Raw genomic sequence first — 72,089 nt, forward strand, 5'->3', positions numbered from 1 at the left:
TCTAGGGATAGATCACCATTGCCAGTGAAGGTATACCTTCACTGCCAAGAGGTAAGGAGGGTGAACCATGATTGCAATAACAAAACATAGTCGCATTTCGAAAGCTGCAATCTGAAAACGCATTCATATTATATAACACTGATTTATTGCACCAATGACGTGCACCATCGCACACAGAGTTGCACAGCACATTTTTCATTTTGCAAAAGCATCTCAGAATCTGACATTTGTGCTAGCAGTTGCATCTGAAGACTCCCTGGCCGCCTCCCGTCGACTGAGACGTCGCAGCTGTCCTCAGGGCAACAGTTTCCTCTGCTGGAACTTCCTCCTCAGAGGCTATTCTAAGAGGGCACGTTCTAAACTGAAAGAAAACATTGTCATAGTCGTAATCGCAGTCATATATCGTATCGTTCCTTCCTGAATTATTTAGAAACAAGCAATGTATTACCTTATGTAAAGCTGGCTCAGCACACTATCTCTAATCCCAGTTCAGTAGAAGCCACCAGCCATTGTCTCGAGGATGACACTCAAGGTTGACCTTGCATCTGCTCTTCCTCAATCGAAGTTTGGAACTGGAAGTCTCACTGGCTTTCCTGCTGGTGGCAAACGACGACTGCTGCATTTTTTTGTGCCTTCTAAGCACTTGTATCGCTCTGTCCTGTGTTTTTTAATAGCATGAGTTCACTTGTCTAAATCAGTCAGGCAGTATTCGTTATTTCCTGGGACACATTCTTTCTCCCTGTTCTGAACATCTGTTGCTGCTGGTACGTTATGCTCTTGCACAGGAGATTTAGTGTGATCACTATGTTGCAACCTTTTATTCCCTTCCTCACTGCTAACACTCTCTTCATTAATTGTATTTTGTAGGTCGTCCTCGCCAGTGCTTCAGGAGGTAATCTTGATGAAGGCAAACCATGTTTAAGAGGTCATCCAAACATCACTTTCTACAGGGACCTTTTAATTCCAAAATGTATGCCACTATTCTTCATTAAATGCACAAATCTTGAGCACAGTTCTACTTCGCGGTGTTGAACTTCTTCATCCATCCATAATTTCTGTGTCTTGATTTGCTCACTCTACACTGTGCTGGCTCTGTCTAGGTCTACCGTGCACCATCTTAGAATTGGGCCATAGTTCATTTAAACAGCTCGTTATTTTTCTGGCGAACTCTCGACCAATGTCTGACTGCAACAATGAGTGAGCGCTTGATAACGTAAGAATGTCAATAATGCTATCGCAAATCCTGTCAGCTGTTTTAGACTTCAGCGGTCTGAGAACAACGAATTTAATGAGGTGGTTCTGATAAACCATTATGAATTTATAGTCTCCATCTGGACGCGATTGGATGTCGACGAAATCAACTTGACATCTGGAATTTAACTCTTTGAACATCATGGCCTCTCTACTGTTCCTGTCTTCTGACATTTCTCTTTTTGTAAACTAGGCTCACGTAAGCTAAGATAAATCTGGACCTCTCTATATGTTATATTATGGTAGTTTGAGCATTTTATCATTCAATCTCGTCTGCCTTGGCCAGTCATTTGACGAGCATCATGAAAAATATCATACAGCTCTTTTTTATAAGGATAGTACTTAATCTTACCTTCTTCGGTAACAGGTTGTAATACATTTGTTATTCAATCACTTCGAGCCCTTCATCTCTCTTCAAAGACTTGTAGTTGTTGCTGACTCTCTTTCGTCTATATTTTAGTGATTTAATCTCGATGATAAGCGACTTGTACTTTTCTCTGCCAATGAAAACTCTATTATAATTGGTTGGGATTTCCCCATCCCAGATCTTCGTAGAAATTTACTGATTCAGCCATAGCTGTACGGCTGCCAACCATAGCTACACTTCTGTACAATACACCGATGCCTGAAAGCATTGCTGGGTGCACCGTTAATAATCTGCTATGGCACACATCCGCTAACTTGGGCCAAGGATGGTATACCTTCAAGCGCTGTCGGGATGGATTAGCATTTGGATGGGTGACCATCATATCAGGCGAACGCTGTTGGCAAGTGGGGTGCACTCAGCCCTTGTGAGGCAAACTGAGGAGCTATTTGATTGAGAAGTAGCGGCTCCGGTCTCGTAAACTGACATACGGCCAGGAGAGCTGTGTGCTGACCACGTGCCCTTCCATATTCGAGTCCAGTGACGCCGGTGGTCTGAGGGTGACACGGCGGTCGGTCGGTACCGTTGGGCCTTCATGGCCTGTTCGGGAAGAGTTTAGATTTATGCATGCACCAAGGAAGGTTCACCTCCCCTAATCATCCACTTCCACTATAATACACTACTGACCATTAAAATTGCTACACCACGAAGATGACGAGCTACAGACGCGAAATTTAACCGACAGGAAGAAGATGCTGTGATACGCAAATGATTAGCTTCTCAGAGCATTCACACAAGGCTGGCGTCGTGCTGACATGCGGATCGTTTCCAACCGATTTCTCGTACAAGAACAGCAGTTGACCGGCCTTGCCTGGTGAAACGTTGTTGTGATGCCTCGTGTAAGGAAGAGAAATTCGTACCAGCACGTTACCGACTGTGATAAAGGTCGGATTGTAGCCTATCGCGATTGCGGTTTATCGTATCGCGACATTGCTGTCCGTGTTGGTCGAGATCCAATGACTGTTAGCAGAATATGGAATCGGTGGGTTCAAGAGGGTAACACGGAACGCCGTGCTGGATCCGAACGGCCTCGTATCACTAACAGTCGAGATGACAGGCATCTTATCCGCATGGCTGTAACGTATCGTGCAGCCACGTATCGATCCCTGAGTCAACAGATGGGGACGTCTGCAAGACAACAACCATCTGCACGAACAGTTCGGCGACGTTTGCAGCAGCGTTGACTGTCAGCTCGGAGAACGTGGTTGCGGCTAGCCTTGACACTGCATCACAGACAGGAGCGCCTGCGACGGTGTACTCAACGACGAACCTGTGTGCACGAATGGCAAATCGTCATTTTATTCGCGTGATTCCAGGTTCTGTTTACAGCATCATGATGGTCGCTTCCGTGTTTGACGACAACGCGGTGAACGCACATTGGAAGCGTGTATTCGTCATGGCCATACTGGCGTATCAACCGGCGTGATGGTATGGGGTGCCATTGGTTACACGTCTCGGTCACCTCTTGTTCGCATTGACGGCACTTTGAATAGTCGACGTTACATTTCAGATGTGTTACGACCCGTGGCTCTACCCTTCATTCGATCCCTGCGAAACCCCACATTTCAGCAGGATAATGCACGACCCCATATTGCAGGTCCTGTACGGGCCTTTCTGGATACCGAAAATGTTTGACTGCTGCCCTGGCCAACACATTCTCCAGATCTCTCACCAATTGTAAACGTCTGGCCAATGGTGGCCGAGCAACTGGCTCGTCGCAATACGCCAGTCACTACTCTTGACGAACTGTGGTATCGTGTTGAAGCTGCATGGGCAGCTGTACCTACACACGGCATCCAAGCTCTGTTTGACTCAATGCCCAGGCGCATCAAAGCCGTTATTACAGCCAGAGGTGGTTGTTCTGGGTACTGATTTCTCAGGACCTATGCACCCAAATTGCGTGAATATGTAATCAAATGTCAGTTCTAGTATAATATATTTGTCCAATGAATACCCGTTTATCATCTGTATATTTTCTTGGTGTAGCAATTGTCGGGCCAGGTTGAACAGCACGTTGGCTCTAAAGCTGACAATCCAATCCTCGCCCATATAAACAAAAAAAAAAAAAATCGCCAATGTCAGCCTTTGTCGGTTGTGCCGAAGATGTCTTGCAGGTGTGCAGACGAAATATCTTGTGAGCTAATAAATGACGACCGGCACTACTTACGAAACATCGTCAAGATTCCCGCACCTGCAATGTTGGCAGACAGTCAATACGTGCGCGCGGAGCGCTTTCGGCGACCTTACCGGCGCCGCGAGTGGATTCGCCGCCGCAGATGCGATCGGCTGCGGCTCGGCTCGGCGCGGCCGGAGAGTGCACGTGCATCGTGCGCCGCCCAGCTGCAGGCCGTCACGACCGGCCCTCTCCTCTCCTCTCACTGGCGACTGGCGCGCCTCGCGATTTCTCACGGCCACCTGGCGCCAGCGCCTCGCCCAGGTGGCGACAGAAGCGCGCCGCGCCGGCCCGGAGCGGCTTCGTGCGGCCGCGTTAGTTCCGCGACACTCCGCCCCCTGCACGCCAGCTACTTGCCGTGGCTTTCGCCAGAGCACGGGGGAGGAGGGTGCCCTTCTGCTAGCGCTGGCTGCAGGCGGCAGCATTAACCTCCAGCAGGGCGCCGTTAGCTTCCGACTGCAGCTCGTTACGTGGAACACAGACGCGTCCGCCTCCTGCGCTTCCGCGAAACCGATTGGCAAACGCGTGTAACTGGTTTCGGTCTTCTTCCCTCGACACACAGCGGCCGTTCGCTGGAGGAGCATCACGCAGCAGCAAGTTGTCAGTTGCCATAAGGAAGAAAAACTGCTTAGACAGACGTAGTAAGGACGACACAAAAAGGAGACTAGGAGTGGCAAAGAGGGCATTCACGGCGAAGAGAAGCACAGCGAAGAGAAGTCTGCTAGTAGCAAACATCGTCATTAGTTTGAGGAAGAAATTTCTAAGAATTTATGTTTGGAGCACAGTTTTGCTTGATAATGAATAATGAAATGTGGAAAACCAGAGAAAAAGAATGTCGGAAACTTTGACATTTTGTGTTACAGAACTACGCTGAAAATTACACTACTGGCCATTAAAATTCCTACACCACGTAGATGACGTGCTACAGACGCGAAATTTAACCGACAGGAAGAAGATGCTGTGATATGCAAATTATTAGCTTTTCAGAGCATTCGCACAAGGTTGGCGCTGGTGGCGACACCTACAACGTGCTGACACGAGAAAAGTTTCCAACCGATTTCTCATACACAAACAGCATACACAAACAGCCTGGTGAAACGTTGTTGTGATGCCTCGTGTAAGGAGGAGAAATGCATACCATCACGTTTCAGACTTTGATAAAGGTCGGATTGTAGCCTATCGCGACTGCAGTTTGTAGCATCGCGACATTGCTGCACGCGTTGGTCGAGATCCAATGACTGCAGAATATGGAATCGGTGGGTTCAGGAGGGTAATACGGAACGCCGTGCTGGATCCCAACGGACTCGTATCACTAGCAGTCGAGATGACAGGCATCTTATCCGCATAGCTGTAATGGATCGTGCAGCCACGTCTCGATCCCTGAGTCAACAGATGGGGACGTTTGCAAGACAACAACCATCTGCACGAACAGTTCGACGACGTTTGCAGCAACATGGACTATCAGCTCGGAGACCGTGGCTGCGGTTACCCTTGACGCTCCATCACAGACAGGAGCGCCTGCGATGGTGTACTCAACGACGAACCTGGGTGCACGAATGGCAAAACGTCATTTTTCCGATGAATCCAGGTTCTGTTTACAGCATCATGACGGTCGCATCCGTGTTTGGCGACATCGCGGTGAACGCACATTGGAAGCGTGTATTCGTCATCGCCATACTGGCGTATCACCCGGCGTGATGGTATGGGGTGCCATTGGTTACAAATCTCAGTCACCTCTTGTTCGCATTGACGGCACTTTGAACACTGGACGTTACATTTCAGATGTGTTACGACCCGTGGCTCTACCCTTCATTCGATCCCTGCGAAACCCTACATTTCAGCAGGATAATACACGACCGCACGGTGCAGGTCCTCTACGGGCTTTCTGCATACAGAAAATGTTCGACTGCTTCTCTGGCCAGCACATTCTCCAGATCTCTCACCAATTGAAAACGTCTGGCCAATGGTGGCCGAGCAACTGGCTCGTCAGTATACGAGTCACTACTGTTGACGAACTGTGGTATCGTGTTGAAGCTGCATGGGCAGCTGTACCTGTACACGCCATCCAAACTCTGACTCAATGCCCAGCCGAATCAAGGCCGTTATTACGGCCAGATGTGGTTGTGGTGGGTAGTGATTTCTTAGGATCTATGCACCCAAATTGCGTGAAAATGTCAGTTCTAGTATAATATATCTGTCCAATGAATACCCGTTTATCATCTGCAATTCTTCTTGGTGCAGCAATTTTGATGGCCAGTATTGTAGCTGGGCTAGTAAGATAAGGAATTTGGAGGTTTTCCGCAGAAGCGTTGAGGAAAGGAACATACGGAAAACACCGATAAAAAGCAGAGACAGTACGTTAGGACACTTGCTAAGACATCAAGGAGTAACTTCTTTGGATTTGGGAGAGCTGTAGAGGGTAGAAACTGTAGGGGAAGACGGAGACTGAAATACTGGGTTGGTGCATAAGTTCGTAGCGTTTTTGTTTTGCTTGGTGGTATTTCGGTTTTCCCTAAATCGCTTCAGCCAAATGCCGGCATGGTTCCTTTGAAAGGGCACGGCCGATTTCTTTTCCCATCCTTCCCTCATCCGATGGGACCGATGGCCTTGCTGTTTGGTCCCCTCCCCCAACCAGTAAACCAACTGTCTTATCGTCGATCTCCTTTCACCTTGGGTTTTAATTTTACTCCTGGACATTTCTTTTATTTTCGTCGTGGCTTTTTCGGGGAGATTGATTTAGGAGTTGGTCGAAGGAGCACATACCTGTCTTATGTCCTTTTTAATCTGAGCACTTCATTCTCGATCTTCCATTCTACTAGTTCCCTCCTGGTTCTTGTAAATGTTGTCTGTTACCAATCTTTCGCTATAGCTTACTCCCATTTTTCTCATAATTTCGAACATCTTGCACTATTTCACACTGTCGAACGCTTTTACTAGTTCGACAAATGCCATGAACGTGACTCGATACCCTCGCCATACTAGAAATAGTGAAGTGACTGAGTGTTAACTGCAGCTTCTGTACGTTGCTGTAGAGGGTAGATTCCCCTTTATATGGGTGTGGATTACGGTTTGTTAAAATTTGTTCATTATTCGACGACTTTTGGGAAAATAAAAAACGAAGCGTGAGACATTCTGGTATAATAAGATCGAATATTTTCATGTAGAGGACTCTATTAAGAGGATCTTACAGACTTAGTATTTACTGCGCAATAATAATGTGTTATTTTGTGATCGAAACTCGTTCCTTGTCCGTGTTTGCTACCTAATATGTAATAAGGAAACGTGGTTCTGCCTTGAGCAAAGACAGTTTTCTTGTTTCATTGCTACTATATATTACGGAGAAGCTCCTCCTTGTTCTGTGGGTTTTAGTTATTATCTGTTGAACTATAAATAAAGAATTTATACAATATGATATTTGCCAGTTTTTTAAGATTGTAGTATTTACACTACTACAACTATTGAAAGAAAGAATGAAGAATAAATGTATACATTTTTATTACAATTCTTGAGGGTATTTTCGTTCTGTCGTTGCAACTAAAAAGAATGCGTGCTCTTTTCCACCAGACGCGTTTCGCTGTACTGCGGTAAAACATCGTCAGTGGTGGTGATCTCCGCCTGATTTCTCGTGTGCATTGGGAAATGGCTTCTGCTAGCACACCGTTGATTTTTTTCACGTTGATAGTTATAGTCTAATTTTTAGTGGGTCTGCAGAACTCTGTATTTCTATGTTTTACACAGCACACTTTTTCGTACAACACTGTTTTCTGTCTGTTTTCACGCAGCATTACTGGGTTCGCTAACGACAGACTAACGCAGGCGATCGGAAAGAAATTGTGAGTTACAGGAAAGTTGTAAAACGGCGAATCTTCAGGAAAATTTTCTCATGATTATGAGGCAGAGTTAGATTTAAAGAAAAATAAAGAAAAGCTGTTAGATTTTGCAACCAATATGAGAACGAGGTCTGTCAAAGTGCACGAGCCTCAAGCAGAAGAAAGTAGGAGTTGCCGTATCAGATCCGATGTTAACAGAGAAACAATGAAGACTGGAGGATGGCTGACTCGATTTTAGCATCGCTGTTTTGCTGTTCAAGGCGAAAAACTTAGCCTTAACAAAGACGAAGCTGATGCTTTTTGCGACGAATTCTTCAGTTACGTCCAACAGAAGAGTTTCCCTCCGAAACAGGTGTACAGTGCTGATGAAACTGGACTGAGCTGGCAGGGCATGGTCTCTCGGACACAGGTGCACTCTTAATTTTGGATTTTCCACGTTTGTTTCGGCTATCCACGCAGTCTCGGGTCCGCATTACACAGGATAATCGGAAGGTTCCTGTATAGATGTCATAGTGTGTTCTCCAAAGTTCTTTACGGCACGCATACATTTGTCGGATCATATAGTTTGAATGTCAAGTATTCATGGCAGCAGTTCGAATCCCTTTATTCATTTGAAATGAGCCACTATGGACGGTGTGTTAAATGCTAGTCGCGTTTTCAGTGTCTAAATCTCGTTCGTCGGCTAGGTTTGACATCATGTATCACCGAACGAGATGGTGCACTGGTTAGCACACTGGATTCGCATTCGGGAGGACGACGGTTCAAACCCGCGTGCGGACATCTCGAAATGCTTCAGGAAAATGCCGGGATGGTTCCTTTGAAATGGCACGCCCGACTTCCATCCCCATTCTTCCCTAATCCAATGGGACCAATGAACACCCTGTTTGATCCCTTCCCCCAAATCAAGCAACCAACTAACATCATGTATCCCTTGAGCCCCCGAACACAGGCTTTCTTTCGTTGCTCGGCTAGAGCCATTTTCCCTTTTCTGGTTTCTGATTCCAACGTAAAATCCTGATAGCTTTTTACCACCTCTCTGAAACTATCACTGCCATTTATCTTCAGCAACGCTCATCTCTCGTAAATCCCACTCATACTTTTGGAACCACCTTTACTTAGATGACTTCTGTTTTAGACGATTCCTTACTTTATTTGTCAAACAGTCACTATCCACACGGAAAGCTGCTTTGGTGGCTCTGCCAAGGGCGCAGAATCACCACAGTACAGCTTGGACGTTTATGATTCTGCTGTGTGCATACACAAACTTTGAGTCTGAGACGTTATTATCGCGAGTAATAGCGAGCGAGCACTTGTCGAGGGGAGTTGGGAGTGGTCGGACGCAGAATGCGGAGGAGAGAAGCCGCGAGAAATGAGAGATTGCAGCCTGCCGTTATCGTGCTAGTAGCGCCGGAGGAGACTTCGGTATTCATAGAGGATATTTTGGTAATTTGCCTTTTCGGTGCATGTAGTTGTTTGTTGCTTGAACATTGGAGGGATTTTGCCAGATTTATGTGTTCAAAAATGTTCAAATGTGTGTGAAATCTTATGGGACTTAACTGCTAAGGTCATCAGTCCCTAAGCTTACACACTACTTAACCTAAATTATCCTAAGGACAAACAGACACACACCCATGCCCCAGGGAGGACTGGAACCTCCGCCGGGACCAGCCTCGCAGTCCACGGCTGCAGCGCTTTAGACCGCTCGGCTAATCCTGCGCGGCAGATTTATGCGTGCATACACTCAGAGTAATATTCGTACCTTCGTTGTGGCCGGAAACGTGTTTATTGAGTGTAGACATTGTGGAATAATTAAAAGTCTGTGTGAAGTCTGTCAGCATTTAAACCATCAATTTTCAGAATATAGTAAATTAAAAGTTTTTATTGGTTTCTTTCATTTGTCTTTGCATCGTTTAAGGTTAGTTGACCAAACCCCTCCTGAGCATCCAATTTCTATGTATAAAAGTATAGCAGTAGTTGTTGCAATTAGTCCATGCATTACACTCTGCATGTATCGCAGTACTGCTTTTCTATATATTTTAGCATGTTGCTGATGACGCAGTTGCAGTGGCAAGACGAGGTAAGTTGTCTGTTGAGTACAGGGACATTGCAGAGCAGTTGTAAGAAGACGTTAGACGATATTTTAACACTCGCAGTCACATGGTTGAGAACTGATTTCTTTATAATTCGTGGGAGGAATAATTGCTTTTAAGTTATTTTTTTCTGGTTTCTTTTTGTTCGCAATCAGGTTTCTATCATTGTCATAGATACAAAGTCGCTTATTTCTGTACGACTGTTAGAACAATTACGAACTCGTTTCAAGTTCTGCACATTTGTATCAGTACTAAACTGAAAGTATCTGTACAAACGTCGACGGAATGTTGTAGGTGTCCTGTTTGAAAACAACCTTCTTCCGTTCATTCGAGGTACTTGCTCTTAGCAGTAGTGCCCTCTTTACTTTTGCCTGCAACTTTCAGCTCTCCCCTCTGTATGTTTTTCTGGTACTGAGTTGCATGCTAACAGGACGTCTCCGTGAAACAATTCGGCCAACTAGCTGAAAGTACCATACGGTCTACAGGTAACTCCTTATGGTGACGACACAGAAAGCCGTCGAGGGCTTGAGTTTGCATAGAAACATGACACAGCAATAAATCCGTGAACCATTTATCCAAGAATGTCGCCTCGAAAAACTATACTACTGGCCATTAAAATTGCCACACCATGAAGATGACGTGCTACAGACGCGAAATTTAACCGACAGGAAGAAGATGCTGTCATATGCCTATGATGAGCTTTTCAGAACATTCACACAAGGTTGGCGCCGGGGTAACACCTACAACGTGCTGACAAGAGGAAAATTTCAAACCGATTTCTCATACACAAACAGCAGTTGACCGGCGTTGCCTAGTGCAACGTTGTTGTGATGCCTCGTGTAAGGAGGAGAAATGCGTACCATCACGTTTCCGACTTTGATAAAGGTCGGATTGCAGCCTATCGCAATTGCGGTTTATCGTATCGCGACATTGCTGCTCGCGTTGGTCGAGATCCAATGACTGTTAGCAGAATATGGAATCGGTGGTTTCAGGGGGGCAATGCGGAACGCCGTGCTGGATCCCAACGGCCTCGTACACTAGCAGTCGAGATGACAGGCATCTTATCCGCATGGCTGTAAGGGATCGTGCAGCCACGTCTCGATCCCTGAGTCAACAGATCGGGTCGTTTGCAACACAACAACCATCTGCACGTACAGTTCGACGACGTTTGTAGCAGCATGGACTATCAGCTCGGAGACCGTGGCTGCGGTTACCCTTGACGCTGCATCACAGACAGGAGCACCCGCGGTGGTGTACTCAACGACGACCTGGGTGCACGAATGGCAAAACGTCGTTTTTTCGGACGAATCCAGGTTCTGTTTACAGCATCATGATGGTCGCATCCGTGTTTGGCGACATCGCGGTGAACGCACATTGGAAGCGTGTATTCGTCGTCGCCATAATGGCGTATCATCCACCGTGATGGTATGGGGTGCCATCGGTTACACGTCTCGGTCACCTCCTGTTCGCATTGACGGCACTTTGAACAGTGGACGTTACATTTCAGGTGTGTTACGACCCGTGGATCCACCCTTCATTCGATCCCTGCGAAACCCTACATTTCATCAGGATAACGCACTACTGCATATGTTGCAGGTCCTGTACGGGCCTTTCTGGATACAGAAAATGTTCGACTGCTGCCCTGGCCAGCACATTCTCCAGATGTCTCACCAAATGAAAACGTCTGGTCAATGGTGGCCGAGCAACTGATACGTCACAATACGCCAGTCAGTACTCTTGATGAACTGTGGAATCGTGTTGAAACTGCATGGGCAGCTGTACCTGTACACCCTATTCAAGCTCTGTTTGACTCAATGCCCAGGTGTATCGAAGCCGTTATTACGGCCAGAGATGGTTGTTCTGGGCACTGATTTCTCAGAATCTATGCACCCAAATTGCGTGAAAATGTAATCACATGTCAGTTCTACTATAATATATTTGTGCAATGAATACCCGTTTATCATCTGCATTTTATCGGTGTAGCAATTGTAATGGCCAGTAGTGTACGTTCTCACTTTGATGTGGTGATTCCGTAACGCAGCTGTAGTTTATTGCTGGGATGTGTTATCGGCGCGCGGCGCGTGTCGGCCACTTTCGCCGGACGCTGCGGCCGGAGTTGGCTGTGAGGAGCTCGCCGGCTGCCGGACAGCGGTGCAGTTTAGAAAGCGACGGAAGCGGCCGCACACACATACACACGTGTGTGCTGTGCGTGTGTGGAGGCCCGCAGATGTTCGCCGTGCTAATTGAGGCACAGCTGCGTCCTAGCCGCGCCGCGACCCACATTCTCTGCCCGAGTCACGGGGAGTCGTACACTGGCCGCCGCGCGCTGGCCCGCATGCCCTCACGACCGAGCCCCTTCCGGTGAAATCACCAGCAAGCCGTCTCTCATCGGCTAAGTGTCTCTCCAGCTACGTTCAGAAGCTGCCGTTAACACTCAGTCACTTCACTGTCTCTAGTATGGCAGGGGTATCGAGACGCGTTCACAGCTTTTGTCGAACTAGTACACGAGCTCGACAGTGTAAAATAGTGCAACATGTTCGATATTATGAGAAATGTGGGAATAAGCAGTAGGGAAAGACTGGCAATGGACAACATTTACAGGATCCGGGAGGGAACTAGTAAATTGGAAGATCGAGAATGAGGTGCTCGGATTAAAAAGGACATAAGACAGGTGCGTGGTCTTTCGACCAAGTGCTCAATCTATACATCGAGAAAGCCATGATAAAAATAGAAGAAATATAATGATTCAGAAGGATGTAGGCTGCAGTATGTACTGGGAGATGAAGCAGCTTGCACAGGATAGAGTAGTGTGGAGAGCTGCATCAAACCAGTCTCAGGACTGAAGACCACAACAACAACAACAAAGGAGTAAAATTAAAACCCAAGGTGAAAGGAGAACGACGATAAGACAGTTGGTTTACTGGTTGGGGGGAGGGAACCAAACAGCAAGGCCATCGGTCCCATCGGATGAGGGAAAGATGGGAAACGAAATCGACCGTGCCGTTTCAAAAGAACCACCCCGGTATTTACCTGAAGGGATTTAGGGAAACCGGAATACCATCAAGCAAAACAAAAACGCTACGAACTTATGCACCAACCTAGTACTTCAGTCTCCGTCTTCCCCTACAGTTTCTACCCTCTACAGCTCTCTCTAGTGGCAAAGGAGTTACTCCTTGATGTCTTAGCAAGTGTCCTATCGTAGTCCCTGCTTTTTATCGGTGTTTTCGTATGTTCCTTTCGTCAACGATTCTGCGGAGAACCCGCTCATTCCTTATCTTACCACCTAATTTTCAGCATAGTTCTACAGCACAAAATGTCAAACACTCCGACTCTCTTTTTCTCTGGTTTTCCACATTCCATAATTCACTTTCAACCAAACTGTGCTCCAGCATAAATTCTTCGAAATTTCTTCCTCAGACTAATGACGATGTTTGATACTAGCAGACTTCTCTTGGCCGTGAATGCCCTTTTTGCCACTGGTAGTCTCCTTTTTATGTGCTCCTTACTTCGTCTGTCTACGTTGTTTTTTTTTCCAAGATAGCAGAATTCCTACTTCGTGATCCTCATTTTTGATGTTAAGTTTGTCGCTAATCACATTACTGCTACTACTCATCACTTTCGTTTTTCTTCGGTTTAGTCTGAATCCATATTTTGTGATCACTGGACTGTTCATTCCATTCAACAAGTCTGTAATTCTTCTTCACTTTCACTGAGGATAGAAATGTAGTTTCCCAATAATTTTATCATCACCGAGAGAGGTGGAGCAGTGGCTATCACACGGGACTCGCATTCGGAAGGACGACGGTTCGAACCCGCGTCCGCCCGTCCTCATTGAGGTTCACTGTTACTTGTAGTTCACTGTTGCTATTTGAGTTTATAAATTATCATTTTGTTATGTGGAGATAGTGAGTGGAGCTGTGGACGGTAGAAAACGGAGTGGCAAGTGGAGAATTCGGAACATTTCCGACGTATTCTTCTGTCTGAAATCAATAGACGGGTTACAGCAGCTGAGGCAGCCAGAAACATTTGTGCAGTGTATGGGGATAAAACCATTGGACAGAGCACGGCAAGAAAAGTGCTTTATCGTTTTAAGGAGGATTTTTTTTTTTTTTTTTTTTTTTTTTTTTTTTTTTTTTTTTTTTTTTTGACATCGGTGACTCTCCACGCTCAGGAAGACTTTCAGGGTCATAAGAAAATCGCTTACATGCATTAATCCACAATAACCAGTGTCAGTGCACTCGAGAACAGCGGGGGGGGGGGGCATAGTGTACCTTTTCTTGCTCGTCATTAACTGGCTCTTGAACAATACCGACCACTCCTAACCTGTATCGGCAGAGCGGGGTAGCCGTGTGGTCTGAAGCGTCTTTCCACGGTTCGTGCGGCTCCCCCCATCGGAGGTTCGAGTTCTCCCTCGGGCATGGGAGTGTGTGTTGTCCTTAGCGTAAGTCAGTTGAAGTTAATTTAATTAGTTGTAAGCGTAGAGACCGATGACCTCAGAAGTTTGGTCCAATAGTCCTTACCACAAATATTAAAATTAAATCCTGATCTTTATCGGTACTAGTGACGAGAAATGGTGTTTTTATGCGAACAAAAGGAAAAGAAAGGATTGTTTGAGCCCAAACAATGCAACAAATCCCCCTACAACGACCTATGCGCATCCACAAAAATAATGTTACGCATATGGTGGAACAACGCCGGTGTCACCATCACGGCTGACATTTATTTTCAACACCTGAGACGTCTTGTAGACGCAATACAAGAACAACGACCAAGAAGACAGCGTAAAGTGACGCTACGCCACGACAACGCCCGTCCACATTCGTCTGGACTGACTACTCATCAGTTGAGTTGGGAAGTCATTCCGCACCACGTTATTCACCTGATCTTGCCCCCTCAGACTGTTACCTCTTCGGCTCTCTATCGAGGAACCTTCAAGGAACTTTCTTTCCGGATGAAAATGCACTCCGAACATGGCTCGACAAGTTTTTCGCCTCAAAACCACGTGTTTTCTATAGTCGCGGAATCGCAAATTCCCCCAGCGTTGTCGAACTGTTGTAAATGGTGAAGGAGGATATATTATTAATGACGTAAGTCTCTGTTATCGATGTCTATTGTGTCTATTAAACATATTGAGAAAAAAATGTGTGTGAAATCTTATGGGACTTTAACTGCTAAGGTCATCAGTCCCTAAGCTTACACACTACTTAACCCAAACTATCCTATGGACAAACACACACACCCATGCCAAGGCTCCGCCGGGACCAGCCGCACAGTCCACGACTGCAGCGCCTGAGACCGCTCGGCTAATGCCGCGCGGCATGTTGAGAAACGGTATGGACTTATGCACCAACCTAATACATCCAACGAACACGTGAGAACGTTGGTTGTAAGTTCTACTCTGTGATGAAGAAGTTGACACAAGAGAGGAATTCGTGGCGGGTCACACCGAACCAGTCGGAAAGCTCAAAACCCAAACTCCCTTCGAACTGGCCTTGAAGGCCTTGATGTTCCGACCGCCGTATCATCCTCAGCTCATAGTCGTCGCTGGTCGTGGAGTGGAGGGGCGTGTGGTCAGCACACAGCTCTCCCGACCGTCGTGATCGTAGCTGAGACATCTAAACAAAGTAGCTCCTCAGTTGGCCTCACAAAAGCTGCGTACACCCCGCTTGCCAGCAGTGCTCGGCAGACCCGGAAGGTCACCCATCTAAGTGCTGGTCAAGACCGGCAGCTCCTAACTTCCGTGATCTGACCAGTGTTACCATTGCCACGAGAACGTTGACAGTCTCATTAGGCTCACTTAAGGTTCGGCAGCGTCAGTATTTTTAGTTTGGACATTCACGAAAAATACCATCTACAGTATTAGAAAGTCAATTTACTTTTCTGCTTGAGGAAAAAAGGGGGAAAATAGTAATTTCACAGTTTTTCTGGCAACAGTAATTAGGTATCAATCATCTAATCGCAGAAAACTCTTTAAATTAGTGCTCACGAACAAAAGCAGAACAGCTCCATCTTGAGGCCACGAGTGGCCTATCGTGACCATCCGACAGCCTTGTCATCCTCTGTGGAGGATGCGGATAGGAGGGCGTGGGGTCAGCACACCGCTCTCCCGGTCGTAAGATGGTATTCTTGACCGAAGCCGCTACTATTCGGTCGAGTAGCTCTTCAATTGGCATCACGAGGCTTAGTGCACCCCGAAAAATTACAACAGCGCATGGCAGCCTGGACGGTCACCCATCCAAGTGCCGACCACGCCCGACAGCCCTTAACTTCGGTGATCTCACGAGAACCGGTGTATCCACTTCGGCAAGGCCGTCACCTGAAAGAGAACACCTGCTATTTAAAAACAGGAAAATTGGGGAAGGATGTATGAAAATTACTATTAAACTGGTAACAAAATGGCCGGTTGTCACAGTAGAAGTCATCCACACACTCAGGAAAAATAAAAGATTCAGCATCTCTAGAATATAAACCCACACTTTTCGTGCACATATATTCCTTACACATCACGCACAGCCGAATGTGTGAAAGCTTGTCCTTTCTACATACTTTGCAATACCATTATTCCTTCGCTTCTTTTTTTTCTTTAGGGTACTATTACGTCCTGATTGATTTTCCAATAGTTTATTTCTTTATGTTGAGAAGTTTTCTTTGTGTCCTTGCCACGTTCTTTTGTTTCTTGACGTGAATCACTAATATTTTGTTCTGGGTTAATTTTCTGCAAAGAAAGATTTCGAAATAATTTTTCCATACCAGCACAAATTAACTCTTTTCTAAAGTAACACACCGCCATTTGACTGGTCTATTGTTTATTTAAGCATAACCCAGGTTTCGGCCTCTTAAGCCATTTTCAAGTATTTGATTTTGTATCTGTAACACATATGCAGACATAAAATCAAATTTAATTTTATCCATTGTTTTTCAGTGTTTTGTACGCGACTGTTTTACTTTCGTAAAATGAAGAACAAACCGCCTTCAGTCACAAGTTGCGTTTATTTACTGCACTATACATTTCATCTACATCTACATTGATACTCCGCAAGCCACCCAACGGTGTGTGGCGGAGGGCACTTTACGTGCCACTGTCATTACCTCCCTTTCCTGTTCCAGTCGCGTATGGTTCGCGGGAAGAACGACTGTCTGAAAGCCTCCGTGCGCGCTCTAATCTCTCTAATTTTACATTCGTGATCTCCTCGGGAGGTATAAGTAGGGGGGAGCAATATATTCGATACCTCATCCAGAAACGCACCCTCTCGAAACCTGGACAGCAAGCTACACCGCGATGCAGAGCGCCTCTCTTGCAGAGTCTGCCACTTGAGTTTATTAAACATCTCCGTAACGCTATCACGGTTACCAAATAACCCGGTGACGAAACGCGCCGCTCTTCTTTGGATCTTTTCTATCTCCTCCGTCAACCCGACCTGGTACGGATCCCACACTGATGAGCAATACTCAAGTATAGGTCGAACGAGTGTTTTGTAAGCCACCTCCTTTGTTGATGGACTACATTTTCTAAGCGCTCTCCCAATGAATCTCAACCTGGTACCCGCCTTACCAACAATTAATTTTATATGATCATTCCACTTCAAATCGTTCCGTACGCATACTCCCAGATATTTTACAGAAGTAACTGCTACCAGTGTTTGTTCCGCTATCATATAATCATACAATAAAGGATCCTTCTTTCTATGTATTCGCAATACATTACATTTGTCTATGTTAAGGGTCAGTTGCCACTCCCTGCACCAAGTGCCTATCCGCTGCAGATCTTCCTGTATTTCGCTACAATTTTCTAATGCAGCAACTTCTCTGTATACTACAGCATCATCCGCGAAAAGCCGCATGGAACTTCCGACACTATCTACTAAGTCATTTATATATATTGTGAAAAGCAATGGTCCCATAACACTCCCCTGTGGCACGCCAGAGGTTACTTTAACGTCTGTAGACGTCTCTCCATTGATAACAACATGCCGTGTTCTGTTTGCTAAAAACTCTTCAATCCAGCCACACAGCTGGTCTGATATTCCGTAGGCTCTTACTTTGTTTATCAGGCGACAGTGCGGAACTGTATCGAACGCCTTCCGGAAGTCAAGAAAAATAGCATCTGCCTGGGAGCCTGTATCTAATATTTTCTGGGTCTCATGAACAAATAAGGCGAGTTGGGTCTCACACGATCGCTGTTTCCGGAACCCTGGAGGCTCATCTTCAGGTGCTTTTTGGTGATTTACATAAGGTTTTTAGTTGTTTGCCTGTTGATATTACATTTTTGTGTTACAACATGGTATATTGTAGGTATACGTTTAACAGCGTTAATAATATGAAAATAAGTTAGTTTCATATTATTAACGCTGTTAAACTTATACCTACAATATACCATGTTGTAACACAAAAATGTAATATCAATAGGCAAACAACTAAAAACCTGATGTAAATCACTAAAAAGCACCTGAAGATGAGCCTCCAGGGCTCGAAATGTATAGTGCAGTAAATAAACGCAACTTGTGACTGAAGGCGGTTTGTTCTTCATTTCACGATAAAATCAAATACTTGAAAATGCCTTAAAAGTCGAAACTTGGGTTCTACTTAAATAAACAATGAAACAGTTAAGTGGTGATGTATTCCTTTAAAAAGACTGTGTGACTGTTGCTCAGCAACATCACAAACTGTTTTCAAAGTAACTCGTCTGTATCATGTATAGATGAATAATACACTGTGTAAGGTGGCTATAATTTCGCACCTTACAAGCTCTCATCTACATACTTTGCCGTCATCTACAAACGCAATTGGGTATCATGTGATAGGTTGTACATCATATATATGAATATATAAAGGAGACTGACATTGTCACGTACGTCTTGTAAATAACTGTAAACTCTTATTGCATGAAAGGGGACTGAGTGGCTTAAAAACGGCGTAATGAGTGACTGGTTATACTAGTAGAGGTTGGAACGCCAGCGGAAATGAAACGCCTGGCGGAACTGAAGCCCTGGGTAGAAGGCCCACACAGGTGTGTTGGTCCTGCTTAAACACAGGAAATAGCAAGACGGACGTCGTAGCACCTAAGCGCTGGTGCACAATAGAGTCGCGACCGGCCAGTGTTGTAGCCGAACCGGAAGGATTATACTTCGGAAACGCTGGAAATCTTGGACGCTGGTGAGAGGAACGAAGAAGCGGCACCTCGGAAACCACGCAGGCTCGGTTATTTCCAAGGATTTTTACTGAGAAGCGTACCACTGTACGAGTATAGGTTTTTCCTCGAGGAATTACGAGGGTGGGAAGCAGAGCCTTGCTGGGAAGCCAGCGCTGGAGAGACGAGGTCTTCCGTTTTGAGTTCCCGTATGTGACGGTCGCTCAGTATCAGCTTCTTGTTGCTATAAAGGGACTTGCTGTCTTTGCTCTCACGAGATTTTATAGTTAGAACGGTTAGGCACTGTACTGTTGTGAACTTATACGATTCTGGACTTCGCCTCCGGGTTGGAAATCGTCGTTGAGTACGCAGCGTTCAGTGACTGAGAGCACTTCTGCCTACACTTACATTGAGACGTTATCTGAACTCCGTCCTTGCGGCTGAGAATTCGCGTTTCTCGTCTGTAGATCAGACAGGAGAAGACAGTATTAGAGTGTAGTAGTCAGAGGACCGCCTTCAGCCGTCCTACTCTTTGAAAGAGTTTATTTTGTGGCTGGAGTTCTTCCATCGTCGCAAACGTGTACGAGAACCATAACTGCGGCGCACTGGACGCAGTACATAAGGTGATATTGGTAATTGCTTTGGCTTATTAGGGGCTACAATGCTCAACAGCTGTGCTCACATAGGATTGATTTCAACTGACTTTGCACTCCACTGTAGATCATCTTTAAAATTAATGTCTTCTTGTGTTTGGTACATAAGTGATGTCAGTCATTTAGCGCCATTTATATTAGATCCCGCAGTCATAATAAAAGGGCAGAGTTGTTCAACGGATCATTAATTTTAGTTAGGAAATACAAACATTTGTAATAAAGATTTTTTTAAGTATACAATAAATGTATAAGCAGCTACAACGTTTATCATTTAGTATAATTAGTTCCCTTAATCATTCATTTCTGTTTAGGTCGGAATTTAAATGTTAAAGAGCATGAAGAGATCCTAAGATCTGCTTCAAGGGGTAGTCAGACAGGGCCAAATCTTGATTTAGCGTTTATTTTCCATTGCGCACAGTCAGTTTACACCCGCCTGGAGTAGCATCCTGGAACTGGTGTCCAAACTTAGAGCAACAAACCTCTGTGTTCCCGGTAATGTGTTTAATTCATGATATAACCATACAAACTATCAACAGATGTCCGTACGATTGTGTTCTGCACGGAAGATGGCATTCCGGTCAATGAACAATCACACCAACTGTGGCGTCAGGGCACCTATCAAGCGGGGGTAGTGTTTGCCAGGTAGTCCCACATCCACAATCGTTGTGTACACAGCCGCAGAGCCGGCCGGAGTGGCCGAGCGGTCTAGGCGCTACAGTCTGGAACCACGCGATCGCAACGGTCGCAGATTCGAATCCTGCCTCGGGCATGGATGTGTGTGTGATGTCCTTAGGTTAGTTAGGCTTAAGTAGTTCTAAGTTCTAGGGGACTGATGACCTCATAAGTTAAGTGGCATAGTGCTCAGAGCCATTTGAACCATTTGAACAATATGGCAACATATGTAGTAAAGTCCGTATATCACGATGTCGCAGTCGTTTTTGTTGCATTGATCGAAGTGGAATTTTAACATCGGAGTTCTCTCGACTTTCAGTATGGCGCTCGTGTAAACAGTCGTTTTTCCCTCTCTCCATTTGCCGGAGTGGAACAGCAAAGGGAGTGATTAGCAGTAGCACAAGGTGTGGAATATGTACAGGGTAACATTGATTGAACTACATGAAAAAATCCAAATTAGTTACAAACTACTGCGTGCACACACTTTATTAAACAGGTAAATTTCACTACAGATATTCGGACTTAGATTATGAAATGTTCAATATGCCTGCCACCATTGACGATGATATGGCGCAGACGAGTAGCGAAATTCTGCATGACCTGCTGAAGTGTCAGAACATTGATGCTGTCGATGACCTGAATGTTTTCAACTAAGCAGTGGTTTTGATCTTATTGCTGTATACCTTATCTTTAATATAACCCCAGAGAAAGGAGTCGCATGTGTTCAGATTCGTAAAATATGACCAACTGAGGCCCATGTCAGTGGACAGTGGGTACCCCAGAGCCAGAATGCGGTCCCCAAAGTGCTCCTCCAGAACATCAAAGACCCTTCTGCTTCGACGGCATCGAGCTACGTCTTGCATGACCCACATCTCGTCGAAATCAGGATTTGCATAACGGGGATGAAAACCTTCACGTACCGTTCGGTGGTCACCGTGTCGTCAACGAATATCGCACCGATTATTCCGTGACTCGCCATTGCACACCACACATTCACCGGTTGAGGGTGAAGATACTTCTCGATCACGATATACAGAGTCTCAGTTCCCCAAATGCACCATTTTTGCTTATTGACGAACCCATTCAAATGAAAGTGGGTTTCATCGCTAAACCAAACCATGCGCGCCGCATACTGATTCCCACATCCTCCTCGGCCAATCGTGCAGGTTGAACGTCCTAACGCACATCGTTCGGAAATTATGACGATTTTATTTCATATAGTTCAATAACCGTCACCCTGCAAGAGAATTCTGGGATCTAGCGATTTAGTTAACGCCAGCGCAGAGGGGAACAAAATGAAACCGAACTAATTGCCCAAACTATAACACAATTAAGAAATCGTAAGTCAAAGGTTATTCATTTTTATCTCGGTTGGGATTAATGTTTTTCCGAGCTTAAGCCATACATCGCCACGCCACCTTGGTGCCAGAAACACTTTATCTTCTAAACCCTTGCGTTCCCCAAAGTTGTCAAGAAAAATGAAAAATGAAAATATTATCTGTCCTCTAAGAGAAAGTTTAAGGGAAGTCATAGGCCTCATCTGGCTATTAGGCTTACATATCGTTTTCATGCTAACATTAAGGAACTGCAGTAGGTTCATTTGAATATGTCGATCGAAATCGACAGATAGTGTAAGGTTTCAATATGTTTTCCGCCATTGTAAATAATTCACCTTTACTGTGCAGTGACATAGAAGAATGAGTGCGCTGCACATGTAGGTAATAAGATCCTTGACTCTGTGTTTAATGTAGTCTGCTGTGCACGTGGTCGCCAGTCACCCGTTGACGGTGAAGATACTTCTCGATGCGATTTACGGAGTCTCAGTTCCCCAAATGCTCAAATTTTGCTTACTGACGAACCCATTCTAGTGAAAATGGGTTTCATCTCTAAGCCAAACCATGCATGCGCGTATTGTTTCCCATAATTCCCTGCGGCCAGTCGTGCAGGTTGAACGTCCTAACATGAACCGTTCAGAAGTTACGAGGATTTTATTTCATATCGTTCAATAATTGTCGCCCTGTATGTAGGTGTAAGCTGCTAGAGAGAACGAGCTGCGTTTTCGCAGTTGCGTAGGAGCTGCCGGTGGATGCGGACAGTGTCGGTAGATAGCCGGGCAGGGGGGGCTTCCGCCGCGGCTGCCCGCCTTGCTGGTTGATTTGCGCTAACGGCGGTCTTGACCGCTGCCGGCCGGATGCGGCGACCTCGCGGACGGCACAGGATGCCCCCAGGCAGCGGCAGCGGCAGCGGCAGCGGCCACAGCACTGGCTGGCACCAGCCGACACTTGATGGCTTCCTGCGCTGCCCGCGGCCGTCCCTCCGATGCTGCCGCCACATACAGCACCGCACCTGGCCACCGCGGATACGAGCCACCGAAACAAACGGAAAAGTCTCCATCCACATGGCTCCAACTTTACGTCGTTTCCAGTGGCAGCTCGTGCAAAATTTCATCAGTGTGTAGCAGTATTACCAAAACGAACAAAAAACATATTGAAACTTCCTGGCAGATTAAAACTGTGTGCCGGACCGAGACTCGAACTGGGGACCTTTGCCTTTCGCGGGCAAGTGCTCTACCAACTGAGCTACCCAAGCACGACTCACGCCCCGTCCTCACAGCTTTACTTCTGCCAGTACCTCGTCTCCTACCTTCCAAACTTTACAGAAGCTCGGATAGAAAGTAAAACGTGGTCGACAGCCCGCGCGTCATTTGCTAAAACGACCGACAAATCAGACGGCAGACCCAAGCGGGAACGTAAACGGTTAAAAAATGGGCATTCCGTCAGGAAGTGGCGGACATTTAAAACTTGGGCGCAGTGTGTACAAAGTGATGGGGTGGCGCCACTTACCAAATGACGATGGCTAAACAGACAGTGCCCAATACGCAGCCTAGTTAAAATGACTTCTTCCCGGCGACCCTGTGACTTAATCATAGCTACAAAAGCCTCCACAAAATCGACTAGAATATGTAACGCATTCTAAAGAAATAACATAAGAAATAATGTTGTCCATATGGAGCTTGAACATGTGTTGAGTTGGCAGCCAGCTATTAAAGAATTTGTGATGTGGCAGCCACGGGCCGTCTGGCTCCTCTCACTTTCATTCATCTTTTTGCTTCCGTAAAATGATAATTTCGAGTAACTGGTCAACTACCATTCTTAGTAGTAAACTTAATTCACGAGTACCAAGGTGTGGTGCAAATCATTTCCCACACTCTACCTTTTTTGTGCTGTTTGACTTGCCTTATTACACCATCGTCTTAGTCGAGCACTTATACATTGCAAAACAGACGTTTTTTGTAAATTTCACCTAACAGTTTTGTGAATTGTAATAGTATAAAATAAACAGGCCTTATGACTATGAAATTACTGTGGCTTGTAATGGTTGTATCGAATTATCAATATGATGTCCGGCCCCGGTAGCTGAGTGGTAGTTCGGCGCTAGCGGCCGTGCGAAGCGGAGGTCCGATACTTCCGCCTGTGCGGCGTGTGCGAGTGTTTGTTTACTTGTGGACTTGGTACAGGAAAACTACATTACGATTCAATTTCTGCAAAGACTACGAACGACCAAAGGCTTTAGCAGTGGAACGATTCATTCGAGAGAACGTCAAGATACCGCCAAACGATATTGTCGGAATTCATCTGTCCATCGTTAGTCCCACGGTGTATGTTAAGATGTTAAATGACGCGGCGTGTGAGAGAATTCTACAGGCGACAAAAGCAGGTCTCCGATTTTGCCATAGTGACGGGAATGTCGGCACGGTAACTGTAGAACATGCTGGTCTGGGTGTACGGACAATACGTGTTTTTGAGCTGCCATTTGAGCTCCCGGCTGACGAAGTTATCGAGGCTTTTAAGCCATACGGCACGGTACATGGTCACACAGCAGAACGCTGGACACAATTCTCCACGTACCCAGTTCTTAACGGAGTGCGACAGATCGCTATTGATCTTCAGAAGCATGCACCGTCCTATCTGACAATTGGTGGTTGTCGGGCGGTGGTGATTTACGATGGTCAACCACGTACATGTTCTGGCTGTGGCCAGGAGGGACACCTCAGGTCGAACTGTATGCAACGGCGGATTACGCAACTGCCTTCCGATGTGCGGGAGCCGTCGCCGTCGATGACAGTACTACCGATCACCTATGCCAAAGCCCTCACTGCGTCAGCTGATGACCGAAAAGACACAGCCCTGGTGGAAGATCAAGATGGCACTCTCCGAAACCTTGTAGCAGACGTCGGGGTGACAGAGGATGCTGCTCCATCGAGCATACAATCTACGGCGACAACATCAGATGAGACCCAACTCTCACCAAGCACACCGATAGTACACTAAGCAGTTCCAGCCACTACGGATGCTGTTCGGTCTGGAACGCACTCTATGACAACAACATCAGTTTCGACCGAACTCCCGCCAAATACAACGATGGGACTCGAAACACTTCCTGTTCCTACGAATGCTTTTCTGTCGGGCAGCCTTGATTCCCTACAATCTGAGGACACGGAGGGAAGATCACGCAAACAGCGTTCCCCGAAAAGGAGGAAACGGCGTCGTCGCACGACATCTCCTGGGGATGACTCCCCTTGCCCCGACGACGATGTGCCTGTGGACCAAGACGACACAACAGCCTCTACGAAACAGGATGAGGCAATGGAAACTGTTCGATCAGACCCGCAGCGGTCTGTCACTTTGACGGTACCGGGACGTGGTGATGGTGAAGAGGAATCACAACCAGTTGGCTCTCCAGACGCAGATGATGTGGCTACGGACACGAATATACCACTGCCTGCAAAGATGTGGTATGACGATATTGAGGAGGCGCCGGACGACATACAGAGGCAGCCGGCACTCACGAAGACGGCCTAATAATTGCTGAAGGTGAAGGGAGAGGGGCGAGAGAACGTCTTCTAACTCAGCCCCCAGCGCCGATGCAGGGAGATGTTGTTGCGCATCGACAAAGTGGGATTCAACGCTATGCGAACCGTATTGCGACATTAAATATAAATGACGTGCGTTCACCGGCCAAAATACACCTACTGAAGGAAACGATTTGGGCATCTGATGTGGATATTGCTTTGCTGCAGGAAGTCCACATAGCTGCACTCCCATACATCGCAGGCTACCAATCCTATTCGTCACATGGAGATCACAATGGGAGTGGGGTGGCAGTTTACGTGCGAGATGGCTTCCCAGTGGAAAACGTGTGTTACCTTCAGTCGGCCAGGGGAATGGCTTTCACGACGTTTGGGACACGCAACATCAATCTTTATGCACCGTCGGGAAACAATCGGCGGCGGGAAAGGGCGCGATTTTATGCAGAAGACATTGCCCCACTTTTCCATGGACGTTATGAATGTTTAATAATAGGTGGAGATTTCAACTGTGTTCTCAGCCAGAAAGACCAATGGCCGCAAGCAAACATCAGCCAGGAGTTGCGAATCGTTGTCAACGACCTTGTACTTAGTGACACGTGGGAATTACGACATGGAGATGCACCGGGATACACCTATGTGACAAGTCATTCGGCGAGCAGGTTAGATCGCATTTATATCTCACGGGCTCATGCAAATGATATCCAGGACGCGGAACGCTGGCCATTGGCATTTTCCGATCACAGCGCTTACATCTGTACGGTGCTTTTTCCCCGTAGAGAGATGTGGAACAGTAAGACCCCGTGGAAATTAAACATTCAACATCTACATGATCCTGAATGCCGTCACCGGATCCTTGAGACATGGACGATGTGCGAGCGAAGGGTTGGAAGGTATGCGACGAAGCTTGATTGGTGGCTGACTTGTGCTAAACCGGCGCTTCGCCGTACGTTCATCGCATATAGCAGGGAGATGGCAGAATGGCGCCGCCGTACGACCGACTTTTATTTTGCAGCGCTGCGCGACCTGGACGATGGTCCGCCGGGACAGGACGTCTGGATCGAACGCAAAAGGATAAAAGCTAAACTAGTGGCTTTCGCTCGGAAACATCTTCAGGGAACCATGGTGCGCGCCGGATGTCACGATATGATAATGCACGAGATTCCTTCCATGCACCACGTCGTGAATGAACGAAAGCACCGACGACGCGTTTTGGTACGGGAATTAATTACCCGCGAAGACCGAAGAGTGACGCGTCAAGCGGACATTGTCTCTGCATTCGTCGACCATTACCAACACATCTATCGGGAAGAAGCAGCCCCTGTCGACGACCTCGAACGTATAGCCACGTACGTCTCCCGTACACTGACGGTGGAAGCCACGGGAACCTTACTGGAAGCCATTAGCTGTGATGAAGTACATGATGCGATCGCAAAGGGTGCGTTGAATCGGTCCCCAGGCATTGATGGACTTCCTGCTGAATTTTATCGAGAATTTCGTAACGAAATGGCACCGCGATGGATGGAAATGTACAACGAGATGTTAAATTCCACCGGCTTTTATGGAAGGCCTCGTGGTGCCAGTACATAAACCGAAGCCAGGAATTACGGTCACACATTATCGCCCCATCACCCTGCTTAATGCCGACTATAAGATCTTTGCACGGTTGCTAGCGTCCCGATGTCGTATGTTAATTCGTAGCGTTCTCTCTCCAGAACAGACGACACCGGGTGGATCGGTGAATGTGCAAACAGCTACTGGCGAATGCCGTGATGTGATAGCGCTGGCGGAGGAGTGCCAGCTTAAAGCGGCAATGGTGGCGGTTGATTTTGACAGTGCTTTTGATAAGGTGCGCCACAACTATCTGTACGCTGTACTGGAACAAATGGGATTTCCAGATCGTTTTACTGGTCTCATTAGAAGGATTTATGGGGGCGCACAATCCTTGGTACAGGTTAATGGGCGTATAGCAGGGCCCATTCAAATTCGACGATCCATTCGCCAGGGCTGCCCTCTTTCGATGCTGCTGTTCGCGATCGCGTTGGAACCATTAATTGGGAGGCTAACAAATTCTCTTTCTGGGATGGAACTGCGGGGCTACACCTTCAAATGTCGTGCCTATGCGGACGACCTCCTGCTGCTCGCTCGTTCTGAAGAAGAGGTGAAGACGGTCCTTGAACAGTTGTTGGACCACAGTGTGACGGCGGGTAGTGCAGTGAACATGAACAAATCGGCAGCAATGCCGGTTGGAAGGGGCCTTACGCCGGAAGAAATCAGTCCGTTTCCTTATGTGCAACGATTCCGCTATCTCGGCATAGACTTTACCTCATCTGTAAAACATACTGCGGCAGTCAACTATCGACGTATTTTACAGACAACACGTACCATGGTCCGACAACATCTCCTACGGCGCCTTGATCCTTTGCAGCGAGTCGAATATCTGAACACTTATGTGGTTTCTCGAATGGTGCATATTTCGCAGATCCTGCCCCTACCACTCACGCTCGGACGTCGACTTCAATCAGCACTAGGCTATTTTGTGATGATTGGATCGCCCCTCAAGGTGCGATACACAACGCTCACGCTCCCTACGGACAAGGGGGGGACTCGGACTTACGAATGTTCACTGCCGAGCGACGGCGCTCCTTCTAGCCACGATGTACAAGCAATGGCGTAGCGGGCGTGATTCCCTTACATCCCGACTACTGGATCTCCTAGTTCCAGCGTCCCTCACACCTCCGGTAGCGGTGGGCAACATTACGCCACATTTTGCGCATGTATCAACATTTATCGTGGAACTTAGTTATATCAGAGACGAGCTTCCGCGCACGAGACCACCATGCGCGAAGGATTTTTATGTTTGGCTGCTACGACGGATAAGTCGTAATGTCATTGAACTCAAACACCCCAAGTTGCATTGGCCGAAGATTTGGAGACATGTGCACCAAAACTTCCTTCCTACCTTCGTTCGGGCACTGTGGTTCTCTGTCACCTGTGGCAAGTTCAACACCAACCAACGACTCCATGCAATTGGACTAGTGGACACTCCACTATGCCCGAAATGTCGCCAAGTGGATGACGACCATCACCGCTTAACTTGTATCGCGGTGGAGGACGTATGGCTCCTAGGCAGACAGATGGTGGCTTGCTACCTCCGTGTGACCCCGCAACATATTACACCTGCTTCCTTCTTACATCCGGAGAGTGACTACTTTCCGGCGACTAAATCACACTCGATCATCTGGGTCAAAGGTTGGACGATCGCGTACCTCTATGGGGATGCTGCCAAGTCGCGACTCGACTTTTCGTATTTCTTGCAGCAAGCCCGCAATGAGGTTCATAGATGGTCACACTATCGGAAAACCTTTGCCAACTATCTTCAGGCAGTCTTCCTCGACCCCCCCACGCAGTTGGAATGTGCCAGTTGCAGTCGGTGTGCATATTTGACAGCTGATAATGAACCTCACGCTTCTCTCACCGCTCCATATATAATGCACATACTATACCATGAAATGATCTACATGTTCCTTTTAACAGTGTGATCTTTATGGAAAATAAATAAATTAATTAATTAATTAAAACAACATCCCTGGTCCTAAAAAAAAAAAAAAAAAAGTGGTCAGCGTGACGGAATGTCAATCCTAAGGTCCCGGGTTCGATTCCCGGCTGGGTCGGAGATTTTCTTCGCTCAGGGACTGGGTGTTGTGTTGTCCTAATCACCATCATTTCGTCCCCATCGACGCGCAGGTCGCCCAAGTGGCGTCAAATCGAAAGACCTGCACCAGGCGAACGGTCTACCCGACGGGAGGCCTTAGCCACACGACATTTCATTTTTTCATCAATATAATTAGTTTTTCGTGACATTCACAAAAGTCGATTTTGATTCATTACCGTCGCGGATACGTTTAAATTAGTAATGTTAAGAAAATATTCGACTGTGCTGTGACGTAATAGCCCAGTCAATAGAGACCAAACAAGGTCGAATATCTCGAATAGTACATGCATTCGGAAATTTTTGGACTGATGACCATAGATGTTAAGTCCCATAGTGCTCAGAGCCAGGAAATTTTTTACAGTGGTGGGAGGTAGTACCAAGAACAAAATACTACAAATCTTGGCTGATGACGGATAAGCGTGGCGTTGGAGTTGCTTTTGAATAGCAGTTCTGTACATTTTTCTTGAATAATTCGAAAATCGTGCCCTTCAGCGGAAACGTATCTCAGTAAAAAATCTAATTACATTGTACCCTACCCAATTTTTTACAGTCTTGTGTAGTTGTAGTGCATGTTTTCATAAAGCCAAATGCACGCTGGTTTCACGTTTCTGTGTCAACTAAAGAGAATGCTCTCTGGAGAAAGGAAGGAGCATTTACCTGTCCGAAGGACAGATTCGTAACCAGTGAGTGGTCTGCTGTCTGGATGGCCTGTGGGCGTTCTGAAAGGCGACTTTCTGGAATGCGCCACAGGTGTCTCCCTACAGTATACACGGCTGGACAATACGTGGTGTCTTGGCCGGCCATTCTGTGTCTCTGTGTCTTCCAGGGTGCGTCGGTCTCAGCAGCCGAAAGCACGGCGGCGTTTACGCTAAAAGGCAGCCCTTTCTGAATAGCTGGTTGCAGGAGTTACTGACAACAGCTTTCTAAAACTTGCGCGAGTCGCGCTGGACGGCATTGTTTTTCTGCCGTGGAGAGGAGGAAGGCGCCCCTCTGGATTCCAAGCCTAGGAACCGCTTTCCGTACGCAGGAAAGCCAGCGATTGGTAGTCAACGTTTACCCTGCACGCAGAAGTGGTAATTTTTAAGAGGACGTCCAACTGAATGGTAGATTTGGCGCTTCTGAGGGCCAGACTCTCTGACGGAGTAGGAAGCACATTTTCCTGTCTGCCATCTGATTGGCGGAGACGTAAAAACTAATTTTTGGACAGACATCTGGTGGAGCGCGAGAGAACGTTTTGAGTGAGGACTCCCTTTCCTTAGAGTGAGGAGGCTTCAGTATTTGGCTCTCCTGGATGCCCACTCGGGACAGATAGGGACTGCTAAGGCTACAGCGTAGCGGCACAGTAGAGCGAGACGGAGAACGGAGGCGTGGGGCGACTGGCTGCTGCACCGTGGTGCGTCTGGCGCAATTGAAGGCAGCTGCGCGTTCGGCACGGTAACAGAATCAGCACAGGAGCGGAGAAACGTCTCAGCGGCGTGGGCCTCAGACCTATAGTTAAACTTAGGAACGGTTAGGTCACTGGCTTTATTCTCCAGCTGTCGGTTCCTTCCTCTTGCACTTGTTTACGTGTGTCACCAGTAACTAGAGGTTAGATATGGTACACGGGATAGGTCTAAGCTCACATACTGGACAACTACGCTGCTGAAAAGTATTTGATGGTACATTCCATTGTGGCCAAGCAGGTGTAGCACGTTAGCATTCGTCATTTATACTCGTCTAAGAATGGTGTTGCCAACCACATATTATAATTGTTAATTGTATCATTGTTTAATTGTGATCTTCGATATTCCTTTTGATATTGCATTCTTCATTGTACATATATTCTCTGATACTTCTCACTGAATCTCGCGTTAATAAATGTGTAATCTTCGCTGCACCTTGTATGACTTCGTATTTGGAGAACTTAATAAGAGACAGTATGTGTTTGTGTCGACACCGTAATCAGTTACTTAAGCCCCTCTTTTGTATCATTTTAATGTCAGATTCTCTCACAGTTAAAGAGCGATGCGACACCTGCATCTTGAATGGGTAATTGTGTTCACGGGAGCCGTCCGTACACGCAGGCCAAGGTGGGGCGGAAACTAATCAAAGTGAGATTCACGAGTAGCTCGGTCATCGCATTGCAAAGTTATGAGCCAAGTGCAGGTCCCGCTATCAAGAACTAACTCCAGACCAGCAATACAATTCGACCAAAGAGTGGTTGTAGGTTCAGTCAGCCATTAACACAAGGAATTTGCTTAAGGAAGACACTGGATTATCGAAACATGCCCTAGTTTGGCAGTGTAGCCCTACGTTCTTGTCGTCAACGGACTACAGTAAGCCTTTAGTGACTACAGGTTAATATCATAGAGAAAGCAGCATTTATACACTGAAGATAAAGGTCTTTTCACAACATGCATAAGAACGATGACGGTTTTCGTTACTACCTTCACTTCTCGCAGCGTGACCCACTGAGACGTCTCCTTACCCCACAGTCACCACCACAAGAGTGCTTTACCTGCCAAGGGGTCAGCGAAACTGATGTCACATTCCAAGCTGACTGATAAATCGAAGCAGGTCTCCTTTCTCCCCTCAAATCGCAAATACATCCCGCTGCTACTGTGATAGTTTGTGGAAGAACATCAACACATCGCTAAGTTAAAGAGGTTCGATGTACTAAAAAACAAAATAGAAAAAAGAAGACACGCCACGAAGGAAATATTTTAATGGGACGGAAATCGGTGCATGTGATATACATGTACAGACAAGCAAATGACTACAATTTCTGAAAAATCGTGTGATTTATTCAAGAGAAGTGCTCCACAAACTGAGCAAGTCAATAACATCTTGGTCCACCTCTGGCCTTTAAGCAATCGGTTATTTGGATTGGCACTGATTGTTAGAGTTGCTGCATATCCTCCTGCGGGATATCGTGCCAAACGCTGTCCCACTGGGGCGTTAGATCGTCAAAATGTTGAGCCGGTTGGAGTTCCCTGCCCACAATGCTCTAAACATTCTCATTCCCGGCCGGGTTGGGGATTTTCTCTGCCCAGGGACTGGGTGTTTGTGTTCTCATCATTTCCTCGTCCTCATCTTCATCATTCGTGACAGTGGCTAGATTGGAATGAGTAAACATTCGGCTTTGTAAAAAATGGGACTTTGAACGGACGCGGATGACCTCGCAGTTGAGCGCTCCATAAACCAAACATCATCATCATCATCATCATCATCATCATCATCATCATCTAAACATTCCCCTTGGTGTGAGGACTGAATTGGACTCCATCCAGCCTTGTGACCCCGAGTGAGGAGCTACTTGGCCGCATAGTAGCGTTTCCAGGTCAGCTAAACTGATGACCGCTGGAAGTGCGATGTGGGGACGTCCTCCCCTCCGTACCGCATCCAAATGACACCACTGGCAGAGGATGATATGGCGACCAGACGGTTCCGACCGGCCCATCTATGTCTGGAACGGCCGTCATTGCCTTCCATTAGGTTCGTTTTACCTCTGTTCATGTTCATCTTATTATGTCTTTCAATGTCGCTACCATTCTCTTCAACTCCTCTGCCACGTCCGTTGCCATCTCTGACAGAATTACGATGTCAATAGCAAATGTGAAAGGTTTTTTCCTTCCTAATCCTTAATTCGTTTCCAAACAGCACCTACTACTGACGCTGTATCGTATCGAAAATGATGATGTTAAAATGATATACTGCTTGCATAGTACAGGTATGTGACTTGCGGTACAAAATGAATCATAAATGATCACATAAGTGCTAAATAATTTTCGAGTCATCTTTGCCTAGCAAGAGATATGACTTCCACCGAGAGACTGTCTCCGGAAAATGGCTTATCAAAAAATTTTCATCAGTCGGCTTGCGGAAGTTATTGTTGGGTACCAGTAATGACTGAACGAGAGGAGAAAAAATGTTGTCAGAAGTGGGATTCGAACCCACGCCCACAGAAGTGGACTGCGACCTGAACGCAGCGCCTTAGACCGCTCGGCCATCCTGACATACACGACACTACGTACAGTTATTCGTATGAGTAGCGAATTCAGATTATCTTCAAAGAAAGATCTATATTCCTGCCGCCGTGCAGCTTCCAGGGTGACCTGCTAAGGCCACGCCCAGCCCCCGGCTCGCGCAGCTGGGACCCTGCCTACTTCCTCACTGCAGCTTCTCGCGGCTTGTCTCAGGATCAAGGACAGGTAAGTGGTATTGGTATCCAGTCGAAAGACGCGAAGAAAAACATCTGTATTTCTAGGCACTTATTATCTTGTTTTCTTTAAATTCGGCCGAATATAAAAATTTGACCAATTGAAACACTTGTTTTAGGCTACAACTGATTTATAACCCAATACTTACGCCGTGTACGTTACTAAAATGACAGTTTATTTTCATTGTGTTTACTTTATTTAAAATGCCAGGTAGCTACAGCACTTACAGTAAATTTGATGCTGTTGGTCAGCATTTGGACCAAAGGAAAGCAAGCGGCATATATGGCAGAGAAACAATACGAAGTTTTCAACGAATATCCTGGACAAAATATCGAAAAACCCAAGTCCTATGCATTTACATTTCGTATAGACACATTTTAAAATCTTTGAAGGAAGTAAATAATTTGAAAATAATATTTGCATCCCTTACGAAACGGCGTTAATATGTTGCTACAATTTATTTCGAGAAAAGACAAGAGTCTATGCAAATGGTTCGGTTTTTTTTCGTAATGAACCATAATTCTGATCGCAATCATAATAACCACGCTCACGTCTGTGCAGAGGTCCGTGTATCGTTCCAAAATATTATCACGATAAAGTACGCACAAAGTGGAGACATTTTTCAGCGCGCATAACCTGGAGGAAAACTGTTACGTGCAAAGCGTCTGAGATACATATTTCGGCATTTTTTTTGCCAGGAATCTGAATCGAAACGTATTTCAAGTTTTGGTCTAGTTTTGCTAACACGCAAACCGAGACTGAATGCGATAAAGGTATACCACGATACATCACGTAATCACGAATGACGCTTTCATACCCCATCCACATGATGGTGTTTTCTAATTCTGTTGCTGCCTGCGTTGTGTTAGAATGGTTGTTTGGTCGTATGCTGAGACTGAAAATATCCGCTTCAGTTGCGACTTCGTTTTGTTGGAAACGCAACTGGTTTCGGGCAAATTACTGAAACAAGGGAGGAAATATGATGTAAATCTTTCTAGCATACATGCAACTGTAAAAAGGGAATTATCGATGGTACTTCATTTACAAACATAACTGGGAAAGGCTGAGTGTACTAGCCAGTTTAGAAAGCTGGGAACCCGGAGGGGGAAATGAAATGTATGGGGGTGTGAAACTGTGCGAGAGAAAAAACGAGGAATTGTTGAAAGCACTAAAAGGGAACAATAATAGGAGGAACTCAAGTAGTCAGCTGCGAGCTGGTCGCTTGCAGTGGACGCCAGACTTCACTGTGGGAAAGGCAATAAAATTATAATAAAAGGGAAAAGGGGTTTGGGAGCTGTCGGAGTAAAGGAGAAGGACAGCGTACTACTATTCTAGTTTCGATTTACTAGCAAAGTACTCTACAATTTCGATCTAAAAAGATGCATAACAATAAAAAGCAGACCGAAGAAAAAAATCAGATAGACATAGCAGAGACCTAAGTCATCAGTAATATATTTTCCGTCTCTGTTTTCAACAGACTGCCAATGGTTTGGTAACTTTTCGATTCTGCGACTGTCGAAATTACGTAGTTTTGAGGTAAAGAAATTGTACGCCTTGTAAATGTGATGGAGTGTCTTTATTATCAGAACGGCGTAATGCATGATTGCCTATACTAGTAGAGGTTGGAACGCCAGTGGAGATGAAACGGTAGGCGGAAGTCAAGCCCTGGATGGAAGGCCCACACAGGTGTGCTGGTCCTGCTTAAACACAGGAAGCAGCTAGACGGGCCGGTCATTGTGGCTGAGCGGTTCTAGGCGCTTCAGTCAGGAACCGCGCGACAGCTACGTTCGCAGGTTCGAATCCTGCCCAGACATGGATGACCTTAGGTTAATTAGGTTTAAGTAGTTCTAAGTTCTAGGGGACTGATGACCTCATATGTTAAGTCCCATAGTGTTCAGAGTCATTTGAACAATAGTTCATTCAGAGTTTGGTCCTCCAGGTCAGACCGTCAATGAAACCTTCTGTTTAGAAGTTTTGAGAAGATTGCGCAACAGTGTTCGTAAAAAAATGTCCCGTTTGTGCAGATAGGAGAATTGACCCTAACTGACTACCCCCTGAAGCAGATCTTAGGATCTCTTAATTCCATATATTACAATGAATGATGAAGGCAACTAATACTACTAAATAATAAACGTTGTTTCTTATTATACGTTTATTACATATTAAAAAAACACCTTTATGAGAAATGTCTATATTTCCTAAGCAAAATTATTTATCAATTGCCCAACTCAATCCCTTTTTATGGCCACTCCATCTAACATAAATAACGCGAAATGACTGAAACCATCTACGTACCGAACATTAGAAGACACTACTTTCAAAGATGATCTACATTGGTGTGGAACCTCAGCGGAAATAAACTAGCGTGATCACAGCTGTTAAGCTTTATAGCTCTAAAGAGCCGAAGTAATTTGCGATATCGCCGTATGTGCTGCGTCTGGCGCGTTGGCGTGCTGGTTCTCGTACGCGTCTGCGTCGATGGAAGAACTCCAACCACAAAATAAAACTCTTTCAAACACTACGATGGCTAAAGGCGGTCCTCTGACTAATATACTCTCATACTGTCTTCTCCTCTCTGTGTTCTACAGACGAGAAACGCGAAGTCCCATCCACAAGGACGAAGTTCAGATAACGTATCAACGTAATTATAGGAAGAGGAAGTGCTCTCAATTATTGAACGCTGCATACTCAACGACGACTTCCAACCCAGAGGTGAAGTCCAGAATCGTATAGGTTCGCAAGAGTACAATGCGTAACTGTCCTAACCATAAACTCTCCAGCCAGCCATTGTGGCCGAGCGGTTCTAGGAGCTTCAGACTGGAACCGCGCGACCGCTATGGTCGCAGGTTCGAATCCTGCCCAGGCATGGATGTGTGTGATGTCCTTAGGCTAGTTCGGTTTAAGTAGTTCTAAGTTCTTGGGGACTGATGACCATAGCAGTTAAGTGCCATAGTGCTCAGAGCCATTTGAACCTTTTTTTTTTTTTTTTTCCTATGCTGCAAACACGTTGCCTCAATTGAACGAGAGTGAATGAAGTTTATTTTAGAAATGCCAGCCATTGCACCAGTGTTTGCGCCGAGGCTACCACCGTCTCCTCCGTTCCAGGAGGCTGGGTTAGCCAGCGTCACTTCCTGTGGCTGCGCCGAGTGTCCCGTAAGCCGCAAACGTGTCAGAGGTCAGCGCGCCATTCCCGGAAAAGCGTGATGTGGATCCAGGGCGGAAGCGGGAGCCGGCCGTTAAGTGTCGCGGCGCCGCATTTCCGTCCCCGCTGAGTAAACAAACACTGGCGCGCCAGCAAGTGCCGTTCGCAGAAGCGCCGCTAAATATACGAGTACAGCGGGACCGCCGCAGACTGGACACCGGCGCCGCCTGTTGCGCCTCTGCAGCGCCGCCGTTGTATTCAGGCTGCTAGCCAGCTTTGCGACGCACATCGGAGCGAATCCCGAAGAAATGGTGTCATTAATGAAAAAAAGAAGATAAGAAATTCGGAATTCAGAAGTGTCATTTAATTTGTTGGCTAGTGTAATGCTGGGACAATTGAACCTCGGTGTTAGAAGCGGCCGGTTGTTTTGTCTGAAGGTGCAATAAAGCGCCTGGGGTGGATGAAATTAAGCCGGAACTCATCAAATACAGTGGAATGTCAGGTCTTAAATGGCTACACAGGATAACTGAAATGGCCTGGGAGTCGGGACAGGTTCCATCAGACTGGACAAAAGTAGTAATCACACCAATCTTTAAACATGGAAACAGAAAAGATTGTAACAACTACAGAGGTATCTCTTTAATCAGCGTTGTGGGTAAAATCTTCTCAGGTATTGTTGAAAGGAAAGTGCGAGTATTAGTTGAGGACCAATTGGATGAAAATCAGTGTGGGTTTAGGCCTCTTAGAGGTTGTCAGGACCAGATCTTTAGCTTACGGCAAATAATGGAGAAGTGTTATGAGTGGAACAGGGAATTGTATCTATGCTTTATAGATCTAGAAAAGGCATATGACCGGGTTCCTAGGAGGAAAGTTATAGTCTGTTCTACAAGATTATGGAATAGGAGGCAAACTTTTGCAAGCAATTAAAGGTCTTTACATGGATAGTCAGGCAGCAGTTAGAGTTGACGGTAAATTGAGTTTTACGGCTTCTTCACCAAGGACATTGGGGTATAGTGCGAACGAAACAACTTGCTCGTCAGCACTGTACTTGGTTCGGAATCGATGCTGCACCAACACACTTCACTGAAGTTTATAAAATTATAAAAAAACTACAAAACAGATGCTCTTGTGGGGTTAATGATATTCCAAAGAGTATTCACGAAAAGTTGTTCCAACTTAATAAGTGATGTCCTTAGTGATACATGCAATGCATCACTGGCGTAGGGAATTTTTCCAGATTGTTTAAAATGGCTTTAGGCCTCTTAGAAGTTGTCAGGACCAGATCTTTAGCTTACGGCAAATAATGGAGAAGTGTTATGAGTGGAACAGCGAATTGTATCTATGCTTAATAGATCTAGAAAAGGCATTTGACCGGGTTCCTAGGAGGAAGCTATTGTCTGTTCTACGAGATTATGGAATAGGAGGCAAACTTTTGCAAGCAATTAAAGGTCTTTACATGGATAGTCAGGCAGCAGTTAGAGTTGTCGGTATATTGAGTTCATGGTTTAGAGTAGTTTCAGGGGTAAGACAAGGCTGCAACCTGTCTCCACGGTTGTTCATATTATTTATGGATCATGTTGAAAACAATAGACTGGCTGGGTGAGATTAAGATATGTGAACACAAAATAAGCAGTCTTGCATATGGGGATGACTTAGTTGTGATGGCAGATTCGATTGAAGGTTTGCAAAGTAATATTTCAGAGCTAGATCAGAAATGTAAGGACTATGGTATGAAGATTAACATCTCCAAAACGAAAGTAATGGCAGTGGGAAAGAAACATAAACGGATTGAGTGCCAAATAGGAGGAACAAAGTTAGAACAGGTGGACGGTTTCAAGTATTTGGGATGCATATTCTCACAGGATGGCAACATAGTGAAAGAACTGGAAGCGAGGTGTAGCAAAGCTAATGCAGTGTGCGCTCAGCTACGATCTACTCTCTTCTGCAAGAAGGAAGTCAGTACCAAGACTAAGTTATCTGTGCACCGTTCAATCTTTCGACCAACTTTGTTGTATGGGAGCGAAAGCTGGGTGGATTCAGGTTACCTTATCAACAAGGTTGAGGTTACGGATATGAAAGTAGCTAGGATGATTGCAGGTACTAGTAGATGGGAACAATGGCAGGAGGGTGTCCACAATGAGGAAATCAAAGAAAAACTGGGAATGAACTCTATAGATGTAGCAGTCAGGGCGAACAGGCTTAGATGGTGGGGTCATGTTACACGCATGGGAGAAGCAAGGTTACCCAAGAGACTCATGGATTCAGCAGTAGAGGGTAGGAGAAGTCGGGGCAGACCGAGGAGAAGGTACATGGATTCGGTTAAGAATGATTTTGAAGTAATAGGTTTAACATCAGAAGAGGCACCAAGGTTAGCACTGAATAGGGGATCATGGAGGAACTGTATAAGGGGGGGCTATGCTCCAGACTGAACGCTGAAAGGCATAATCAGTCTTAAATGATGATGATGATGATTGAATTTAGTTCAGAAGAAACTTTCTGTTCTCATCTACATCTGCGTGATTACTCTGCTATTCACAATAAAGTGCCTGGCAGAGGGTTCAATGAACCACCTTCATGCTGTCTCGCTACCGTTCCACTCTCGAACGGCACGCGGGAAAAACGAGCACTTACATTTTTCTGTGCGAGCCCTGATTTCTCTTATTTTATCGTGATTATCACTTCTCCCTATGTAGGTGGGTGCCAAGAGAATGTTTTCGCAATCGAAGTAGAAAACTGGTGATTGAAATTTCATGAGAAGATCCCGTCGCAACGAAAAACGCCTTTGTTTTAATGACTGCCACTCCAATTCACGTATCACGTCCGTGACACTATCTCCCCTGTTTCGAGAAAATACAAAACGAGCTGCCCTTCTTTGTACTCTTTCGGTGTCATCCGTCAGTCCCACCTGATGCGGATCGCACACCACACAGCAGTACTCCAGAATAGGGCGGACAAGAGTAGTGTAAGCAGTCTCTTTGGTAGACCTGTTGCACCTTCTAAGTGTTCTGCCAATGAATCTCAGTCTTTGGTTTGCTCTACCCACAATATTATCGTTCCATTTTAGGTTATTTGTAATTGTAATCCCTAAGTATTTACTTGAATTTACAGCCCTCATATTTGTGTGACTTATCTTGTAATCGAAAGTTATCTGATTTCTTTTAGTACTCATGTGATTAACTTCACACTTTTCCTTATTCAGGGTCAATTGCCACTTTTCGCACCACACAGATATCTTATCTAGATCATTTTGCAAGTCGTTTTGATCATCTGATGACTTTACAAGACGGTAAATGACAGCATCATCTGCAAACAATCTAAGACGGCTACTCAGATTGTCTCCTACGTCGTTAATATAGATCAGGAACAATTGAGGGCCTATAGCACTTCCTTGAGGAGCGCCGGACATCAGTTTTAGTCGATGACCTTACAAAAAAGCTTTCTGTCTATTACTACGAACTGTGACCTTTCTGACAGGAAATCTCGAATCCAGTCGCACAACTGAGGCGATACTCCGTAGGCACGCACTTTGATTAGAAGACGCTTGTGAGGAACGGTGTCGAAAGTCTTCTGGAAATCTAAAAATATGGAATCAATTTGACGTCCCCTGTCGATAGCACTTATTACATCATGAGTATAAAGAGCTAGTTGCGTTCCAGAAGAACGATATTTTCTGAATCCGTGCTGACTATATGTCAATAAATCGCTTTCTTCGAGGTACTTCATAATGATCGAATACAGTATATGTTCTAGAACCCTACTGCAAATCTACGTTAGTGATATAGGCCTGTAATTCAGCGGATTATTCCTACTTCCCTTTTTGGGTATTGGTGTGACTTGAGCAATTTTCCAGTCTTCAGGTACGGATCTTTCTGTGAGCGAGTGGTTGTATATAATTGCTAAATATGGAGCTATTTTATCAGTATACTCCGAGAGGAACCTAACTGGTATACAATCTGGACCGGAGGCCTTGCCTTTATTAAGTGATTTAAGCTGCTTTGTTACACCGAGGATATCTACTTCTATGTTTCTCATCTTGGCAGTTGTTCTTGATTGGAATTCAGGAATATTTACTTAGTCTTCTTTGGTGAAGGAGTTTCGGAAAACCGTGTTTAATAACTCTGCTTTAGTGGGACTGTCATCAGTGACTTCACCGTTGTTATCGCGCAGTGAAGGTATAGATTGCGTCTGACACTGGTGTGCTTTATGTATGACCAGCAATGTATGTTCATGCAAATTAGGCCGAAACCTTTCAAGTGGAGGGTAATCCATAAATTATGTACTTAATTTTGAACACTTGTTTCATTATTTAATCATTAATTAACAACTGGTTTATGGTAATTAACTTCTTAGCGGAATACAAGCAAAAACTGTAAAGTGCGAGCGAAAAATGTGACAAGTTTTAGACCGCACGACATTCTGCCTTCTTTCTCATTCCGTCCTTGAATACGTACTGTTGTCTTCGCTAATCGGCTTCAAAATGCAGCTACTATCCCAAGCTCCGGCTTTGAGCCAATATTTAAGCCACAGTTCCAAAATGCCGTTTCTTACATTGAGAAAATAGAACTCAAACTTTTTACGAAAATACGAATGAAACACGTACACACACAGTTATACAATTGTTATTTCTACAACATTGCTAATAAGCAACGAAATACGTAATTACAAAATATAAAGACATATTTTAAATATGTTACAAATATAAAAAGTATTCTTTATAAAATAATTATAATGTTTCGTATTGATAAGATTTTTCTTCAGAAATTTAATTCTGTTTCATTATGTTTCACTATTTCATATTTCGTCTTTGCATAAGCGGTCCCCGACGAAAGTGAAAACTGTCGTGTGAAGCTGTTGCCCTCTTGGTAGCTGCTGCAGAGGATTACGAGGTATCAGACGCTGAGGATGATGAAGAGGATACAAATGTTAGCGAAAAACAGGAAGAAGAAGGAAATGAAGATGAAGAAGAACCGCAAGAGGAAGAAGATTAAGAAAATTTATAGAACTTTCAATTTTTGTAACTAATATATTCGTATATTTTCTGTAATAAAGTCACTAATAGACGCAATTCTGAAATAAAGTTTACCATTAACATTACAAATGTTCAACGAAGCTTGTTTAGTCCGCTTCAGTAATATTTCCAGATTCTTTTCGCCATATTGGATCCGCGATTTTCAATTTTTCAATTCTGATATAAAAATTGTTATCAGAATGGTCAGAAACACCATTATACCCATCATATCATATTGGAACATATTTTGTAGTTTTGGCTGAGTTTTCAGGATTCTGGCGCACTGTGCGACTGGTCGAGATGGTCAACCACTCCTCTACACTGGTGCACATAACTTGAGGACCAAAGTAACGTCCTCATGATATGTCACTGCCGACTAACACAACACGATGAAACTTGGACAATACATAGGAAGAACAGTCACAGTAGAGAGCGTAACTTAAAGAAATATGCAATGAGTCAAACAGAAATTACGTTTTTATTCAGAGACCATAATTACACTACAGTCACCCGCTACTCATCACGGTCCACCAGACACTGCAAAAGGCGGGACATGGTTCTTAATAAGGTGTGCGATTAGCCACGAGTGGTAACACTTGCTTCCATAGTGCCCATAAGGTAGGTAAGCAGTTCTTGTGGAAAGGCGTTCCATTCCTCCACTAGATCGCTTGATAACTGCCGGATGGTCGTTGGTGCATATGGACGTGCTGCAATAGTCCCACATGTGATGGATGCGATTTAAATCGAGGGAATGGACAGGTCACTCCATTCGCCGAATGTACGCCCGTTCCAAGCAGTCCGCCACCTGCGTTGATCCATCGGATGGCACATTGTCATCCTTAAAATTAAATCAAGTCCGAATGCACTGCTGAAAAGAAGTACAGTGTGACAACGTTGAGCGGTGAGTGTAACGTGGAGGTCAGTGCGCCCGTACAAAATTATGCCGCCTCAAACCATAACACCTGGGCCATCAAAAGGATCGCATTGTACAATATTCCTCGGAGTATCGCGTGTTCGCACCTCTCGCCATCCCAGGATACATTCAACAGTGTAACAGTGTACAGGGTGTCCCACACAAACCTCCCTGATTTCAAAGACCCAGTAAAAAAACCAACAGTAGATACGACAATGAAAAATGCACCACATTGTATAGCATCTCAAAGAATTTATTTATTTATCATCAATACACCTCTACATGTGAAGCATTTGTAGCACGAAGAATACAGAATCTACATTCAATTTCTTGCCAAGTTCTTTGTAACATTTCCTCTGTTATTGTTACAATCGCAGGAATATCGTCCACTTGGGTCGCATACACGCGGTCCTTCACGAATCTCCACATGAAGAAGTCAAGCGGCGTCATGTCGGGTGAACGTGGTGGCCAGGCAAAGGGTTCTCCGCGTCCGATTCAACGACTGGGAAATTTCCTATCCAGGAACTTGCGAACAGCCGTTGAGCAATGCGGCGGAGCTCCATCTTGTTGAAAAATGATGTTGGGTTGCAAGTCTTGTATCTGAGGGTACACAAACTGCTCCAACATGTCCAGATACATTGACCCATTCACTGTTTGTTCCGCAGAGAAGAACGGTCCAACAATCCTGTCGTGCATTAACCTGCACCAGACGTTTAGTTTAGGGCTACCACGAACATGTTCAATGACAACGTGCGGATATTGCGAACCCCAAAAGAGAACATTATGCCTATTACCCCTTCCTGATAGATGAAAGGTTGTCTCATCTGACAATAAACATCTTTCCAGGAAGCTGGCATCCATATCAATACGCTGCAGCATATTGTTGTTGGCGTGGTTTGTCGTTCAGCGTCGGATGTTGCAGAATTTGCACTTTGTAAGCACACATACGAAGACGCTGCTGAACTACACGATACAGTGTTGATGGAGGTACATTAAGTTGCTTTGATGCTAGAAGGATTCACTTACGTCGGTTTCTGAGAAACGTTTGTCTTATGTCTTGCACTGTCTCTTCTGAAACTCTGTAACGTGCACCGCCAGAACACTTCCTGTTGCCAGAAACTTCCTATACCATTCCTTAATTGTTTGCACATCAGGTGAATCACAGTCATACACACGACGATAATTCCACAGTAATCGGCGGTTTTGTTTCTGTATACCACAATACTGTTTGCTCGCGCTACTGTGGATTTGTCATTTTCACTTCATACGACCATGTTGCACTCTGGCGATGACACTTGGCACTTCTGACTCGCGAATATAAATTCTTTGAGAGGATCTACAATGTTGTGCATTTTTCATTGTCTTATCTACTGTGGTTTCTCTCCTGGGTCCTAGAAATCAGGGAGGTTTGAGTGGGAGACCCTGTATATTACTAAATGGCTTAACCATGAGTAGGAATTCAGTTGCAAGTTGCCTATCTAACGGCTTTCAGGGGCAACAAAGATTTTGTTTTCCATATATCGTACAGTTAGTGACCGAATTTATAAATTTAAATTGCTGTCGTAATGTACTCATCAATCTCATGTTACGGTTTTAACACAGTAAGACAAATATTACGGTCAGAGACTGTGTTTATGTCTTCAGGAGACGTAAGTCACGGCTCGCAGATTAACCAGAATATATTCATCCAGCATTTGAGAATGACAGCACTTAGCGACTTCCAACAAATCTTACACATAATCCTTGGGTAACAGAAGGTATATTGAATTTAATTGATGATAGGAGAAAATATAAAAATGCAATAAATGAAGCAGGCAAAAAGGAATACAAACGTCTCAAAAATGAGATCGACAGGAAGCGCAAAATAGCTAAGCAGGGATGGCTAGAGGACAAATGTAATGATGTAGAGGCTTATCTCACTAGGGGTAAGATAGATACTGCCTACAGGAAAATTAAAGAGATCTTCGGAGAAAAGAGAACCACTTGTATGAATATCAGAAGCTCAGATGGAAACCTAGTTCTAAGCAAAGAAGGGAAAGCAGAAAGGTGGAGGGAGTATATAGAGGGTCTATACAAGGGTGATGTAGTTGAGGACAATATTTTGGAAATGAAAGAGGATGTAGATGAAGATGAAGTGGGAGATACGATACTGCGTGAAGAGTTTGACAGAGCACTGAAAGACCTAAGTCGAAACAAGGCCTCGGGAGTAGACAACATTCCATTAGAACTACTGACGGCCTTTGGAGAGCCAGTCCTGACAAAACTCTACCATCTGCTGAGCAAGATGTATGAAACAGGCGAAATACCCTCAGACTTTAAGAAGAATATAATAATTCCAATCCCAAAGAAAGCAGGTGTTGACAGATGTGAAAATTACCGAACTATTAGTTTACAGACGAATGGAAAAACAAGTAGAAGCCGACTTCGGGGAAGATCACTTTGGATTCCGTAGAAATGTTGGAACACGTGAGGCAATACTGACCCTACGACTTATCATAGAAGCTAGATTAAGGAAGGGCAAACCTACATTTCTAGCATTTGTAGACTTAGAAACAGCTTTTGACAATGTTGACTGGAATACTCTCTTTCAAATTCTAAAGGGGGCAGGGGTAAAATACGGGGAGCGAAAGGCTATTTACAATTTGTACAGAAACCAGATAGCAGTTATAAGAGTCGAGGGACATGAAAGGGAAGCAGTGGTCGGGAAGAGAATGAGACAGGGTTGTGGCCTCTCCCCGATGTTATTCAATCTGTATATTGAGCAGGCAGTGAAGGAAACAAAAGAAAAATTCGGAGTAGATATTAAAATCTATGGAGAGGAAATAAAAACTTTGAGGTTCGCCGATGACATTGTAATTCTGTCAGAGACAGCAAAGGACTTGGAAGAGCAATTGAACGGAATGGATAGTGTCTTGAAAGGAGGATATAAGATGAACATCAACAAAAGCAAAACGAGGTAATGGAATGTAGTCGAATTAAGTCGGGTGATGCTGAGGGAATTAGATTAGGAAATGAGACACTTAAAGTAGTAAAGGAGTTTTGCTATTTGGGGAGCAAAATAACTGATGATGGTCGAAGTAGAGAGGATATGAAACGTAGACTGGCAATGGCAAGGAAAGCGTTTCTGAAGAAGAGAAATTTGTTAACATCGAGTATAGATTTAAGTGTCACGAAGTCGTTTCTGAAAGTATTTGTATGGAGTGTAGCCATGTATGGAAGTGAAACATGGACGATAAATAGTTTGGACAAGAGGAGAATAGAAGCTTTTGAATTGTGGTGCTACAGAAGAATGCTGAAGATTAGATGGGTAGATCATATAACTAATGAGGAAATATGGAATAGGATTGGGGAGAAGAGAAGTTTGTGGCACAACTTGACTACAAGAAGGGATCGGTTGGTAGGACATGTTCTGAGGCATCAGGGGATCACCAGTTTAGTATTGGAGGGCTGGGTAAAAATCGTAGAGGGAGACCAAGAGATGAATACACTAAGTAGATTCAGAAGGATGTAGGTTGCGGTAGGTACTGGGAGATGAAGAAGCTTGCACAGGATAGAGTAGCATGGATAGCTGCATCAAACCAGTCTCAGGACTGAGGACCACAACAACAATACTTAACTTTAATCCATTAATGATGAACGTCGCTCTTGAGGGTACATGATTCACAATATTATCTGTTCAGATTATAGTAACTGAATATGGCGCCTTGCTAGGTCGTAGCAAATGACGTAGCTGAAGGCTATGCTAAACTGTCGTCTCTGCAAATGAGAGCGTAGGTAGACAGTGAACCATCGCTAGCAAAGTCGGCAGTACAACTGGGGCGAGTGCTAGGGAGTCTTTCTCGACTAGACCTGCCGTGTGGCGGAGCTCGGTCTGCAATCACTGACAGTGGCGACACGCGGGTCCGACGTATACTAACGGTCCGCGGCCAATTTAAAGGCTACCACCTAGCACGTGTGGTGTCTGGCGTTGACACCACATTTACCGTACTCCCCTGGCCCCAGACTCCCCGGATTTAAATCCAATCGACAACGAGTGGGGCCACCTATATCGGGCATTTCGCGCCATGGATCTTCGACTGAGAAACCTAGCGCAGCTGATTATGGCATTGGGGGCGGTATGGCTTCATATCCCTGTCGATACCTCCCAGAACTTCACTGACACCCTTCGTGCACGTCTCGCAGAGGCGCCCCCCTCAGATGCTGGTTATTCAGGCTTTTGGCAGGTGTTCACATTAATGTGACTGGCCAATATGTATTTGGCGTTATTTTCTGGGAAATAAGGTTGTTATTCCATTTTTGACAGTTTCGATTTTTGAATCTAAAAATGTCAAACATAGTACCAGGAGCAGTTATAAGAGGATGTTATTAGTTTCCTGTGTTAGGTTTTCTGTGTTTAATCCAGCTATTGTGTGCAGTCGTTCCTAAACATGACCCTGTGGGCGTCGTCAACAGATGGTACCATAAAGGTTTAGTTAACAGTTTAACGTTTTTAAGCAAAAATGTGAAGTTGCAGCAATTTCCACGGCTAAATCATTAACCTAATTTTTTATGCTTAAACTGGTCAGTTGCCGATAGTTCGCTTCACAAAGAAACAAATCTTCCCTAGAATCTCATTGCTTGCTTCAATTTCGGCTATTCATTGCAGACTGTTCGCTTTGATGTTTGTCCGTCGGCTTGCTGCTTAAAGTAGCTGCACCTTCTGCGGCATAGAGACGTAATCTCTTATGCCTGCTTTTGTGTACTGTTGTTTGTGACGTTTCCAGTTCTGTGGCCGCTGCACGCACCACTGTTGTGGGACTGCTTGCATAGCTTGCAGTATCTTGTGCAGTCCTAACGGAGCGACTGCATCCGAGCAGGGCAGCCCCGCGAAACGGCATCAAGAAGGCGCTGACCCATGCGCCAATGGAAGGAGCGGGCAGTGTCACACCTCCAGCAAGACAGACTTCAGCACCCCCTATCAACACTGCCTTAGCCAGCCGCCCATCGCTGATCGGGTCCAGTTCGGTCGCAGTCTCCGAGAGCATCAGTTCTGAGTAATTGGGAGACGATACATAGTCTGCGTTCTGTGAGTAGTAACAGTGTATTAAGTAATTCCGTGTAGGAAGTACAGGAAGCCACTTCATAACAAAAAGTTATGTTTATTTCCCTTTTAGAAATAATGTGTTGTATTAATTTGAAAGTGTTATGTACAGATCGTTTCGGTTACATGACACTGGCCATCTCAACTGCGCTCCTTTCTTGTTTGTGTCGTTGCTGACTCCCACAGTAGTAGACAACATGTCCTCAGATGGTTCAAATGGCTCTGACCACTATGAGACTTAACAGCTGAGGTCATCAGTCCCCTAGAACTTAGAACTACTTAAACCTTACTAACCTAAGGACATCACACACATCCATGCCCGAGGCAGGATTCGAACCTGCGACCATAACGGTCAGGCGGTTCCAGACTGAAGCGCCTAGAACCGCTCGGCCATACTGGCCGGCTAACACGACCTCGTTGATGCTTGCAACAGATGGGCGAACCGCCCCCTGTTAGTGTAGAACACTACCGGTTTCCAGAAATAGCATATTCGTGCCGTGTCGGCTCGTTTTGTTTTTACATCTTTGCCTAGTAGAGCGATCTCTGTCTTGTCACCGGATGGTGCCTCGGTCGCCTGTTAGCCTTTGGTTGTAGGTCCTTGGAACGGTTTGTTGACAACATGGGCAGTCAATCGGCTGCGGTGAGAGAGAGAGAGAGAGAGAGAAGAGAGAAGAGACACATGAGACGTACGGGTGGTCGATAGAGTTGTGTTGCACTTTTAACAACTTTACTCATGTCTTCACCACACTTCTATTTTTCCATCAACCTTACGCGTTTCTACTTCCCGTCATTTTCAAAGGCACTGGTAGCAGTTTGCACTTGTCCCGTGCTCGAGGATGCTTACGTGATAAAACGTATCTAATTTTTTATGTTACTGACATAACAATGCCTTTGAAAATGATGGAATGTCGAAACTCGTAAGGTTGATGAAAAATAGAAGTGTGGTCAAGACATGCGTAAAGTTATTAAAAGTGCATCCAGACGGCCGCGTCGTATCATAGAATATTCATGCAAATTGTAGCTAATGGTTGTGTTGGTTGGCAATACTTGAGCCTACTGTCGATGCAGCCGGTTTACCCTTGATTAAGGAGCATAGTTGCTGATGTGGGTGCTGGATTACTGTTCATTTTCTGGCGCCGCCTGTTCTGCCCTTTGGTGGAAAGGTACTTGTTACTTGAGTGACACATCTGCTCCCGCGTTGAAGTTACACTCGCTGCACTGGATTGCCTATGAGTCTCCATCACTCTGTCTCAAGTGTCATATTTACTTTTTAGTGCCTCTGTTTAAAATTATCTGAGTGCTGTATTTGATGTGTTTTAAAATTTCTTTTAATTGCAACGTGTTCAATATCTGCTTACCTTGTCATTCAGACTGGAAATTGTGTCATATGTTCTAGGCCACCACGTGCATTAGTGACCACTGAGGTCGAAGCTGAGTCTTATTTGTATTGGAATCTGTTGCTTCCTTCACTGGTGGCACGGTTATAAAACTGCCTACTGCCATCGTAAGCGAATGCTGGCGGCCCAGTAAATCTTGGCTCATTTTGGTAGTTAAATTCCATTACTCTGGTGAGATATTGCTTCGTTCAAAAAAAATTTTTGTTGTTCTAAATATAATTTCTATTGTGGTTGTTTGAGAGTTAGCTCTCAAGATTTGCCTCTTACCTTTAAGTCACTTATGTCAGTTTGATGAATACCCTTTGATTTATTGGTTATTACACTAACTTGTTATATTTTAATGTGAGACTAACCAGTTAGTCCTCCTAGTAATTCTTATTGTAATATTCTTGATGTAATACGTAAGGTTTGCTTGGGACTTGGGGTCACGCACACATTGAGTTTCTTGTCTTGGTCTGAGCATTTGCATATGTGCTATGATAATTATGCATACATTATGTGTCTGCTTGTTTGCCCTGGGCTTTCCGAGCTGTCGTAGCTTTTGGAGGCGCTGCCCCAGTGTGTTACCTGTTATCCGAAGGCTCCTCGGGCGTTTCCTCTCCGCGTCTGCTGTGTGGGTGTGCATGGTGGAGCGCAGCTTCCCGTCTCACCGTAGCCTCTGAGACGTTGCGGCCGCCTGGCTTGCTGCCGCATCCCTCGTGAGTTTCTATGAGATAGCAATCGGGCGTTAATTTAACCAGCAGCGCCCGTTATTCTAAACCATCTTACTCAGACCAGGCCGGCTGTACCTGCGCCTTTCATGTTTTCCCTGTTTGAAGTTTGGTTTTAACGTAATAGTTTCAACATTGGTGTCATGCTTAATTCGTTAAGTAGCATTTTGTTTTTTTCCAAATCAGTATCTTGATTATGCCAACGGGCTTCTCTGATTGATTAAATATTGAGTATTTGTGTCAAGAATTGTTTTTGTGTTAGTTGGATAAAATATTAGTACTTAACAGCTTCAATTCGTCAGATACCAGACTAGTGTAATGTTATGTTACTCCACTCCTTATAAGTTATATTCATTAATGTCAAGCACCGCCTTTGAGCAGCCAAATGTTGGAATTGTAAACTTTACCATCATCGCTGTCATTGTTTGCCCAGCACTAAGCGCGTCTTTGTATTATATTTGATTGTTCTACTTGCTTGTTAGCCCTTCCTAAATTACTGCATTTTATTCGTTTAAGTTAACTAAGTAATCATCAATTGGTTTAGTTGAAGAAATTTTGGAGTAACCGCCAGAATCATTTGTATTTTGTCGGTGTATTGATATCTGTGCAATAAAAGATTGTTGGCCTCTTGTGACGCAACAAATCACTTTGTCACAAATGGTCTGCATCTTTCCCATACACGTTTACTTGTTTCCTTAACCTGGGGCGTCCACTGACATTTCAGTATTCCTATCCCACATAGATGATCGAGTTGGTGATACCCCTCCATTCTCTCTCCAGTAGTCCCGGGTATCGGTTTTGGTCCTGTGAACCTGGCTGTTCATTGAGCTTACTGCTGTTGCGTCCACATTGTCGGCAAATTTGCAGCACCAGGAAAAATAATGATAATAGTAGTAACTGAATGAGTTATCTCGTCTGTATCTAGTATAGCTTTGACGTTATTGAATTGTAAAGTTACAGAGATAATTTATGGATACACTGCATGTATAAATATGCCGCGAGGCACATCGTTGGAGCGGTTGGACTCATTGGAGAAAATAGGGCAGAACCAGAGCCGAAAGGACGCACACATTTCTCGCCGCACTGAATAACTTTAAAAACACTCATGCTGAGCAGCTTGAATACATCGAATGTCATTTTTGACTGAATAATATCGACTGAATTTGTGGACACTAATCTTTATTTACAGCCTTGTCAAACTAGTATCGGACATTATGTCCATATTCATATGCTAACACATCTATTTGTATGTCACTGAAGGAGGGCGTAATGAACGAGGTTAGTTCGGCAAGGCTGTAAATATTCATACAACCAATTTCAATCGATATAATTATAGCTATTATGTCAGCAGACGATATTTTTAAGGTTACGTGGTTGTGTGGCAAAATACGTTTCATAGCAGGTACCAACCGCTCAATTCAGCATATATTTTTCAAACAGGTTATTGTTTGTTTTCAGTACTGATCTCGAATGTTTTCTTCATCATCAGATCATTTTTCTGTGGAAGGCGGGGGGGGAAGTGGGTCGGGATTTTGGGGATTGTCGGTTTCAGCATCTGTCTTGCAACCATCTAACCAACAGAAACTTACAATCGTCCCAGTCAAAAATTACGATGATGTGTATGGGTACACGAGTTTGTGCACTGTGTATGTGTTTGCGATCACCAACTTTGAATTAGTGGTGGCGTGAGATGGTTGCGTTGCATTTAATGATCATCTCTTAAGTATTCTGTAGCGAGAAACAATTTTGAATTGAGATATATTCTAAATGGAAGTGAAAGTCAGGATAAAATCAAATTAAACATAACCGGATTATGTATATACTTACAATAAAAAAATTCCCTGTTGTTGCAGAAAACTGCTATTTTCAAATATCCATGTTACGCAACTTCAGTCGACATCATTCTATCAATACATACAATCTTCATTCAATTTTAAACAAGTCTCGGAAAATGGCGTATTACGGAAATCATATAAATTTATATTAGAATAAACCAAATCTCTTTGCTGAATATCTTAATGCAGAGTTACTAAACACAGCCGTCCGAAATGCCTTCACAAAAGAAGACGAAGTAAATATTTTAGAATTCGAATCGAGAACAGCTGCCAACATGAGTAGCGTAGAAGTAAATATCCTCGGAGTAGTGAAGCAACTCAAATCACTTAATAAAAACAAGTCTTCTGGTCCAGACTATATACCAATTAGGTTCCTTTCAGAGTATGCTGATGCATTAGCTCCATACTTAACAATCATATACAACAGTTCGCTCGACGAAAGATCCGTACCCAAAGACTGGAAAGTTGCACAGGTCACACCAATATTCAAGAAAGGCAGTACGAGTAATCCACTAAATTTTAGAACATATATTGTGTTCGAACATTATGAATTATCTCGAAGAAAACGGTCTATTGACACACAGTCAACATGGGTTTAGAAAACATCGTTCCTGTGAAACACAACTAGCTCTTTATTTACACGAAGTGCTGAGTGCTATTGACAAGGGATTTCAGATCGATTCCGCATTCCTGGATTTCCGGAAGGCTTTTGACACTGTACCACACAAGCGGCTCGTAGTGAAATTGCGTGCTTATGGAATATCGTCTCAGTTTGTGACTGGATTTGCGATTTCCTGTCAGAGAGGTCACAGTGTGTAGTAATTGATGGAAACTCATCGAGTAAAACAGAATTGATTTCAGGCGTTCCCCAAGGTTGTGTTATAGGCCCTTTGCTGTTCCTTATCTATATAAACGATTTGGGAGACAATCTGAGCAGCCGTCTTCGATTGTTTGCAGATGACGCTGTCGTTCATCGACTAAGAAAGTCATCAGAAGATCAAAAGAAACTGCAAAACGATTTAGAAAAAAATATCTGAATGGTACGAAAAGTGGCAGTTGACCCTAAATAACGAAAAGTGTGAGGTCATCCACATGAGTGCTAATAGGAAATCGTTAAACTTCGGTTACACGATAAATCAGTCCAATCTAAAAGCCGTAAATTCAACTAAATACCTAGGTATTACAATTACGAACAACTCAAATTCTAAGTAACACATAGAAAATGTTGTGGGGAAGGCTAATCAAAGGCTTCGTTTTATTGGCAAGACACTTAGAAAATGTAACAGACCTACTAAGGAGACTGCCACCACTACGCTTGTCCGTCCTCTTTTAGAATACTGCTGTGCGGTGTGGGATCCTTACCAGATAGGACTGACGGTGTGCATCCAAAAAGTTCAAAGAAAGTCAGCACGTTTTGTATTATCACGAAATATGGGAGAGAGTGTCACAGAAATGATGCAGGATTTGGGCTGGAAATCACTAAAAGAAAGTCATTTTTCGTTGCGATGGAATCTTCTCACGAAATTCCAATCACCAAATTTCTCCTCCGAATGCGAAAATATTTTGTGGACACCGACCTACATGGGGAGAAACGATCACCACGATAAAATAAGGGAAATCAGAGCTGGTACGGAAAGATATAGGGGTTAATTCTTTCCGCGCGCTATACGAGATTGGAATAATAGAGAATTAAGAAGGTGGTTGGATGAACCCTCTGCCAGGCACTTAAATGTAGTTTGCAGAGTATCCATGTAGGTTTAGATGCAGATACACTACAGAAAGTGAAGTCTACAACCAACAGAAAAACTACTGTCATATCTGAGACTTCGCAATAGAGATAGAAAATCAGAAGATCTCTTTATTTCAGCATTTAGAATCCCGAGTACATCTTGAAGAACACGTGCCATTAAATCGTCGTCAGCGACATTACGCCCACTTGTGGTACCTCCGCCACTGCTTCTGCTTCTGTTGTGGCTACGCGGTGTCAGCTGGTGATGGATCACGCAAAGCCAGTGACGGTGAACGTGGGATAATGTATCGATATCGCAGTGTTTGTTGCTGCCTGTTTAATACAGTGATCAACACCGTGTAGTGTTACACACCGCACGCCCACCGATTCCTTTAACAAATGGAACACAACGAAGGCCATACCACACTGTGTGGCGTTGGAAACATGTGACTCGATCCTATTTGCAGGTGTGAACTAGGCAGTCTCGATAAACATTGATTCTACGTGTACACCTATGGTGCCCTGGACATCTATTCGTAATTTCCTTTCCTGTTCCATTGGCAAGTAGAGCGAGGCAAAAATATACGTTGGCGGCTGTAGAACCGCTCTGCAGTCAAATTCAGATGCCGGTTCTCTAAATTTTCTCAGCGGTGTTACTCGAAAATAACGTTGCCTTCCCCCCAGGAATTCCCATTTGAGTTCCCGAAGCATCTCCGTAAGACCTACGTGTTCTTTGAACCTACCTGTAACAAATCTAGCAGACCTCTCTGAATTGCTTCGATGTCTTCCTTTATTTCGGCCTGGTGCGGATACGAAACACTCAAACAGTACTCAAGAACCGGTTGCACCAATAGCCTATAGGCGGTCTCCTTTACAGATGAATCACACTTGCCTAAAATTCTCCCAATAAACGAAAGTAGACAATTCGCCTTCGCTACCCCAATCCTCACAAGCTTGTTCCATCGCAAATTGCTTTGTAACGTTACGCCCAGATATTTAAACGACATGACTGTGTCCAACAGGACATTACTAACGCTGTTGCCGAAAATTACGGTTTGTTTTTCCCACCTATGCGCATTAACTTACATTTTTTTGTACTTAAAACTAGCTGCCATTCATCACACCTACTAGATATTTAACTCATCTTGAATCCTCCCTCAGTCGCTCAACGACGACTCTTTCCCGTACACCATAGCATCATCAGCCGAACAACCGCCGATTGTTGCCCACCCTGTACGTAAATTTTTTACGTGTATAGAAAATAACAGCGGTCCTATCACGCATCCCTGGGGCACGCCTGACGATACCGTTGTCTCTCATGACCACTTACCGTCGAGGACAATGTCCTGGGTTCTATTACTTAAGAAGTTTTCAAACCACTCACGTATCTGCTAACTTATTGCGTATGCTCGTACCTTCGTTAACAGTCTGCAGTGGGGCACAGTGTCAAATGTTTTTCGGCTATCTAGGAATACGGAATCTACCTGTTGCCCTGTATCCGCAGTTCGCTGTGCATCACGCGAGAAAAGGGTGAGCTGGGTTTCGCACGAGCGATGCTTTCTAAAAGCACGCCGATTCGTGGACAGAAGCTTGTCCGTCTCAAGGAGGTTTATTGTATTCGAACTGAGAACATGTTCAGAATTCGGTAGCAAATCTATGTTAAGGATATTGGTCTGTAATACTGCAGGTCCGTTCTTTTACCCTGCGTTTTTTTTTTCCATTCGCCTGAGACTTTGCGCTGAGAGAGAGATTCACGGTAAATCCAAGCTCAGTAAGGGGCCAGTCCCATAGAGTACTCTTTGTAAAACCGACTTGGGATTCCATCCGGACCTGGTGATTTATTTGCTTTTCATATCTTTCAGTTGTTTCTATACCCCAGGAATGGCTATCACTATGATGTCCATACGAGAGTTCGTGCAACGGTGAAACGATGATATTTTTGTATGATTATCCTGTGCGAACTATTTTTTCACCGTTAAATATGTTTGTATGATTATCCTGTGTTAACGATTTCTTCAACGTTAAATTTAAAATATCGTTTTGCTGTCTTCTACTGCCACACCAGACTGGTCAACGAGTGACAGGATAGAAGCATTAGCCCCGCTTAGCGAGTTCACACAGAACCCCAATTTTCTCGGATTCTCGGCCAGTTCTTTTGCTAAGGTATGGCGGTGGTAGTTGTATGCTTCACGCATATATCTTTTTACATAGGTACGAGTCCCTGCAAACTTTTGCCTGTTGCCTGTCGTCATTTGAGCGTTCTCTTTTAACACGAGGGTGCAACAGCCTTTGCTACCTCAGCGTTTTCCGAATTTCGTTGTTAAATCACTGGTGATTCTTTTGTGTCCTTAATCCACTCACTAGACACGTACTTCTTCAAAGCACGATTTATAATCCGTTTAAACTTTGCGCATAATTCCTATACCTCCATCATACTGGAACTAAATTACATCAATTCAATAAATGGAAGCTAAATATGAGGATGTAAGTGAGTGATTAGGAAGGGCAGAATTACAATCATAAAAACGGGAGGGGCCCATTCTTGAATCCTTAACTGCAATACATTCTGCATTCAGGAATTACGGAGCAAGAGGAAACGAATATTAAGCACTGAAATCTGGAGAAAAGATTGCACTACTTTCAATACAAAGTTCACATGTCGTCAAATATCAATCTAAATGAATGTTACAGAACAGTGGTAAACAGGAGAACCTATAAAGTTGAGATAAGCAAACGACAGAAATGGAAGCAGTGAGGAGAAACAGTGGAGCAAGTGGCGCGTTACCCGGCCTGTATGTCGTACCATTTCGCTGCATCGTGGCGAGTGTCTTACCAGTTGTGGTAGATTCTTTTATGTGTTTGTCTATTTTTTGTTTGTCTGTTGTCGATGTATTATGCTCGCAGTAAAAGGTCGTAACAACGTGATAAAATTGTCTCTGATAGTGCTGTTAAAAGAATTACTGTTTGTTGTGCGTATGAAGAGTCTTGGGAGAGACGGCTGGATATTTTTAGCAACTATTCATACATGAGATTGCAGGTTCGAGTGCTGTTGTCCACGTCTCTTCCCGTACACGTCGCATTCAATCTGAAACAATTCTGCTATTTCAATACTTCCAAATATACTAATAAAGGTCGTGACGCTTACCTTTGCTCTCATGAAATAATAACGGTTTATTGTGTCTCTCGTACAATTCTCCACATAACATCAAAAGAAGCGAACAGAAAACTCTAGTTACCCTTAGTTACGAGTAAACCACAGAAAGAGTAATATTCCGAGTCAACGATATAATTATCACAGAGTCAGATAACATCTTTGCCACTTAGCTTTCTCACAGTCGATTCAGTACATTACGTATTTATTACACTACACTCGATTATGTACTCCTACCCACAGTTGTTCATTAAACACAAATGTATAATATCAACAAACTGATAACACTTTTTGATATTTGTTTTGTGAATGACGGTATTGTATGGTGTATGTGTGAGTGTGTGTGTGTGTGATTGTGTCTCCACTATAGTTCTCAATACTGGAAAACATAAAGACAATCCTGGATATATATATTGCCTCCTCATTCGAGCATGGATAACGGGAAAACCAGGCAAAAATCCGCATCGAGGCCTTCAGTATGGCAAATTGCGATGGTTTTCTTTATTTGTTCGCATAATGACACATTGATCTTTAATTGTGCTGAATAGAGGAAAACTTTAGATGTTTTACAATCTTCTGTTCCAATACGTAAAATTATTCTCTTGAAACGTCAACGAACGATGCTGGTCGTGGTGAGCGACGTTGCAGACGATGAGAAGATGAGACCAGGATCGGGATCGAAGTTCTGGTTCCGGGTTGATGAACTCTACTCTTGCATGGGATTGGTTTGGGACTCAGCTCACGGACGGGACATGAAATATTCGAAATTAAATATTAGAGTTTTGCAATAGTACTCGATACACCTGTAAGAGATGGATGAATTTACATATCAAATCCATTCTCACATGATGAATTTGTGATCTTTGGAGATTCGGATTCAGAGTTTATTTTCATGAATTCCCCAGACAACACTGTAAGTGTTAATATTCAATTCGCACAGTTGAGTGAAACCAACACTCAATAAAGTTAGTCAAAGTTAATCTAAAAATTGTCAAATGTCACTATTATAGGTTTCGTAAGAAATTATAGTTTAGCACTTTAGGAAATGCGATGTTTATTGCAACACGACTGTTCTCTCAAGTTTGTGTGAATAGAGTTTGGATCATATTTCATGACACTGTATGAGCGTTCATGTCAGATCACATCACATTGTGTGGCAGCACATTCTCCCACCAATACCCTGTTCAAACTTTGCACGTAAATACAGTTCTCCACTGAAACACTGAAGTCATCCACTGTACAAACTTTTGACACATAATAATGTGTCCATTTAAGTCATTGCACAGGAATACAAATCCACAGAACAATCCTTATCAAACACTGTGTCCGAATATCTGTAGAAAACAGATGGTCCCACATTCACAATTTTCGGATGGTCTGTTACTCTGTCATACAATTAAATTAAAACTTAAATAACATGAATACCTTTGATACCACATTGTGTACGTCCCCATATCCATGTCTACCGACTCATCTCAAGGGCAAAAGCCTTCCTAATACGTCAAGTCACAAAAGGATTAACTCCTCCCCAAGAGAGTCAAATAAATATTCATCTCGATTCCATTTATGTGAAGGATAGATAGACACAACCCTAACTTAGTCTCCTTTATGTGCTGTGTATGAAGCTCAATGGCAACATGCTTATATTCATAACTACTAAATTATAGAAACATCACCTTAAAAATACTTAACACTAACGTACAAGATCAAATAACACAATACCACTAGTACAACATACCAATTAAAATCAAACTTTTCGCAACTATCCTAGATCATTAACTGTATCATTCTTTTGAGAAATATGGCTTTAAATCTTTATGCGGGTACATGCCCTTTACTTTGTTTGTCGTTGGATGTCCTAGAATATAGGCTCCTGGATTTGGCATTGAAATTACTCTGTAGGGTCCAGAAAAAATTAATGACCACTTCTTATTCCTTTTCTTGAGCAATGATGCTTTGGGATGTGTCTTGAGTAACACCTTCGTCCCAGTCTGTAATGTCTTTGTCCTTTTTAAACTTCCATCATAATAAATTTTTCTCTGTTGAGCTTTTCTTTTAATCGGTGATAGTGCCTGACGAATCTTTGCCTCGCTAGATTCTTCATTGACTGATAATTTAGGTAGACAATGTATCCACTCATTATTTTCTTTTCTATTAAACATCAATTCTGAGGGTGTATAGTTGGTTGAAATGTGTGGTAAATTATTGCAAACTTCTTCAAATTGTTTTAAATAGTCCACCCACAAAGTTTGTTTGTGGTGACAATAAGTCCTTATTAATCTGTTAACTTCTCAGAGTAGCCTCTCAATTGGATTGGCTTCTGGATGAAATCTAGAAATTAATAGTTGTTTAATCCAGCTTTCCTTCAAGAATCTTTTCCATCTGCATCTGGTTAAAGTTGATTTATTATCAGATAATAAAACGTTGGGTTTTCCAACACCTGGGATATAATCAGTGATGAGTTTCTTAGTAATTGCCTTTGCAGTACAGGTCTTGATTGGGTACAATTTTACATACTTGGTGAATAAATCGTAAAATCCGACAATGTACTTAACATTCCGTCTGGGTCATGGTAGGGGTCCCATTACATCAACACTTACTACCTTCAAAGGTTCCTCAACCACAATCTGATGCAACAGTCCGCTTGCTCCATGATTCAAAGACTTTCCCTTTTGGCAAATCTGACAACTCCTTATGGTAATTTGTACAACCTTTCTCAAGTTAGGAATGTGATAGTATCTACCTATCTTATCTGTACATTTACTTACCCCAAAATGTCCCCAGGCTATGTGTGTATGCCATATTAATTCCCTTTCATAATCGTGTGGAATGCAGACACACCATTGGTTCGATTGGGAATGTCTTCTATGGAATGAGACATTGTCATGTAATTGATACATCTCTTTCAGTTTAGGTGAGTCATTTGTCTGTATTTTCTGAATTATTTGTGTCCATCGAGGATCTTCTAGTTGTAAATGGGTCATGTCTTTGCACATCTTAATGTAATCTCTTCTGTTTTCAACATACTTCATTAATAAGATTTTTAATTCTGTTGTTTGATCTTCTATTTCTTCAGATTCAGTTAATCCTTCTGGTAGTCTGGAAAGAGCATCAGCTATAATATTCTCTTTCCTGTTGGCATATATCACTTCAAACTGGTACTCTTGAAGTATTAATATCCATCTTGCTAATCTTGGATGAAGGTGTTTACAGTTGTTTAGAAAACTTAGTGCATGATAGTCACAGTACACTCTTGTATAAGCACCAGCTAGGTAATAGTGGAACTTTCTAATTGCCCATATAATTGCTAAGGCTTCAAGCTCTGTGATTGTTTATGCTCGTTCACAGTGAGTGAGTGTCCGGCTTGCAAAAGATATGGCACAAAAAATAGATTTATTGTCAGTCATCTGAATTTGAAATAAGTAAGCTCCTAAACCATATGACGATGCATCTGTCACTAGTCCAAAATCCTTTGTCATGTCCGGATGGTGTAGTATGGGTGCATTGACAAGTGCCACTTTGATTCTTTTGAATGCTTCTTCACAATCTGGAGTCCATTGCCATGACACATTCTTCCTAAGTAAGGATATTAATGCTTCTGAATTAAGATCCTGTGTCAGTATAAAATGACAATAAAATGAAGCTAATCCCAGAAATGCCATTAATTGTGTTCGGTTGCATGGTGATTGCGCGTTTTCTATTGTGTCAATTTTCTTTTGAGCTGGCAAAATCCCATAGGATGTAATTAGATGTCCTAGGAAATTGATTTCATTCAAGGAAAACTTGGATTTCTTCAAGTTAGCAGTTACTCCTGATAATCTAAAACTTTCTATGACTCATTTAAGGATTACAATATGTTGCTCCCAGTTGGTTGTAGCAATCAACATATCATCCACAAATGGGGTAACCAATTCACACAGCTCAGGTCCCAAGACAGTACCCAACGCTGAAATTAAAACACCTAAACTCACGTTTAAACCAAATGGTAATACCGTGAATTGATAACTGCGGCCCTTATAAAGGAATGCTGTGTGCTTCCTTGATTCGATGTCTAATGCAACCTGCCAAAATGAGGATCGCAAATCAATTGTAGAAAAAATTTTGACACCAGGAAACTTATGGATTAGTTCTCCAATATTGGGAGGTTGGGTTATCACAGGAAGAATAATTTTGTTAATCTCCCTAGCATCCAAAACCAAGCGTAAACTATCATCTAACTTTGGTACTACATGTAGTGGACTGCAATAATGACTGTTGGATGGTTCAATGATGTTCCAGCTAGTCATTTGCTGTATCTCCCGGTCGGTAGCAGATCTTAATGCCCATGGAATGGAATAATATCGGCGACAGTAAGTTTTGTGTGGCCTAATATTTAAATGGCACACATAATTTTTGATAACACCCATTTTCTTATCAAATACCATGGTGTAATTGCTTAACAATTGTTTCAACTCATGCTTCTGTTGAGCTATCAGGGCATTTGCTTCAGTTACTTTAACATCAATCTGTTCTCCTATAGTTAACTCTGGTTTTTCGGTTAGAGGGTTAGAAATCTTCCTGTTGAAACTTCTCTTTATCAGCTTAATTTCGATCCTACGGCAGTAGCAATCATGCAATTCCTGCTTTTGAATTAAATCAGCTGTCAGAGGTACACCATCAACAGTCAACATGAATTTACTGGAGGCGAAATCAGTAATTGCATTTAACTCTCTCAGTAATTCATGTCCTCAAATTAAGTCTACGACAAGATTTGGGACAATTAGGCATGTGCAATCAATGGCTCCATTACCTAATTTCATTTTAATTCTTGTCTGTAGCTTCAATGACTTGGAGCGTCCTCCTACAGCGCCTAATATTTTGCAGTTTGCCACGGGTAAGGTTTTGCTCGTTCCTGTAACCTCTTCATGAGAGCCGTGGAGATAGCATTTGCACTTGCGCCTGCATCTAATATTGCTGTGAATTTAAAACCCTCAATATTAACTTCTATAGCCGCTTCTGACATGCTTCGTGGCTTAAGTTACAAGTTTTATCACCTTCAAGCCATTCTACCCTGATATCAGCATGGTTGTATCTAATCAATTTTATTTTATTGTCACAACCCCATTCACAAGTTCCGACCAGCCTTTCGGGGCTAAAGTTGGTCGATTTTAGTTTTCCTGTCCATTGTTAGGTAAGTTGTGTTCATCACTAATATCAGTAATTATTGAGGAATAATCTCTCCAATTATTGCTGTTATTGTTGTGATTGTGTGGAGTATTGTTGTTATTGTGTGACTGGTTCCAACCTGATGCTCTGGGATTTTGACGATATCCAGGATTATATCTTCTTCCCTGTTTCCTGTTGTTATGGGATTTGTAGCCCTGGTTGTTACCATTATCCAGACGAGAATTACTATTTGGTCCGTTACTCTGTCCTTGTTGCCCATTATCGCTATTTGATTGTTGTGGCCTGCTGTTGTTGTGATGACTATTGCTATAGTTCCTTTCATTTGAACCATTGATCTCATGTGAGTTGTAGGACCTAGTTTTAATATCCTCTAATAGCATATCGACTGCCGTCAAGAATTCTTCCAGGTTATTGTCGTTGACATGCAGCAGTTTTGTTTGTATGTCAATCGGCAATCTGGATTGTAATACTCTAATCAAGTCTTTGGAAGAAATTGGTTCAGACAAATATTTTGTTTTGTTGAGATATAGCTCAAAATATTTCCTGAGTGTTCCAAGTTTTGAATTATATTGTTCTGGGTTATGTACTTGCTTTGTTATCCTTTCCTGTATTGCAGGAGACCAATATTTGTCGATTAAAGGCTGCTCAAAATCTGAGTACATAAGATAAGTGTCTATTGCCTCACTACTCCACATAGCTCCGTCTCCTACCATATGTCCACTTACATAACTAATTTTCTGTCTTTCTGTCCATATTCTGGGTACAACTCCTTTAAACGATTTTATGAACACGATGGGATGAATAGTTTTCTTTTCTGGATTGAAAGTTCGAAATTGTCTATATTTAATAAGTTTTTCCTCCATATGAAGTGTTGCATAATTTGATACACGATCCTGCATGCCACTACTATATTGGGAATTCTCGATATGTCGATGTTCATGTACATCAGAATTTTGTTGGATGCGAGATGGATTAACTCTCTCGCTTGTATAGATGTTCTCGGAACCTACTGACTGATAATCTTGATCAGACTGACGCATATCGTCAATTTGTTTATGCACCTCTTGCAGACCTTTGAAAAATTCTTGGTGTGCAAGCTCTGTGTCTGTCAATATTTCTTTGAATTGTTTCCGAATTTTCAATAAGTCGTTTGATACTCCTTTATTCTGAGACTCTCTGTCATTTATAGCTTCGGTGACTGCAGACTGAACTTTCTGCTCAACAGCGTCCGCTAATTGCGAATCACGCTCACCGAGCCACTGATTAAAAACATCGGAAAACTGTTCCATCTCATGGTGTAAGCTTTTGCTTAACCACGTTAGCTAGCCCTATTGTAGCGTTATGTAACTCCTGTGACAGTTCTGTAACTGTGGCCGATAGCTGTTCTTGCATTTGTGACGCTTTATCAAATTCTAACTGAAGATTGTTAACCGCTTCGGGTAGGTGCTTGTGTGCTTCCCGGAAAATTTAAACTCTGTTATTAAAGCTGTGTGCGTAAGAGAAACTTGTTCTATTTTAGTTTTAAGTTCCTCTTGTGTATTTACAATCTGCATTTGTAAGGCTGTTTTCATTATATTAATCTCTGATTTAAATATCGACTGTGATTCTGCTATTTGTTTTTGCAGAGCAGACTGTAGTTCGTTATGAGACGCAGCTTGACTTTCTCGAAATTCTCGAGACATTTTCTCTATTCGTTTCAGTAAAACTGTCTTAGGGTCAACTACCTCCTGCACATTAGTTTGAGGCACACTAGTTTCACCCGATTGAGCCATCTTGGTCTGAGATCGTGTGTTAACCATATAATCACACAATAATTAATACTAAATGATCCGTTAAAAACGTGTGTAACATATACTGTTTACTCAGTAGCTAATGACGTGCTAATCGTTACGCAGATGACCGTTTTGTGACAAATAGTCGTATTGAACTGACACACAATTTGTAACACAAACTACCGCTAATCTACTAAGGAAGTATGTGCCTATCTACACTTAACTCTTTGCTACTACCCATAGATGAGTCAGCAGAATAGAATATGACAACGTACACTTACTCCTTGTAGATAACTGCGATATAGACGGGCATATCTACGCTATTTATCTCCTTTGTTGTAACTTTGTTCTCTCGTTTCGTCACAAATGGTTACATGAAAAAGAAAATACAATTAACATCATACAATATTAATCACGATACACATACAAACTTTCGTTGCTATGACGACAACCGTGTGTGTGTGCTCATGTATGGTTTCCTGATCATTTGTTGCTAAATGTGGTAGATTCTTTTATGTGTTTGTCTGTTTTTTGTTTGTCTGTTGTCGATGTATTATGCTCGCAGTAAAAGGTCGTAACAACGTGATAAAATTGTCTCTGATAGTGCTGTTAAAAGAATTACTGTTTGTTGTGCGTATGAAGAGTCTTGGGAGAGACGGCTGGATATTTTTAGCAACTATTCATACATGAGATTGCAGGTTCGAGTGATGTTGCCCATGTCTCTTCCCGTACACGTCGCATTCAATCTGAAACAATTCTGCTGTTTCAATACTTCCAAAAATACTAATAAAGGTCGTGACGCTCACCTTTGCTCTCATGAAATAATAACGGTTTATTGTGTCTCTCGTACAATTCTCCACATAATATCAAAAGAAGTGAACAGAAAACTCTAGTTACCCTTAGTTACGAGTAAACCACAGAAAGAGTAATATTCCGAGTCAACGATATAATTATCACAGAGTCTCTCAGATAACATCTTTGCCACTTAGCTTTCTCACAGTCGATTCAGTACATTACATATTTATTAAAGTACACAGTAAGTTCTGAGGGTACTCTGCAGATCTGTGTCAACAGCTCGTGGTCCTATGGCTATTATTACCAACTTATAAACATTCTGCATGTATCGACTCCCAGCCCGTTCAGCGATTTTCTCAGCTCGGGCCTGGGTGTCGGTATGTGTCAACAGCCCGTGGTCCTATGAATATTATTACCAACTTATAAACATTCTGCATGTATCGACTCCCAGCCCGTTCAGCGATTTTCTCAGCTCGGGCCTGGGTATCGGTATCATCATCATCGACGCGAAAGTTGCAGGAGTGGAGCAGGTAAAAAGTCTTGCACTAGGCGACTTAACACCCCGGAAGGAGTCTGACGGCCGAAAACGCCATACGCACGTCTCATTTTTCTTCCCTCCACGTCTGTTAGGCTGCCATTGCGTGGGTAGCACTAACCGCCAACTACCTCCAATGAATGACACACTTGCACTCCTGGCGTACTTCGTCAGACCAAGGAGTTTCTCTAACGGTCACCGCCATCTTGGCGACCACCAATAGTTACAGTCCGAAGGGCGTTGCCTTAAAATTAGACTGGTCCAAAATTACTACTGTACAGAGGGAATACATCAAGTAATTTGCGCCTCACACTCCTCTCGACGACTCACAGAAAATCGGTAGACAAGGTTTCTTATTATAGTTTACAGCTTAATCCCCTAATAACAGTAAATAAATGTGGTAACACAAACAGTGGTGAGACAGATATTTATTCTTGAATAGCGCGATAAAGCGGCATTTTACGTTTAATAATGTTGGTATAAAAATACGCTGTTTGACAAGCGGACGTTGGAAAATGGACATGTAACAAAAATTCATACCGCCAGTGTCTGCAGTTGCAATAGGTTGCTCGCGTATTCATAAATCTGTTACTACAATTAAAACTTAACATTCCGCTTCAAAAATCTGTAACTTCCCGTTTTTTCTCTCACACCAATACGGTCGAAATACATCAAATATAACTCAATTGCTTCTAGAAAAAGAAGCTTCCAACGCCTCAGAGAACAAATAACAAACTTCACAATTGATCGATGATAGAGCTTATAATAACATTACTCAACAAGCGTAAAATCTGACATTCATATCAGATACTTTACTCGAAATACATTCTAAGCCAAAAAAAAAAAGACGGACCCTGGATTAATTATCCGAATGGGACGGATATAGGTGCATGTGACGTATGCGTGCAGACAAACAAATGATTACAATTACAGAAAAAAATTGATGATTTAAAAAATTGTTAGATTTACTCAGGAGGAAGGCCTTGACTAATTGAGCGATTAAGTAACTCGTTGATCCACCCCTGGTCCTTATACAAGTAGCTATTCAGCCCCGCATTGATTGATAAGACTTGTTGGATGTTCTCCCGAGGGTTATCGTGCCAAATTCTGTCCAACAGGCGGGTTGTATAATCAAAATCCCGAGCTGCCCATACGTTCTCTGGGCAGAGAACCGGCGGTGTTGGTGACCAAAGGAGGGTCTGGCAAGTATGAGGACTATCAGTAGATACTCTTGCCATTTATGGGCTGGTATTCTGTTGTTGAAATGTAAGCCGCTAATGGACTGCCACGAAGAGCAACAAAACCGTCCGTAGAATATCGTCGACGTACCGTTGTGGCGTAAGGGCTGTGCGAATGACAACCCAAGTGGCCCTGCTATGACATGAAGTGGCACCCCAAACCATCACTCCTGGTTGTAGGCTCGTATAGCGGGCGGAAGTCGGTTTGGTACCCCACCGCTGTCCGGGGCGTCTCCAGACATGTCTTCGCTGATCTTCAGGGCTCAGTCCGAAGCGCGATTCATCGCTGAAGACAGTACGACTCCAGCCAATGAGATTCCAGGCCCCGCAGACCAGCGAAGATGTGTCTGGATAGGCCCAGACAGCGGGGGGATAGCAGCGTGAGTGTCACCTGTCATACGGCCCGACAAATAGGGGTGATGGTCTGGGCTGTCATTTCTTTTCACGTTAGGACCTCATTGGTTGACGTCCGCGGCACCCTTAGAGCACTGCGGTACGTCGACGATACTGCACGTCCCGTTTTGTTACCCTTCATGCAAATCCACGCTGGACTTACATTTGAACGAGACAGTGCCCGCCAGCACACGGCGAGAGTTTCTATTGACTGTCTTCGTGCTTGCCAAACGATACCTTCGCCAGCGAGGTCGCCGGATCTCTCCCCAGTTGAGAAATTTTGCACCGTTACGGCCAGGGCCCGGCAACCAGCTGGGGGTTTTGACGACGTAACCCGCCAATTGGAGAGAATTTGGAACAGTATCTCCCAGGACGGCACCCAACACCTCTGTCAATATCTGCTTGCTTAAGGCCCACAGTTACTGACTTGCCCAGTTCGTGACGCTCTTCCCCTTGAGCAAATTATCCTGTTTTTATGAAATCATGTATTTGTCTGTACATGTCCGTTACATCTAGCGATTTCCGTCTCATTCGGATAATTCATTCGTGGTGCATTCTTACATTCAATTATTAGTAATGATAAAGAAAAAAGAACTGCGAATACATTGTAGAAAGTGGTACAACGCTTCAAGTTGGCCAGCCTTGGTACGTTACAAATGCCTGCACTGTTCCGTGGCGACGAGATCTACCAACGTGTCGCTTCTCTACTCCGGGCTCCCCAACGGTCAGGGTACAGGCGCCTAGTGAGCCTTCAGTTACACGATTCATTCCTCCCCCTTAGCCTCCCCCTCCCCCCCCCCCCCCCACCACCACTCACGTTCCACTCCAACGCAACCGAATCCGCGATCTAGCCGAGTAACGGCTTCTATTGGGGAACGTAAGCAGGTTGGTCATCTGACCAAGAGATTATTCCCTCACGGTACTTTTTTGATTCCAGTACTGTTAGCTGTGTGCATTTTCTGACTCAGTCGTCGGATCTCTGAGGTTTCTGAATGTAGCCAAGGCACTACAAGTGGGTACAAAAAATAAATAAATAAATAAAATTAAATAAAAAGAAAAAAAAGAAAAAAGAAAAAAGTGAAAAAATTGGAACAACATTGCATCTCTGTCACTAGGCTTGTACAGCGCAACTCATTGCTAAGTCCATTGCTACCCGTGTCGTCGACCTGGCTCGTTCTGTGCATCTGCAGTGACTGTTTTTGCTAGTACTGGTTTGTTCTTGTTCTTCTTTGATTGCAAGTTTAAGTAAACAACGTGCAGCTGTGAAATTTTGTTTTTCACTCCGTACAAATGCTGCTGGAACTGTTTTAAAGTTGAAAGTAGCTTACCAAGATGACGCTATGGGAAAAGCTCAAGTGTATCAGTAGTTAGCTCGATTTAAAAATGACGAAATGTCGATTGATGACAAACCTCACTCTGGACGTCCATCAACTGCCCGAATCGACGAAAAATATTGAAAAAATTCAAGAGCTTGCGCTTACAGACCGTCCACAGACAATTGATCAACTGTCAGAGGTTAGAGGGTTATCTTGGAGCCCAGTTCGTCGAAAAAGACCCGATTTGTGTCAGACAGGAGGCTGGTTCTTCCATCGCGACAACGCACCTCCACACACAGCCAGTTTTTGGCTCCGCTGCCCCATGCACCTCACTCGCCTGTCCAGGCAATTATTTAGCGCAGGTACATATCCGAACAGCAACACTTATTACGAAAAAAGCAGAAAATGTCAACTGGAAAGATACAGATACTAAACAGGATGCGAGTGCTTCAAGCAAATGGTAATGAGGACAGGATATAAAACGCTGAATTAAACAAAGCTGTTCATAAATTCTTTCAAGAAGACGTCAGGAGGTGCAATGAGTACATGGTTCCACAAACAGAAAGTGAATGTTGTGTTGGGAAGATAGCAAATTTCACCAGACAAAACAAGTTATATTGTAGAATGACTACAGGCATGTTAAGATTTTCTTGAAAGTTTTTATAATGCAGGAGATGAACCAGAAACACATTTAAACACGTGAGTGGTGCGAAAACATTCAATGAACTAAGAAAGAGAAGAAGCCGACAGATGTTTGTGGTTGAATAGAAATAGTTAAACTGGCGTAAAAGGTACTCAAAATACACTTACAAAATTATTTATAGAATCTTTGAGAAAGAAGATAACTCCCCAAATCTTAGAAAATGTTTTAAATGTTCTGCCTCACTAGAAAGGAGACAGCTAGGGCATTAAGAAGTACAAAGGTTTCAGCATCCTGTCTACCATTTATAAGAGACTTAAATTATTACCAATCCCACTGCTAGAAACATTAGATTTTAATTGTGCAAAGTGATAAGACGGCTCCGACTTGAGCAGTCGTAAACGTATAAATTACCACACTTTCTGGGACTACTGAATTTTGAGAAAGTTGTCGTTGACTCAGATTCAACAAAATGCGTACTGACAACAACGTTGTCAATCATTATACATTTGATAACTACTGTTTAGAAGTACATATATCTTTGGATAAAAAAAAACATGAAAAGAATGAATATGTGAGAGCAGAACTGTTTACTAAATGTTAGCTGTATGATATAAGCCTTTGAAACCAATGGAGCTGACTACAAGAAAGGCTTGCGCTGTGCTAAGATATGACACAATAAACAATAAACAAAGCGTCCATATAATGACAAGCAATGTTTCCCCGCGAAATGTTCATATTTGGAAGTTACCCACCAGCATGTAGATAAAAGACAAACTTGTCCTTCCCGATAGTGACTTTCATAGCAAACTAGCAAAAAAACTAAAAAAACTGAAAAACACGGAATGAAAAATGTTGCTTGTCTTGGACAGTAACTTCAAAGGCACAATTCTGCGCCACCCTTGGTTTTTCCACTCGGAGTTAAAGTGAAAAGATATTGTTACTAGCAACAAACTAAGGGCAGGTCACAAGAGTACTAACAAAATGAGACAATTAACACCCGTTTCAAAATGCTTCCTGTCACACTCAAGAGGCCACTGACGTGTGGTATGGAATGTGTGATAACTACAGTCATCCAAGGAAAACTACATTGTACAACTATAACCGCTCTTTTAATTGAGAACTAATTCTCATATAGGGGAGAGGTGATCAATAATATCGTAAATAATTAATAGCATTGAAAAAGTAATTATTGATACATAATCTGTCATCAGAATAACGCCCGCAGCAAAGTAGAGCCTCAGGGAGATGAAAGAGGGTTAACGCGGTTACTTTTGCTTCTAAATTATACTATATAAACCATTCGCGGATATTGTTTGTTTTGTTTTGTTTTCTGCGCTCAGAATAAGTCTACCTAGCTGCGGCGTGCGATATAGAAGGTATAGAAGGCATTTCCGCGTGATATGCTACGGAAAGGATCAGGGCACTTTCGTTAAACTGCATGAAAATTGACTATAGTTAGTTTATACGGGACAGACTTTTGCCGTAAGGTCACGGACTAAGAATAGCTGATGAATTGTGTGCGCGAGAAAAAGAAGTGCTCAGTAATAAATTCTATTACGTGCTGAATAACCGATAATCAGTGGACTATACAAAGGGACATTAAATTGAATATAAGAACGGAATTGGTCACTTAGCTTCGTGAAAGTAAAAGCGTACGAAGTCTGAATGACTGTATCGAAGTATAGTAACGGACCATAGGCCTTGCTATAATATCTTTGAGTCATGGACTATAAAAATCACGGACGTTTTAGTTGCCTCAGTTGCTGATAGTAAGTGCAGGATTAACCCTCCTGTCTCTATAAACAAAACGCAGTCATTCATAATCATTTAATTATTGTTAAATTTTGTCAGTAATAAAAAACTAAAGTGATTTTCGTAATAGCGTGTGCACTATTCAAGGATAATCATAGACAAGCTGCATACTGTATCTCTGGATGACAGAAGATTCGATTATGAAATATTACGAGGCGTAAATTGTGACTTGAAAGATATTTAGCGTTTCATTTCCAATTCGACGCAAACAATACAAACTCAGGAACAGTGCGGATAAGTAGTAACGTTTGACATTAACGAAGATGAACAATTCCTCGTAATTCTTACGTTTTACAGTCTAGAGTCCATGTTTACTGGACATTTTTGCTTAGACCGTTCCTGTCATATCCCTAGATAATGACCATTCCTCCTGGGACGCCCAATATAATCATCGATAATGTGCGCTTTTTACGGCCATTGTGAGCGTACCTTAAGGGGATGGGTGGAATGCGAGCTGGACAAAGAAAGGATGTGTAGGAGCCTTCATTTGGGGTGGGATGGAATGGGTAGGTCGTGGTTGGAAGGAATGGTACATTAGAGAAGTGAGTTCTTGGTCTTTGAGGTGAAGGCGATTGAAATTACGCCGAGAAAGGATGTGAGGTGTCTGGAGATGGAAGAAAGGTGGGGTCTTGAATGTGGCAAGCACTATCCAGGATGGGAAAGTATAGGGTGTCTGAGGCTAAAGTTTGTGGTAGAGATAGGAGAGGCGAAGTTGTTGTAGGTGTTCGAGGAAGTGAGGCAACGTTATGAGCCGTTAAAGGATTCAAGCGCGAGAAAGTGGGACGCAACCCCTTCGACAATCCTTGCGAGATGTTTGCCTACCTTCAGGCGCTAGAGCAGATGCCAAGCTGAACTGGCGTCGAAGATTCTAACGCGTAAATTTTTAACGTGCTCGACAAAATTGCGTGGGTGGCTCTGAGGATGTTGCTGAACTAAAGGATCGCAGACGGACCCTTTGCCGTTTTATTCACAAGGATGTTAAAGTTGCGCTGCAGCGTTATCACACCACAGGAAGGTGGAAAATAGGAGAGTTCAATAAGCATAACTACCATTTCCTGCTTTGGATCACGTTCAACTTTCGTTGAACGGTTTTGATCAGTCCTTGTGGTTCCGGCCTGCATACGAGTGCAAAAACTGCGGTCGCACTGCACTCCAAACGGGTGCGATCGTGTTCAGTGGTGATGCAGCCCCACGCTGTCCTCAGAGAAGGGCTGAAACGTGCGAGGGCGTCAGCAGTCTCGAAGGTTCTGAAGAACAGCTGCCTGTTGCTCATCGCACTGCGAAATGTCGTTTTTAACCGCGAAATGTGCGGGAATCGACGCCATGCAGAAAAGGATGGTTTCACTGATACCCTTTATGGCACCCACTGAGGCCTTTTTGAGTCGATCCTGAGCGGCGGTGAGTTTCGAATGTCTTCTTCGGCCACTAATAAAAAATCGCATGATTTCAACGCTGGGTGTCGCGGTCCTGACTTCCACAGCAGAGGCGTCAAAAGAAGGGGTGAAATGCGGGTGACAGGGGCTGTGCCGACCTTCCCACAGGGTGACACGTACCGAGTGGTGTTGGGCAGAATTGTGGTGAAGTTTGGTGCCAATGCGACATCATTAATACACCTTAGAGCTCACCTCAACCTCTGAGCTGTGGCATGTGTGGACACCTTGCTGTTTCAAGCGTCGCCGAACCCGAGGGTGACGTCGCAGGACGACACGATTTTGCACCATTATAGAGGAACGTTGTAAGCATCTTCGAGCGAAATTCCAAACTTATGCGTCGCATTGGCAGACAGTTACAGGGTTTCGAAAAAGTGATCCTCTGATTTTGTTGCGTAGTGTAGTTGGATAGGGAAAGTCTAGCGGAATGTATTTAGATTCGGGATTTTGGGGAAGTGATAATACTTTGGAGCAGTATACAAGAAGTTTAAGAACAGGGTGACAATGTGTAAATGCAGAGTCTCACGGCGATAACGTTGAATAAAATGTTCTCGGGTTTCCATTCGCGTCAATTGCTCAGAACTACACGAGATTTCGGCCAAGCACTCCTTGGCCATTGGGCTGTTGGTGCGTCCTTATATACGCTAGCTACCGGCTGTGACGCCACTGTTGCCCGTGACATTCCCATATATGGGCATGTTTTGAGTTGGCGTTCGATATGCCCTCTTCAATCGCGCGATCGCTGGATCTCACGCAGCGCTGAACTGCAACCCACCGTCTCTATTCAGGGCGTTTGCGGTAATTTTTTATTTCAGTAGCTTCCTTTATTAGACTGTCCCAGAAGCCGTTAGTGCGAGCCACGACAGAGGTGACGCCAAATTTTATGTGGTGACCGTTTCCTAACGCATGCTCAGCTAACGCAGATTTCTCTGGAAAGGGCGCACCAACAGCCCACCGGCAGTCATATCACTTGACAATGCCCAAGGAGTAATTGGCCGAAAGCTCGTGTAGTATTAAGCAATT

The 72,089-nt window shown here is 43.8% G+C and overlaps 1 non-coding gene across 1 annotated transcript; it reads right to left on the reverse strand.

Moving 5' to 3' along the window:
• Positions 1-32,713: 32,713 nt before the first annotated feature.
• Positions 32,714-32,797, reverse strand: Trnal-cag. Its single transcript has one exon. It is a non-coding gene; the product is annotated as a tRNA-Leu (tRNA).
• Positions 32,798-72,089: the final 39,292 nt, after the last annotated feature.

This window comes from Schistocerca piceifrons, chromosome 3 (assembly GCF_021461385.2).
Source record: "Schistocerca piceifrons isolate TAMUIC-IGC-003096 chromosome 3, iqSchPice1.1, whole genome shotgun sequence".
Classification (NCBI taxonomy): domain Eukaryota; kingdom Metazoa; phylum Arthropoda; class Insecta; order Orthoptera; family Acrididae; genus Schistocerca; species Schistocerca piceifrons.